Source organism: Bos javanicus, chromosome 11 (assembly GCF_032452875.1).
Source record: "Bos javanicus breed banteng chromosome 11, ARS-OSU_banteng_1.0, whole genome shotgun sequence".
Lineage (NCBI taxonomy): Eukaryota > Metazoa > Chordata > Mammalia > Artiodactyla > Bovidae > Bos > Bos javanicus.
This window is the reverse complement of record NC_083878.1, coordinates 102883442-102953104: the sequence shown is the minus strand read 5'-3', so window position 1 is coordinate 102953104 and position 69663 is coordinate 102883442. Positions and strand designations below refer to the sequence as shown.

General features: G+C 54.4%; 1 protein-coding gene and 2 long non-coding RNA genes across 13 annotated transcripts; 1 reads left to right on the top strand and 2 right to left on the bottom strand.

The window, feature by feature from the left end:
* Positions 1 to 9422: 9422 nt before the first annotated feature.
* On the bottom strand, positions 9423 to 24749 carry LOC133257697 (uncharacterized). 3 transcript variants are annotated; one of them, XR_009739657.1, is made up of 5 exons: positions 24475 to 24726; positions 23828 to 24015; positions 23042 to 23328; positions 14324 to 14451; positions 9423 to 11134 (listed from the first exon to the last, which is right to left on the bottom strand). It is a non-coding gene; the product is annotated as an uncharacterized LOC133257697 (long non-coding RNA). The 3 variants fall into 3 exon arrangements; XR_009739655.1 differs by having other exon boundaries at positions 14324 to 23328; positions 24475 to 24749; XR_009739656.1 differs by having other exon boundaries at positions 9423 to 11086; positions 14324 to 23328; positions 24475 to 24749.
* A 6443-nt stretch (positions 24750 to 31192) lies between these two features.
* Positions 31193 to 34010, bottom strand: LOC133257695 (uncharacterized). Its single transcript, XR_009739654.1, has 2 exons — positions 33451 to 34010; positions 31193 to 32831 (listed from the first exon to the last, which is right to left on the bottom strand). It is a non-coding gene; the product is annotated as an uncharacterized LOC133257695 (long non-coding RNA).
* Positions 34011 to 34110: 100 nt separating this feature from the next.
* Positions 34111 to 58800, top strand: GBGT1 (globoside alpha-1,3-N-acetylgalactosaminyltransferase 1 (FORS blood group)). 9 transcript variants are annotated; one of them, XM_061433988.1, is made up of 9 exons: positions 34111 to 34298; positions 35552 to 35574; positions 36401 to 36566; positions 49624 to 49812; positions 50397 to 50462; positions 55554 to 55601; positions 55685 to 55720; positions 56436 to 56570; positions 57507 to 58800. In XM_061433988.1, exons 4-9 carry the CDS (start codon positions 49742 to 49744, stop codon positions 58192 to 58194), a joined length of 1044 nt encoding a protein of 347 aa, XP_061289972.1. In that variant the 5' UTR covers positions 34111 to 34298; positions 35552 to 35574; positions 36401 to 36566; positions 49624 to 49741; the 3' UTR covers positions 58195 to 58800. The 9 variants fall into 9 exon arrangements, with proteins under 9 accessions (XP_061289972.1, XP_061289971.1, XP_061289969.1 ...); XM_061433987.1 differs by having other exon boundaries at positions 35512 to 35574; XM_061433985.1 differs by having other exon boundaries at positions 35375 to 35574.
* The last annotated feature ends 10863 nt before the right edge of the window (positions 58801 to 69663 follow it).

Below are 69663 nucleotides of genomic sequence, written 5' to 3'. Positions count from 1 at the left end.
CCATCTCATCCCTTCTGTCGTCCTCTTCTCCCATCTTCAATCTTTCCCAGTATCAGGGTCTTTTCCAATGTGTCGGTTCTTCACATTGGCTGGCTAAAGTATTGGAGCCTCAGCATCATTCTTTCCGATAAATATTCAGGGTTGATTTCCTTTAGGATTGACTGGTTTGATCTCCTTGCTGTCCAAGGGACTCTCAAGTGTCTTCTCCAGCACTGCAGTTTGAAGGCATCAATTCTTTGGTGTTCAGCCTTCTTTATGGTCCAACTCTCACACCCATACATGACTGGAAAAACCATAGCTTCGGCTACACGGACCTTTGTCAGGAAAGTGATGTCTCTGCTTTTTAATATGCTGTCTAGGTTTGTCATAGCTTTTCTTCCAAGGCTGGATTACCCACTGAAAAGCCCACCCGGTGACTTGAAAACATCTTCTGCCTTGAGTCCTGCGAGGCCTGGACCAGCTCCTCTCAGAGACCACCCCCACCCCGGCCTTTCCTGAGCCCTGCCCCTCGTGAGTGGACACCCAGACGCCCTCCTGAAGGGGCTGACGTGCTCCACTCACACCATCTGCCCGCAGACCAGCGCACCGGCTCCTCCTCGGGCTCCGGGCAGAGCCCGTCTGCTCTACCTTCCCGGCTCTAGAGCCGCCAGCCCCATGGCCCGTGGCCTCTCCGTCCACCTTCAGACCCCGCAGCGCCCCATGGAGCCCCCGGGCTGGATCCTCTGACTCGGCCCACCCCCACGTCCTCCCTGCCCAGCCCCTCCCGCCCCCTCCCCTTATCAGGGGTGATGGCACTGGGCCCCAGATCACCAGGATCATCTCCGTCTCACGCTGAGCTGCTCGGCCCCCTGGTCCAGCCGCACCTTCAGGTCTTCGCCACCAGCCTCACCTGGGCCTCGACTGGCCAGGAAGGGCATACAGGCGGCGCTGCCAGGACCAGCGAGAGGGACAGTTCCAGGGCCTCTCAGGGGGCAGTGCCCACTCCAGGCTGACTGCATGGAGCAGACGTTCCTTCCTGCCATCTGACAGCAAGGAGGGGCCACTGTGTGTGAGGAGCCACAAGGAGGGGGACACACAGAAGGGCTGAGCCCCTCGGGAGCAGCGGGGGGACCTCCCAGGAGGGGAGTCCCGGCCTCGTCGTGACCTCAGGGTGATGTGCCCCCAGCAGAGGGGCTGCATGGTCAGGGGGAGGGGTCATAGAAGGTTCTAGGGTCTGGGGGGATGGGACCACCCACCACCGGAGTCAGAGCTGTGCAGCGTTGGAACAGTCTGGAGCCTTCCCTACCTGTGCACAGGCAGACACACTCACACAGACACACATGCACACGATAGATGTACATACACACGTGTACATGCATAGGAGACACACGGACACACTCACACAACACAATACGCACACAAACATACACACACTCAGACACGCATATCACACAGACGTACGTGCAGCACACACACACACACACTTGGGCAGACAAGACACCATCCACACACATGTACATACACACACACAGAAAGGCACACATGCGCAGACACGTGTGCACACGCAAACCCAGATGCACACACGTCACACACACACACGCACACACACATGTGCACAAACACCTGCACAGGGCATGATGATGCCATCTGCACTTGGGCGGAAAGTTCTGGGCGCAGAAAGGCAGAGGAATGGGGGCTGGGGAAGCGAGACCCTGTGTTTCTGTCGGTGGAGTCGCCCCAGCACCTCGGAGCTGGAACCAGGGAGGAGCAGCAGCGATGGGGAGGAGGTGGATTTGGGAGGAGGGCAGACAGCTCAGGCTGCGTGGGGAGCAGAGAAGGTTCCAGAGAGTCAGCGAGGCCTCTCGGCCACACTGGGGTACTGGCCAGAGCACAGGAAGATCGATTCAGGCTGCGAGGGGTAAGGGGGTGCAGGAGGCCTGGTGGGCCGCCTGGAGGAGGTGCTCAGAGCTGACCTGAGGCTGCACCTGGGGCTCAGGAGGTCTGGGGATATCGGGGCATCAACTCCAAGGCGGGAGCTGGAGCCTGGACGGGGACCGGCTCTCCAGGGACCTCGAGGGACCAGGGCAGTCCAGGCTTCCTGGGGCTGGTGCAGTGAAGGCCGCGGGATGGGAGAGGGGAGCACAAGGAAGCCGCTGCCTTATCTCCTGGCTCTGAACCCAGAGGCACCGCTTCCTGTTCTGATAACATTCTCCTCCCAGACAAGGCTTCTCCGGACTTGTCCGACCCAAGAGTCACGGGAGCTAATGACACGATTGAGAACCTCCATTCACGGGATCCAAAGAAAATGATGTCTCCCCTCCCACCCCGCCGGACTAGGGGGCCTTTGTGAAGGGGAGGGGGCAGGGCCCGCCAGTCCAGGGGCAAATGAGTGACCCTGAGGCCAGGTGCCCCTGGAGCAGACACGGGGACCCCGGCCAGGCAGCTGCTCCTCCTGACGGCCTGGCTGGGTCTGCTGTCCGTGCTGGGGGTCCAGAGGCCCCAGCTGACCCCCACCAGTGCTCAGGAGGTGAGGGGCTCTGAGAGGGTGGGATGGGGGGACGAGGGTGGCCCAGGTCAGGCGCCTGCGCTGGGCTAGGGTCCCAGTCCTGCTGCTCCCGCCCCAGGCGGACTTAGCGTGAGTCCCCTGTCTGTGTCTTCAGGGACGTCTCCCACACAGAGGAGGGGTGCTGGGTGATGCCAGGGCAAGCCCAGTCCCCTGTTGGGGCATGGTGTCTTCCTGCCCACCCGGAGAGGGAGTAGGCTTAGGGAGCCTTTGGGCAGATTTCCATCCACAGTGGGTCCTCTCGGCCTCTTAATCCTGGTGAAGTCACGGCCAAGGCGGGGGTGGCCTTTCTAAGACTCAGTTCCCTCAGAGGTCAAAGTCATGGCTTGCAAGGAACTTTGCATATCTCAAGCCCTTCTGTAAACATAACGAATATTGTCCCAATTATATTTTGCAAGGCTGACTACATTTAGGGTCAGTATTAAAGATCAAACGCATTATCATCAAGCATGTTAAAACTTGGAAGAGCGATGGTGCAAGTGGAGCAGTATTTGAGGTTTGCATGCATCTAGATGCCTCCCACTGTCCGGTCACTACCAAGTTCCCCTGGGGACTGTCACAGCCTCACCTTCTCAGGGGCCTTGGTGCCTCCTTGGCACATCCAAGGATGTGACCTGGATGTCCCGGAGACTCGAGCCTGTGCTCCTGGCGTCCCCAACAGCTGGGCTCTGGGGTAGTGTCCAAGGCCCACCCACCTTTTCTGCCCCCTTACTCCCCACGTCCACCTTCCCTCTCTCAAAGATGGTCAACTTGATGGCTTCTTGTCCATCTGGGTCTAAGGACCCAAATTCCTCTCTCCTTCCCTTTTTCCTTATTAAATACCCGTATCTGAGTCCTCCCTCTTCCCCACCCATGAAAGGACTGCACTCATTCAATCCTGAGAGTCATCCTCATTCTCTCAAGAAAGTGAGCTCCAGGACCCGAGGATGAGGCTGGAGCTGGTGCTGGGAAACCCAATGCTGGTCGCTGGTCCTGCCCCAAACCCAAGGACTGCCAAGCACATGTGTGTTTGTCCTCAGAACAGAACTGCCCTGGGTTTCCAGGGATGGGGTTTGGCAAGAGCAGTGGTTAGAGGGCCTGGGGCCCTCAAGTACGTCAGGACAAAGAAAGGTCTGGCCACACGATCACAGTAATTTCTATGTCAGGTTCCTCAATGACCTAGAAAATGAATAGATAAATGAATGGTAGACGAATGGGCGGTGGGCAGAGGAATGTGAGAATGCAAGGGTGCATGGACCCATGGACGGGTGATGGATGGATGGATGGATGGATGGATAAAAGAACGGTGGAAGGGTGGGTTGATAGGGGAAGGATGGGAGGATGGTAGGTGGATGGATGGATGAATAGATAGATGAATGGTGGCTGGGTAGATGGATGACAGTGGATGGCTGGATGGTAATGGTTGGATGGTGCATGGATGGATGGATAGTGGATGTACGGTGAAAAGGCAAAAGGGTGGTGGATGGACGGATGGTAAGTGGGTGAACAGATGAATAAATGAACGGATAAACAGTTGGAGGGAGGGATGGTGGATGGATGGGTGATGAACACACGAGATGAGATGAATAGACAGCGGGTGGATGCCTGCGAGACCAGGGCTGATAAGGCACACGTGGACACCTCTAAGGCCACAGTCTAACCTGACTTGACCGTCACTGTGAGCTCTCTGCCCACTTGCTCCCTCTTCTCCTCTTGCTTTGCTTGTTGCTTCCCCCCTTCTGAATCCAGAACTGTCCCACTCTCAGGGGGTCCAGTGCCTCGCACATCTCCACTCGATGGGCTCATCAGCTCCCCCTCCTCAGGAGGTTAGGGCCGAGGCAGGCTCAGTAGTTGTGGCGACAGGCTTAGCTGCTCCAAGGCAAGTGGGATCTTCCCAGACCAGGGATCAAACCGGTGTCCTTTGCATTGCAAGGCGGATTCTTAACCACTGGACCATCAGCCATGTTCAGTTGCTTCAGTCATGACTGACTCTTTGCAGCCCCATGGACTATAGCCTGCCAAGCTCCTCTGTCCATGGGGTTCTCTAGGCAAGAATGCTGGAGTGGGTTGCCATTTTTCCTCTGGGAGATCTGCTCCAGGGGACCTTCCCAACCCAGGGATGGAACCCCTGTTTCCTACGGCTCCTATGGAGCCATATCATTGCAGGCGGATTCTTTACTCCTGAGCCACTGGGAAACCAGGAGCACCAGGGAAGCCCCCAATCATTTTATATTTTCCTCACAAAAGCTCTTATTACAGACATCCTTTCCCCCCAGCTTTTAGGAGCACGGTATATAAAGCACTGGGTCAGAACCCTAGATATCCCCAGGGAAAAGAAGCTTCACTCCCTGCCACCCTTCACCTTCGTGATGAACATCAGCGCTGCTTTGGAAATTAGAATGCACATCATGTGATTGCCCTTCTCCCCCCGCCAATTCCTGGGGTCTGCCATCCTGACCTTGGGGCTGTTGGCCCTTCCTGAGCTCCGGAGCCAGGCAGCAGCTACCGGGGTCGATCCTATGTCTTCCACATGGTTTATATGCTGGCTCTCCTGGCAGACTCCATGGGAGTAATGAGGTGGTGAAGTAATGAAAAATAAGGCCAAGTCGCCATCATGGACTGAGAAGGAACTAAGCCCCAGTTACCTGGGAAGTGCTTCACAAGCCTTGTCTTATCCGCACCTTGCAAAGCTCGGCACCGTGGGTTCACGGGAGGACCGCCCTTACAGGCTCTCACTCGTGCTGGAAATGAATGGTTAGCTGGGCACACGGCAAACCTTCGGACTGGCTTCCACGGAGGCCTCTCGTCCATAGGACAGGCGGGCCAGTGGTCATCCTGATGCGCCCAGTGGACCCCCCGGCAGGCTTATCCTGCAGCTCAGCGCTGTAGGTGGGATGGGCGGAGACAGGCTCGGGGCTTCACCATCGCAGGTCGACAGCCCGCCGGGATGGTGCTGGGTGCCATCAGCAAGCTGAGCTCGTGTTTCTGATGGTAGACCCGATGGTGCAGTTCCGAAGGTCCCGTAACGAGAGGCTCCAAGCCCGTGTCCTTGTAGGGGGAGGGCAGCCAGTCAGGGCACTGACCTTTCCAGCAGCCCCTCCCCACCCCCACCCCGGCCCCCCGCACCTTCCAGGGGCTGCTCTGCGCCTCCCTGGGCTCTGGAGACACACAGGTAAAGAAGATGTGTTCTCACTCCAAACCTTCACAGCCTCCTTGAGCGACAGGTGGGCAAGCTTTGTCCAAGAGAAAGGCCAGTCCTGCTGCCTGAGGCCTCACCGGGCTTGAGATGGGGGGACTTCATCCAGGTTGAGGTCTGGGGGAGAAGAAATTTGCAAGCTTCCTCGGATACCTTGTGACCATTCGTTCTGCATGGCCAAGTCGGTGCTGGCTGGGGACGCGGATGGGGGAGGCCATAGGTGTCCACCTGCTTTGGAAGAGCAGGACACCAGAGCATCCGAAAGGCGACAGCAGGGGCTAGTGTTGAAACCATCTTCTTGTTTTGTTTGAGCAAAGATGCTGCGGAATTCCGGGCCAAGGTCCTGGAAGACTTGGGGAGGGTGGGGCGCTGAGGGGCACTGACAGGGCAGGAGCCTGGCTGGGAGGATGAGCTGGAGATGACCCCTGGGTTGAAGGAGGCAGGTTGGGGACACAGCAGGGAAGGAGGGGGACCTTATTTGAGAAGCCAGGGCCCAGCTCCTCCAGATTCTGGGACACTTCCATCACTAGACATGGGCTCCAAGGTCACTTCTGTTTTCCAGGAAGCCAAGCAGCTGCCTTCTGTTTAAAATGCCCTTCTGGGAACTATCACCTGGGAGATTCCAATCCTGTAAGTGACCACTGACTCACCCCTCAGACCATTGGAGGGCCGGATCTCCAGGTCTCCGGGAGATGGCATTCCCGTCGGGATGTCAGAGGGGACACCCAGGCCCTGAACGTGAGAGTCTGGGCTTCTCTGTCCCCCACTCCAGTACTCTTGCCTGGAAAACCCCATGGATGGAGGAGGCTGGTAGGCTTCAGTCCATGGGGTCGCGAAGAGTTGGACACGACTGAACGACTTTGCTTTCACTTTTCACTTTCATGCGTTGGAGAAGGAAATGGCAACCCACTCCAGTGTTCTTGCCTGGAGAATCCCAGGGGCGGGGAGCCTGGTGGGCTGCCGTCTCTGGGGCCGCACAGAGTGGGACACGACTGAAGCGACTCAGCAGCAGCAGCCCCCTGGAAGTCTTAGCTCTCCCCGGGCGGGTGGGGGCTGGCCGTTTTCTGTCCTGTGCTCAGATCTGTCAGTCCCCCGGCTGCTCCCAACACCGGCTCGTGGTGCTTCTACACCACACCTGAGAACCAACTTCCTCATTTCCTGGAGCCCAGGAGCTCCGTTGCCAGGCCACCCCCCGCCCCTGGCGATGGCCTTTCTCACTGAGGCTGGCCCTGCACCCAGGCACAGGACCCCTGTGCTCTTCCTACTTACCGGGTCCAACGCTTGGGGGACACGGCACCCTGTTGGCACAGTGCCTGCCATCTCCCCTTATTTCATCTGGAGACCCAGCCAGGAATTCAGGGTGCCATGAGTCAGCTGCTCACCTGCTCCCTGCAGCATTTGGGAGAACCCACGGGGATGAGCCTCCAGGAGTCTTGGCTCCTGGCAGCCCTGCTGGGGCCAGTAGAGAGGGGGCACCGTGCCTGGTCCCTGAAGCCCCCAGCCACTGCCTCCCTCCATGGGGCAGCGGGAGCCTGTCCCCTCCTGACCTCAGGGCTCCCTGCACAGGCCTCCCTCCTCCCTCTGGTCGCCCTCTTTCGGGCTCCAGGACCCTCTCTGACCCCATGGGCCCCAGTGAGTCTGACCTGCGTCCCTTCCCATCATCCAAGTCTGGTTTGTCAAGGAGAGGATGCAGGGCCTAGCCTACTTCAAGGACGTGATGAACAGCCAGCACTTCCAGATGATGGCGCTCTTCGGTGAGGGGCTCCACAGCAGGAGGGGCCTTTAGGACTGCAGTCTGGCCACAGAGGGCCTGCCCACCTCCGCAGGCACCTCTGGTAGCAGCGCTCAGCCTTTGGGTCAAACTGCATTGCACCCTGTTCACTGATCGGGGCGTGTGTGTGCACACGTGTGTGTGCGTGCGTGCGTGCATATGCGTGTGCACACGTGTGTGCATGTGCATGTGTGCATGCGTGTGTGTGTGTGTGAGCCTGCACTGTCTGCCACCATTCCTGTCAGCTGACCTCTTTTGATCACTTTTAAAAAAAAATAACTTATTTTTGGCTGTGCTGGGTCTTTGTTGCTGCACGGGCTTTTCTCTAGTTGGAGTACGGGGGCTTCTCACGTGGGATCCTCCTGGACCAGGAATCGAACCTGTGTCTCCTGCATTGGCAAGCAGATTCTTAACCACCGAGCCCCCAGGGAAGCCCTCCTGGTCACTCTTCATCCCCCCTCCCCATGATCCTTCCAGCATCCTGAACCCTCAGGCCCTGGCCTCCTCCCTTTCTTCCCGGGACCCCCACCGCTCACTGCCTCGGCCTCCCTTGACACATTTCAATACCCGTGACTTGCGACCAGCCCCTCCTTGCCAGCACCTACTCGGTGTCTTTCCCGCCGGTTCATCGTGGGTTCCTGCCCCTGACAAGTCACCAGCCCGCCGGGTCTTTTCCTGCCAACCTTGCCCCATGCCCACTTTCCTTCCTTGGTATTACATCCCTCACAACTCTGCACCTGCTGGGCTCTGGGATGGCCCCCGACACCTGTCCTCCCCGGGTCCTTGGTGGGTGAAGCCCGCCCTGGGAGCCCAACTCTCGGCTTCGTGTGCAGCCGTGAGCGGGGCAGAGGCCAGGGCCGCGCAGGGGCTGGTCTCGCCTTCACAGTATCACGACAGACCACAAGGGCCCTCAGGGACGCCCAGACCCCTCCCGGGGTCCCCGGGTCGCCTCACTCCTCCCTGCTCCAGGCGGCATCTCCCAGGTGCCTTCTCTCCTCACCGTCCACCTGTGCAGGACAAACCTTCACCCCAAGCAAGGCCCCGTCCGACCCTGGATTGTGCACGCCCCAGGCTGACAGAGCTGGGAAGGCCTGGATGCGGGTGTGATGTGCCATTGCCCGCTGGGAGGGGCTTGGGGGCAGCTTCTGGGCCCTGGCTCCTGCAGGGAGAGGCGCCCAGGCAGCTGGAAGGGCAAACACCCTGGGGGGCCGAGGGCTGCAGCGAGAGACCAGCCGATTCTAGCATGCGTGTCTGCACGGGGTGGGGGTGGGGGAGCTCCTGGCCATGCTGGGGAAAATGGGGGCCCCTTCAGGAGGGATGGGGGGCTGGTTCAGGGTGAGGACGACGAGATGGGAAGGTCATGGGACCCTGGAGGTCAGGCACAGAGAGGTGGGGCCCTTTCTGTTGGAGTGGTACCTCCCACCCCCAACAGGCCATCAAATGCTGGGGGCCCTTCCTCCGAGGCTGAGGAAGACAGGGCGTAGGGAGGAGGTGTCTGGGGGCTTCCCCACCACCCACCAGCAGAGCAATTCTCTGCCCTCCAGGACCAGGGGGCGGGCGGGCCGCCTTGCCTTTGGAGCCTTCGGATAAGAGGACCACCCCGGGCGCCCCGTCATGCGGGCGGCTCCTGCCCCAAGTGGCACTCGCTCACACCTTGTGCCTGAAGGCTCTGGAGGGCCCCACCTGTTTGGAGGCCTTGGCAGGGCGGACTCCAGCCTGGGTTGTCCCTGGGGACAGCGGGCAGGTGTCCTCTCCATGCCCAGAGGGCCCTGGCTGAGACAATGGCCCTCCCGATGCAGGCCTCAACTTCCCGGATCCACCTTCACGCATCTCTCTGCAGGCCGCACCCTGGATGAGAACCCAGAGCTCCTGAGAATCTTCGAGGGTTTTGTGGAACGCAGAGGGCGGAACAAGACAGAAATCATCCACCCGGCTCAGGCTGGTAACGGGAATGTGTATTTATTTCTTCTGGCCTTTTAGCTGTGATTTCCTAAACCCAGGAAGTGACTTTTGGCCTGTCCTTCTTCGTGTACCGCGGTGACGATGTGGAAAGCCTGGAGCAATATACACGGCCCCTCGCCGTGCTATCTGCAGGCATCTGTCGGTTACACCGCATTTCCTGGTGCACAGGAGCAGCTCAGGATGCAGAATCACAGGGACCCTGCAGCCCACCCCTTCCTGGCGGTGCCTCCGAGTGACCTGCACCCCTTTCCTCTCAGAGTCAACCCCCCGGCACCCCTCAGTCTGAGTGCCCAGGCTGCCCGTTTTCTCTCTGTAGCCATTCCCTTTTCCATCCCCAGTCTTGCCCTCTGTGAGATGGGTGTAGGATGTTCATTCCTAGGCTCCTCTGTGAAGTTGGTCTTGATCCTCTGAGACCCACAAGGAAGAACTCCCCATTGCGTGTCTTCTCAATAGAACCCCCAAGGTAGGGTCTGCATTCGGCAGGGGAGCTAGACAGTGTTTTCCTAGGGGACTGGTTAGAGTTCCACTTTTGGTTAATAGATGAGCTGGGCTAGACGTCCTGGGCTCTGACCCCTGGTGGCCTTAAAGCACATTGACGACACTCAGGTCCAGGAGCTTCTGCAGGTGCTTGGAAAAGGCAGCCTGAAGTCCGGGGGACTGTCCAGTGAGGCTCAGCCCTGCCAGCGGTCTGCACCAGGGGCAATCTTTCCAGGACAGCACTCAGAGGTCTTCCTCTCTTCCCTCTTCTTGCTGACTTTCTTCCCCAACAACATTGTATTTCCTCGTGTGGACGGTCATCACATATCCTCTCCCCTACTGGAGGGAGCTGGGATGTTTCCAGTCTTTTGCTCTGATGAGGAAGGTGCAGGAAATAAAGCATACACATGGCAAGAATAGAGGTGTTTCTACGGCATAGACTAAAATCTCCTTTTTGCATACAGCCCCCGAGTATTCTTTTAGCTTATCAGGTCTTTCATGTGTGCGTGTGTGTGTGACACACAGAGAGAGATATTATAACCAGAGCTGAGCTTACTTCCTTGTGCTTAAGTCTCTGTTTACTTTTTTTAATGAATGATAGTATCTTTTGTGCATATTCCCTGCATGATTGCTTTTTTCTTTTTAAAATCTAAACATCTTTATATAAGGCGATCAAGCCACTTTGCTTGTGACGTGAGGCACAAATATCTGTCCCAGCGGATGATTTGTTTTTATGTGCTTTACCTTCACATATTGTCAAGATGTCAGTTCTTTCCCAATATGTTAATATCTATACATTAACAAAGCCTTTATAATACCTCAGCAGACATCTCAGGGAGAAACTGATGTGATGATTTGAACATTGACATAAAAATACAAAGGCTGAGGACACGCAGGATGATCTTGAAGAAGACAGCGGAAGGCTCTGCCACCAGGCATTCAGACCTCTTATGAAGCTCCAGGAACTGGGGCAGTGGGCGGGGACAGGCACACAGCAACGGGAAGGACGGGGTCCGGCCCAGACCCACACAGGGCGACGTTTGTGACTCTGACCAGCCTGATGAGGGAATCCAGACCTAAAGAGCAGACTCTGCACCCTTCCATGGAAATGCAGTCCAGCACAGACACACAGGCATGGTGCTTGCAGCTGAGAGGGGCACTGCAGGGCAGTGGGAGAGGGCGCTCTCAGTAAATGGTTCAGGTCCACCTGTTCCTCATTTGGGGAAAAAAAATTCATCTTGGCTCTTACTTCACATCATAAGTAAAGATCAAAGTGGAGGCAGTGATAAGAGAACAGACTCTGTATGATTTCAATACCTGTAAGACCACGGGGTTTTTGCACCTTGTTTTATGTCCCTGGATATGTCAGTGTCTCCTACTTTACAGTCTATGGGAACTTGAATAGAATCTGTACCCTACTGTTGCGTGAAGTTTGTATAAAGCTTAATTATGTTGAATCGGTGCATGTGCTTTTCAGGCCTACCATATCCTTCTACATCTCTGTATATCTAGTCTAGTAATTTGGGGGAGTTTGACATTAAAACGTCAACTAAAAATCTTAATTTATCTATTTTTTAAAAAATAGTAATATATAGTGGAACTATACTAGTTCTATATTTTCCAAGTCTCCTGTAAATATTAAATGTTATCATACTTTCAGGAAGCGACAGTTAGAACTGGACATGGAACAACAGACTGGTTCCAAATAGGAAAAGGAGTACGTCAAGGCTGTATATCGTCACCCTGCTTATTTAACTTACATGCAGAGTACATCATGAGAAACGCTGGACTGGAAGAAACACAAACTGGAATCAAGATTGCCGGGAGAAATATCAATGACCTCAGATATGCAGATGACACCACCCTTATGGCAGAAAGTGAAGAGGAACTAAAAAGCCTCTTAATGAAAGTGAAAGTGGAGAGTGAAAAAGTTGGCTTAAAGCTCAACATTCAGAAAATGAAGATCATGGCATCCGGTCCCATCACTTCATGGGAAATAGATGGGGAAACAGTGGAAACAGTGTCAGACTTTATTTTTCGGGGCTCCAAAATCACTGCAGATGGTGACTGCATCCATGAAATTAAAAGACGCTTACTCCTTGCAAGGAAAGTTATGACCAACCTAGATAGCATATTCAAAAGCAGAGACATTACTTTGCCAACAAAGGTTCGTCTAGTCAAGGCTATGGTTTTTCCTGTGGTCATGTATGGATGTGAGAGTTGGACTGTGAAGAAGGCTGAGCGCTGAAGAATTGATGCTTTTGAACTGTGGTGTTGGAGAAGACTCTTGAGAGTCCCTTGGACTGCAAGGAGATCCAACCAGTCCATTCTGAAGGAGATTAGCCCTGGGATTTCTTTGGAAGGAATGATGCTGAAACTGAAACTCCAGTACTTCGGCCACCTCATGCGAAGAGTTGACTCACTGGAAAAGACTCTGATGCTGGGAGGGATTGGGGGCAGGAGGAGAAGGGGATGACAGAGGATGAGATGGCTGGATGGCATCACTGACTCAATGGACGTGGGTCTCAGTGAACTCCGGGAGTTGGTGATGGACAGGGAGGCCTGGCGTGCTGTGATTCATGGGGTCGCAAAGAGTCAGACACGACTGAGCGACTGATCTGATCTGATCTGATCATACTTTCATAATTTAAAAAAATTAAAATAAAAAGCACTTTTAGAAAGGTTTTATAAAACAATGTAAAATGATGAAATACTAGATGTCCAAAAATCAGGTGTGAACACTGTAAACACAGCACGACCTTAATTAGGCAAAATAAAAGCACAAATACGTAAAAAAGACAAGATCGAGGTGGACATTAGATCTGAGTGTGAGAGTTTAAAATGATGACATTTCTAGTAGAATAGAATATTTTTGTTCTTGCAGTAAGCAAACACTTCTTAGAACAGAGTACACTGCTGCTGCTACTGCTAAGTCGCTTCAGTCGTGTCCAACTCTGTGCGACCCCAGAGACGGCAGCCCACCAGGCTCCCCCGTCCCTGGGATTCTCCAGGCAAGAACACTGGAGTGGGTTGCCATTGCCTTGTCTGACAGAGTACACTAACAAATGGAAAAATTGATAAATTGGATGTTTATAAAATTAAGAAATTCTCTACACCAAATGTAACCATTACGAGAGTAAAAATGGCCCAAGTAGAGACAGGACAAACACCTTCCCTATTAACACAGTCTGCTGGGCCTCATCCAGTATTTCCGAATCAAGAGGGAGGAGTGTGTGCCGAGTACCTGCATTTCTGACTAGTAGCTCATGCTACTGATGACTTGAGAACCACTGTCTCAGAGGATGCGTGGGACAGCCATTTGACAGTCTTTGATGTGCTAAGACCATCATGAAGCTGGACAAAATTTACATAAGATTCTGAGAACATTTTCTCTGCCTGAGGCAGTTGATTTTTCATTCACTGTCTGGTTCAAATGCCCGGTCAGCCTTGTTCATATCCTTCCACCCACTGGAGACGTACTTGTCCATTACATAGGAGCCTCAGGTCTCTTTGGAAGCTATCCCTGCTCTTAATAAAAAAATAGGCTCCAAAATCATTTTTTCAAGCCATTAATGCACATGTAAAATGTAACCTTGTTTTACAGCCAAACTTTACTAAAAATTTATATTTCTACGATGTTGAAAGTATCTATTATGATATAAGGTGGGCTCTCCTACACCAGCCGGAGGAAATGTACTGGTGAAATACACACCTGTGCTGGGTCATATGTCTGAGCAGAAGTGCGGGGACAGAGTATGTGTATGTCCATCCTGAGAAAGGATTGAAACTGCATTCCTCGCGTGGGACTCAAACCCGCCTGCACTTCGGGATGGAACTTAAACCCACAATCCCTGACTTAGGAGGGAACTTGAACCCACTGTCTTTTCACTGAAACCATTAACCAGGTGTCAGGACTTACTGAAGCTCAGGGTTTTTTTTTATCTCATCACAGAAAGAACTGAACATGAGGCAAAGTGGTAGGCAAAGAGTGAGTTTACGAGCATCCGTGCCTGTGAGAGATACGAGTGGGCAGGTGAGCAGGCTCTGCCCTGAGGACTGAGCGGGCTTTATTTTTGTAAACATAAGTGGGCAGGGGAGACCCCCACCTTCTTCCTCACTGGCAGACTTCAAGGCTTATATCATTAGTTCCTCTTCTGACCCTATAGGGTCTAGCTAGGACTGTCATGGCTACTTAAATCATATGTATAGTTAGCATAAGGATGGTAACACAGACTAAAACATGATAACTCATCTCAGCTTTCGGTATAATGTCCCCTTTCATCTACATTTCTGTCTTGGCCAAGGCAGAAATGCTACCCTTCAAGAATTATTAACTCCCTGACTTCATGGAACAAGATTCAGAAACCCCAAATCTTATGCCTTGTGCTTTAACTACCTGGGCCTGTGGCCTGAGTGTCCTGGCGCTTGGATGCACCTGTCTTCCTTCAAAGTAGTGCAGACTGTCACCAGGTTACTGGATTCTCTTTTTTTTTTTTCATTGAAATTGAATTTTTATTCCAAAGACTGTAATGGGTAGAAAGACAACAGCCAAAATTAAAAACAACTGGCTTAATTGGAAATTAGAAGTAGTTGATCTGCAGGAGAGCAAACAGTGGGTGACGGCCTTGGCACTCTAATAACTGTTATAACCAAGAGAGCATAAAAAAACAAATGTGCTGATACATAACGTGGCTATGCAGCATTTACAGCAAATAACAGGAAGAAAGGAAGACAGAAAGAAAAGGAAAAAAATCTACAAAACCCCCAAACTAAGAAATTAATAATTAAGAACATAGTGGGTAAATACTTTCGGTAGCAAAATTTTCACAGTTCTTAAAATGGGAGTCTCCAAAAGTACTTAAGTTCAAAAGCTAAAAAAACTGAAGAGGAAATAGTTACACTGGCTTAGGAGAGCTGCTGCCTGTCACGAAGATGACTATCAGTCCTAGTTCCAAACACAGTGATAACCGGTGAACCTGACCAACCGAAGAGAGGCCGACTGTCGGGCACTGACTTCACTGATTGTACAAACACGCTGGACCATTCATCACTAACAGCTACTGCTCCTCCTGACTGATGCCAAGGCTGCCTTTCTGCACCTCGAGTTCCTCGGCATGGATTCTCTTCTTGAGTGGTCATTAGCTTACAACAGTCTCCCAAACTCCCTTCAAATTTCTGTTCTATCTTTAACCCCCTAGTGGGCTTTCTAAACTATTTAATTATCCTACTCTATCCCTACCAATGGTGGTGGTGATGGTGGTTTAGTTGGTAAGTCGTGTATGACTCTTGAGAATCCTCGGACTGTAGCCCACCAGGCTCCTCTGTCCATGGGATTTCCCAGGCAAGAATACTGGAGTGGATTGCCATTTCCTTCTCCAGGGGATCTTCCCAACCCAGGAATCGAATCCACGTCTCCCGCATCACAGTCTCCTATACTGCAGGCAGATTCTTTCCTGACTAAGCCACTGGGGAAGCCATTCCTATCAATACAACCTCACAAAGGGCACTGAACAATTTACACTCAAGCAGCCACGAATGAGAGGTCTGATGCCCACACCCTCACCAGCACCGCAGGACGTTTTTATCTCAGCCACTCTGCTGCGTGTGTGGTGACCTCTCGCTATGGCTTTCATCTGCATTTTCCTAAAGCAATATACCTAAGGAGTAATAATGTGCATATCACCACCATCTGGTGACTTTTTTGGTGAAACGCCTAGTCAAATCTTCTGTCCATTTTTTTCTGATGAAATTGTCCATATAAGTAAGTCTGTGTTGGTCTCAATTTAAACAGCTTCACATAGAATCACTCTCTTTTTATTGTACGTTTTTTAAAGAAGTTACAGCCTGTAATCTGCCATCTTCACCGCGTTGGCGCACAGGTCAGCAGTGCTCAGTGCGCTTACACTGTTGTGAAGCAGCTCTCCACCCAGAGCCTTTCATCCTGCAAATGGGAAACTCCACGCCCCAGACAAGGCTCCCCCGTCTCCCCCGCCCCCCAGGCTCCCGGTAAGCACCACTCTAGTCTCCATTCCCATGAGGAAGACCGCTTTAGATGCCTCCCAGGAGTGGACTCAACAGTGCTTATCTCTTGCGAACAGCTTGTTTCACTTATCATAATGTCCTCAAGACTCATCTATGACATTAGCATAGACCAGGATTTCCTTCCATTATAAGGTTGAATAATATTTCACTGTATGACTCAACCACGTTTGTCATCCATTCGTCCACCACTGAACACTGGGGTGCTTCCACCCCTTGGCTACTGTGAAATATGGGCATGCAAGTTTCTCTTGCAGACTCTGCTTTCAATTCTGAATATATACACAGAGTTTGGAATACTGGATCATAAAGCAGTTGTATTTTTTTTAAGTCATCTCCATACTTCCCATAGTGGTTATGCCATTTTAAAATCATATCAACAGCGCATGCAAGTTCCAGTTTCTCCGTATCTTTGCAAATACTTGGTATCTTCTCTATTTTTAATTAAGCAGTCAGCCTCATCTGATGTGTGAGATTTTATCTCTGTGTTTGCGGTTTATATTGCTCTCATGATTAGTGATTTTAAGCACATTTTCATATGCTTGTTGGCCATCTGTGTATCACCGGAGACACGTCTATTCAAGTCCTCTGCCCATTTTTCAACAACCACAAGTACTTTACTCCTTCTGGATACTAACCCGTTGTTAGATACACAACCTTCACGTATTTCCCGCCGCCCTGCAGGCTTCTTTCCAACTGCCACGCCCTCTGGCGTGGGCCTATTCGCTCTGCTGCTGATGCTGTTTCCTGTGACTGCTGTCACATACGGAAAATCATTATCAATCTAGTGTCATGAGCGTTGCCCCTGTTTTATTTCGGGAGTTTCATAGATTTCGGACTTTCATTTAGGTCTTTAATCCATTTTGAGTTAATTTTTGTACCGCATAAGGGCCCAGTTTTGTTCTTCTGCACATAAACATCCAGCTGTCCCAACATCATTTGCTGAAGAGACTGTCCTTTCCCCATCGTGTGCCCTGGCTCCCTACTGAAGGTCAACTGAACAAACACAAGGGTTCATCCACGGGCTCTCTATGCTGTCCCTCTGGTCTGCTTGTTTTCGTGCCAGTGCCACGCCATCTTGATTAACAAAGATCTGTGATGTGTTCTGGAGTCAGGAGGCGGCATCCTCCTACGCTGCTCTTTAAAATTTTGTTTTGGCTGCTCAGGTTCTCTTGAGATTGCAAACGGATTTTAGATAAATATTTCTATTTCTGCCAAGAAAACACAAAGAGACAGAGAGATTGCACTTTGTGGACTGCTTTTGGCAGTATGAACACTGTAGTGACAGTCTTCTAATCTATGCACATGAGGTTTCTTTCCATTTATTTGTGTCTTTAATTTCAGCCACTTCTTGTAGTTAGTTCTCAGTTTTCAAGTCTTTCACTTTCTTGGTTAATTTCCTCCTAGGTATTTTGTCCTTTTGATGTCATCGTAAATGGAATCTAAATTTTAGATTGTTGACTTTTAGCATACAGAAATGCAACTCATTTGTGGGCTGGCTTTGTGTCCAACAATTTTGCTGAATTACGTTATTAGTCCTACAGTATTTTCTGGTGGAATCCTTAAATAAGAGTTCCCACATACAAGATCACATCATATGAAAATAGAGGTAATTTACTTCTCCCCTGCAAATTTGAACACCTTTGCTTTTTCATGCCTAACTGCCTTTGCTAGGACTTCCAGGACTGTGTTGAATATAAACGGCAAATCAGTATCATTGCCTTGTTCTTGCTTTTAGAGAAAATATTTAGTCTGTCATCACTCAGTGTTAATGTGGGTTTTTCCGAAATGGCCTTTATTATATTGAAGTAGTTTCCGTCTATTCCTAGTTTGTTGAGTCTTTTTTTAACATGAAAAGGTGTTGAATCTTGTCTGTCCCTTCTCTACTTCAGTTTGGATCATCACGTGGACTTTGCCCATCTGTGAATGAGGGGGCAATGGCTTGGGTTCATTCGTTTACTCTTGCATGCGCTGAGCATCTGTGCACTGTTCCCTTCTGGGTGCAGCCAGCTGAAATATCACATCATCTTAGATCCTAGATGGCACTGTTTCCTCGGCGCTCACGGCCACGGGGTGGGGGGAGGGCGAGGACAGCATCTCAGCCACGGCCACAGGTGGGGGGCAGAGCCAGGGCATTTCCAGCACAACATCTTGCACCAGCTGTGAAGCTAGAGCGGGCTCTGGAGTCAGCTCCAGGGCCAGAGCCCCCTGAAGGACTAGGACGTGCCCCATCGGTAGACGAGTGCCCGCCCTGACAGCAACTATTGAGCTGCAGCCGGCTGCAGCTCAAACAGACCAGCTCCAGAACAAGAGCACGCTCTGGCTCTATCTCCAGAGCTAAGGCCATCTCCATCACCAGCTCTCCCACCAATTCTCACACCACTGCCAGGCTTGGAGCCGGCCCCAGTATCAGCTCCCATCAGGGAGCCAGCCCTGCACTTCGGGGGAAGGCTGTGGGACGTGTCTCTCTTCGGGAAGTCACACAGAAGGGCAGTCAGGCGGCTGGTCTTTCCTCTTCTTGCTGCTTCAGCGCCATCTCAAGATCTAGAGCAGAGCTGGCTCCAGCACCAGGCCTGTTACCATCTGAGATCTAGATCCAGCTGCAGAAAACAGCTACAGAACTAAAAGCAGCTCTAGACTAAGTCACTTCTGTCACTGGCTGTAGTGCCACCTTCAGCAGACCCCCGGGAACTGGCACCCACAGCACAGCCAGCCATAGCAGCAGCTTGGAGCCTGGCCAACGTCTGCACCAGGACCAGGAAGAGAGCCAGAGTCATCACAGGACTGTTTGCCCCCTGGGTAAGTAGAGGCACATCTGGTACATGCAGGAAAGCTAGGGTTACCTTGACCTACAAAGCTAAGGTCACTGAAAGCCCCACAATTTGCACCAACTTGGACTAATGTCAGTTCTGTCACCAGCTACAGAACCAAAGCCCCTTCCACCCACACATGGGGACCGGCTCCACAATGGAAGCCTCTGCAGGTGCTGGTCCTTGCACCAAAATTGGGAGTAATACCGGAGACCTAGAGTCAGCCTCAGCACTAGAGTCAGGTCGAGAGCCGGTTCCAGCACTACGACCAGAGACAGGGCCGGCTTCAGCCCCAGCGCAGGCACTGCTCCCGGGCCAGACCCTCGGCTGGGCCAGCAGCATCTCAGCATCAGCCGCAGCTCCCGCTCTGGGGCCGGTCCACCTCTGCAACACCTTCGGCTCCAACCACTGACCTCCAGCCACACCAGCTCCAGCCCCAGAGCTCGCTCACTTGCCTAGGAAGGCAAGTTTTTCTTACTTTTCTCTTGTATATCATCTTTGGTTTTATATTTCATGTGTTCAAGTTCAAATTCAATGACAATTAGCCCTGAAATTGTTTTAAATTGTACAATTCAACAGCACTAACCACATTCTCTGTGCTGTGCGCACCACTGCCCTCTAATCCCAGACACTTTTATCTCCTCAGTGGGAACCCTGTGCCCATTAAGCAGTCACGCTCCAGCTCCACTCCCTCAACCTGACAGTCACGAGTCTGCTTCCTGTCTCTCTGTTTCGTCTCCCTGCTCCGCAGCCCCTTCATGAGTTCAACTGACCCTCCATCACAGAGGTGAAGACCCTTGAAAATGCCAACATGTTCCATCGCATGACCTCGACCACCAACTGTGACCGTGTCCTGACAAAGACGACCTTCAGCAAAGGGGTGAAGGTCAGGCACAGAGCCAACTCAACCCTCCCCGACCCAAAGCAGAAGGGACTCAAGATTGCGAAGGGCATCTTCTAATTGGTCCTCAGCACTGGGCAGTCACATGGCTGCCCTCCCCAGCATCTGTAACTAGGTAACTAGTTATTTATAGACTGGTCAGGTGGGCACCTGCCCCCCCACCTGCCAGCCCAGGTCACCTCCAGGCCGTTTCACCCTGAACCTCTCCGCTGCCAGTGTGATGCCTGCCAGTCAACAGGCTGACCGACCTCCAGTAGACCACCAGTAGCCTCAGGTGCCTTCTCATCCCTGGGGTCCAAAGGACTACCTGACTTTGCCAAGGAGCACTGCCCACGGGCCCCAGCCCCTGCAGGCGCCGCAGCCCATGCGGCGTGCCATCCAGGCACTGCCGTCTGTGGTCGCCTCACAAGTTCCTAGTGCAGGTCACTGGCATTTGTGCCCATGGGTCCCACCGAGCATCACTCACCCTGTGGATTTAACCACTGCAAAGCCGGCTCTGCCACGCAGTCACCAAGTCCCCGACACAGAGTTCAGGACCAGGGGCAGCTCCCACCTTAGTGCTGTGACCAGCTCAGATGGGGGCAGAGGTCTGCAGCGGGGACTCTGCCCACGTGCTCAGTGTGCATTGGGCCAGCTCCTCCAGCTTCGGAGTACAGGAAATCATACGAGCTTTGGCACAGAGCCCTATGATGCCCAACCGAAGAAGGCTACTGCCCACCCCCTCTCCCTGACATCCCTTCCCAGCCCCTTCATTCCTGGACCGGAGCTCCCCACTCCACACCCAAAAAAGGGGCCAGGAAGTCCTGGCTCCTAAACAGAGTTTCTAGAAGCCCATGAGTGGGTCGTCAGCCTCTGTTGCCCTGCAGGATCCAGAGATTCTGCTGACCATGCTGTCTCCATGATTACCGAGATCTGGCATCAGCTCGGCCCCCAGCATCACCTCCCCCTTCTGAGCTTCAACCACACACCCACAAACTCTCTGTCTCAGGGGTCTGCAACCACACCTCCTCACTGCCTGCAGCACGTGGGCAACACTGATCATCCACCATGGACATGGACAATGGCAACATGTGCGAGAGCATCCTTGTGAGCTCGTCAGGCTAAATGTCCCCTTGATCCCCTAATTCAGACCTCTCTGGGTACCAATCTCTTGGTACAATCTCTTGTAGCCCGCCAGGGTCTTCTGCCCACGCCATTCTCCAGGAAATATACTGGCGTGGGTTGCCATTCCTTATCCAGGGGATCTTCCTGACTCAGGGATCGAGCCCAGGACTCCCACATTGCAAACAGATTTTATATCATCTAAGCAAGACATATATCTATATACAGATGTCTTACTAATTGCTCATCAGATTTCCATTACCATTTTGAAATGAAAAGCAAAAGTGGACATCGCCGACTTACTCCCATCCTTAGGGAGAGAACTTTCAGCCTTTCTCCTGAATGTGATGTATGTGTTTTTCTCAAATATCCTAAATCATGTGAAGGAAATACTATTCTATTTCTACTTTATTGAGAGCAGCTATTAAAAAAAAAAAGGCTTGTGTTTCTTCAAAGTTTTAAATGCTTTTTCTACATCAGTTGAGATGACCACGTGTTTTTATTGAGGTGGTGTACGATACCCATTAACTGTGCTGAACAGCCCCGCTCATTCCTGAGACAGACAGCACTGGAGATGACTATATAGTCCCTTCAATATGCTGCTGGGTTCTGTCTGCTAGCCTTTTGCTGAAGATTTTTACATCTTTCTAATGGATTTTGGCCTGCAGATATCTTTTCTTATAGCATCTTTCAGTTCAGTTTAGTCACTCAGTCATGTCTGACTCTTTGCGACCCCATAACTGCAGCACACCAGGCTTCCCTGTCCATCATCAACTCCTGAAGCTTGCTCAAACTCATGTCCACTGAGTCCATGTTGCCATCCAACATCCCATCCTCTGTTGTCCCCTTCTCCTCCCACCTTCACTCTTTTCCAGCATCAGGGTCTTTTCCAATGAGTCAGTTCTTCGCATCAGATGGCCAAAGTATTGGAGACTCAGCTTCAGCATCAGTCCTTCCAATGAACATTCAGGACTGATTTCTTTTAGGATGGACTGGTTGGATCTCCTTGCAGTCCAAGGGACTTTCAAGAATCTTCTCCAACACTACAGTTCAAAAGTATCAGTTTCTCAGTACTCAGCTTTCTTTATGGTCCTACTCTCTTTACAGAATCTTTGGAGTTATGTTAATGTCATCACAAAATGAGTTTAAATGTGTTTGTTTTGTACTTTTTGAAGAATTTAGGATCTGTTTTCTATTAAGTATCTGAGACAAAACACCAATGAAGGCATCAGGTGCTGGGTTTTTCCCTGTTGGGGTCTTATTACTGCTTCAGTTTGTTTACTTGTAAGAGGTCTACTCAGACTTTCCATTTCTTCTTGAGTCAGCTTTGCTAGCTTGTGTGTTTCTAGGAATTCATCCATTTCATTTAGGTTAAGCAACTTGTTGACATACAACTGTCCCATGTTGTCCATTTTTTAAATCTTTAAAACAAAGAACTATTGGTGTCACTGATTTTCTCGAGTGCTCCTCTGTTCTGTTATCCCTGCTCTAAATTTCATTATTTGCTTTGTTCTGCTAACCTTGGGTTTATTTTGCTCTCTTTGCCTATCTAATCAAGGGCATCGTCTCACCAGCCCCTGACAACAGCCAGGGCCTCTCTCCAGACATGCGTCACTGGGTGGACAACAATCACAGACAGGAGAGGACCAGGCGACCAGGCACTTTTGACCCCAAACTGGCAGTCCAGGTCTCTCCCAGACTACAGTTTCACCCTGAACCTTGCCAGCCCCCAGGCTTTGGTGGCTGCCCTGGACGGGCTGACCTGGCCTCTCACAGACCACAGCCTCAGGTGTTGTCTGTGATCTGGAAACAAGAGGACTTGCTGAAGTTTGCAAAGGGCACTGCCCACCGTCACAGGGCCCTACCCACCACCACCAGACTCTGCCTCTGGGTGCTTCCCTCACACCCTCCAGGCTTGGGTCCCTGGTGCCTATGCCCTTGGGCACTAAAGAGCATCCGTCCGTCAGATCTGACAATGGCAAAGCTGGTCCTTCCATCCAGCCACCAGTTCCCCAACATGGAGCCCAGGACCAGTAGAAGCTCCCACTCCAGGATCTGGGATCAGCTAAGGAGATGATGGCCTGGACTCAGCGGCTGGGAAGGCGCCCACGTGCTCGGTGTGCACTCCAGGCCCAAGCGGAGAGGATCGTAAGCTTTTCCAGCGTGAGCTTGGCCCCCTCGTGGCCAGGGGGAGGAGATGACTGCCCCACCCCTTCTCTGGGACAGCCCCTCCCAGTTCCAGCGTGCCTCACTCCCTCCATACCCAGAGGGGACCAAGACGCCCCAGCTCCTAGAAGCCCCTGGAGTTGGACGCTGGCACGGGGTGCCCTGCGGGGTCTGGGCTCTGCCGATCCTCCACTCCTTGGGGGCCAGGAGTATACGTTCCGTCCTCAGCATCCCCATGGCCCTCAGCCTCCAGCAGCCCTCGTCTTCAGCTCCACATGCCCTTGGCAGCCTCGGGCACGTGAGGGCTGGGTCTCAGGGTCTGCAACGTCAGCTTCTCGCTGCTCTCCAACCAGCAGGTGAGGGACCCCCTGCATCCATGTCAGCCTGGGCATCAGAAGAGCAACAAGGGCCAGAGTGCCCTGCTGATCCTCCAGGCCCCTCACTCGGACCTCTCTGGTCCAGACGGCACCCGAAGGGCTTTGATGAGAAGCCCCCTCTGGGCCCTCAGGGCAGCAGGCCCCTCCCTGAGAGGAGGAGGATGACTGCACAGCCTCCACTGAGCACAGGAGGAGACAGAACCCCCGCAACTCTGGGGGGTTCTCTAGGATCCATGCTATACGGGCTGGAACACCGTCCAAAAAACACCTCTGAATCTAGGAGCTGAGAAGTGGGGGTTCTGACCAGACAGCCTGTACCTTGTCCCCCTTGCCCTGCAGTGACATCTGACCCCTGTCCCCACACTCAGAGTCCTGTGTGGTCTGGTCCAGACACCCTCCCCGGTGAGCACCTCTCATCCCCGCCCCAGGCTCCCTACCGCCTTCCTCCCCCAGGGACCCTCCCAAGCTCCTCCCCACCCCGTCACCCCCATCCACAATGGACTCACCCCCAAGGCCGGGCTCAGAGCCTCAGGCTCCTGTGCAAGGACAGCCTTTGGGGCCAGGTTGGCCTGGACTCAAACCCACGGCAGGGCCACGTCACAGCCCGTGACAGGCCAGCTCATGTGGTGACTCTCTGAGCCTCAGTTTCCTCCACTGAAATCGGGATCGGTGCCTCTGACCTTGGGAGAGGGTGCTGGGGATCAAAGCAGGGAGAGGAAGACACCCAAAGTGCTTGGACTCAGGAGGTCCCCTGTCTGGGGGAGCCCAACCCAGGACAAGGTCTCAGTGTGGGCTCAGTGGACGTGAAGAGCCATGATCTGACCGCCCTAGTCACGGCTGGACTTGGTCACTTAGACTTGAATGACCTTGAGTGCTGGGACCGCTGCTCATCTACAAAGTGGGGTGAAATCACTGAGAGACCAGAGGCCTCACTATTAACAGCTACTGCCCCCCCCAACTCTCTCCTCTAGGGGTGCTGGGCGCCCTTCTCCATGGGCTCCCTCTGACCCTCGGCCACCGGCCAGGCCTGCCCTAGGGGACAGGCTGGACCTCAGTCTTGGGGCGCTGTCAGAAAGACAAGCAACGTGGGCAGAGGACGCGCGGACGTGGTGGTCTCCCCTTCTCCCTGCCGAGTCGGCGTCCAGCGACTCACCCAGCCGGGCCCTGGGGTCCAGACGGAGGGCTGGGGGTTTGCACGGTGACTGTCCTGTCTCCTGGTCTCCAGGACCACCCCGCCCAGCGCTCGGCGGCCAGCCTGGCTGCGGTGGGGGTGGAGTCGGAGCTCAAGGGGACACAGGCCCCAGAGCAGGGGACTGGGGGGCCCGGCAGGACGTTCACGACCGGAGGAGCCGTTGGCGGTGCGCGCGGCGGGAGGCGGGGGACGCGCATGCGCCGTGCGGCTGCAGGGGGAGGGGTGCCCGAGGCCCCGCCCCCCTGGTGGGTCACCCCCACGCCCCATCCCGAGGCAGGGGTGGGGAGGGCTGAGAGCCTGCAGCGCACCCCCAGCCCCCGGGAGGGAGAGTCAGCGCAGTGAGCGCCCTGAGCCTCCTGAGCACTTCTTGTCCAAGCCCTCACGGGACAGTTAAGAAACAGGCCAGGAGAGGGGCAGGGACTCGGCCCAGCACAGCGCTTGAGCCCCGCGCAGAGGGGCAGGCAGGGTTCCAGGCTCCGAGGCCGGGCTTCAGCCCTGCCATGGGGTTTGCTCTGGGAACCAGACGGCCTGAGGTCCTGGGGGACCCTGCCCACCCACCCTGCCCACCCCTCCCACGTGGGACCCTTTCCTTTGGGCATCCACACATGGGCTCAAGTGCGCGCGTGTGTGCGCCTGCGCGCGCACACACACACACACACACACACACACCACACACACACACACACTGAATGCCCTGCTGGGAGTGGACCCTGGAAGGAGATGAGGAGGAAGAAAGAGGTGGGAAGTGGCCTGACGGGACCCACCGCTGGGGAGGGCACGGGAGGCGGTTCCCTGCTGCCTGGACGCCTTCATTTTATCTCCCAGTTATTGAGCGCCTGTTCCATGAAGGCTTCCGCCTGCGTGTGTGCTCAGTCCTATTTGACCTTTTGCGATCCCATGGACTATAGTCTGCCAGGCTCCTAGGTCCATGGAATTCTGCAGGCCAGAATACTTAAGCAGGTTGACAATTCCTACTCCAGCGGATCTTCTTACCCAAGAATCGAACCCGCAGTCTCCTGCATCTCCTGCGTTGGCAGGCAAACTCTTTACCACTGCGCCACCTGGGAAGCCCCCTACCCCATGCAGGCGCCTCCTAAATGCTGGTGGCAGAGCCATGAACACAGGCTGACAGATAAGATCTTCATGCCCAGGCACACATGCCTCCCAGGCAGGTTTCGTTCTCAGGAGATGGGTCTGACAAGAGGCCTAAGTAAGGCTCCTGGAGTTCCATAATCCAGGCTGGAGGAGAAATGAGCTCCCTGGGGACCTTTTAGCATCCTATCACCAGGACGGGGCTGGGAGGGCACAGGGCCCCCCTGGGAATGTGAAGCGTGTGCTCGCTGCCTTGGGGAGAGTTGCAGCATCCTTTGTCTCTGACCCTGGAACCCCGTGTCGTCTTCCAGCTTCTGGGAAATGGTGACAGGCTCAGTTGTTAGTGTGCAAGTGGGCCCAATCTCAGACCCTTCTTAGTTCTCAATGGGCCAAAACTGAAGTTGCTCTCCTTGGTCCAGCCGACAGCATTGGGGCAAAGGACTGAGGGCTTGAGGAGGGCAGAAAGGCTTAAAGCAACTCTTAAGAACCACGATTTGGACAGGAATGGGTTTGGGGCTCCAGCAAGTGCTGGATCATGGTAGACTGGATTAGAGGGCAGCCTCTGGACCAGTTCTTTGGGTCTAAATCATGTCTCTACCACTTACTTTGTGTAGGTCACTTCCTCTCTCCGGGTCTTGGTTACCTTTTAAAGGTAAGAATCAGGTGAAGATTAATGAACTAATACAGGGAAAGCTCTTAAGAAAATGTCCGGCACACCGAGAGTTCTATAGAAGGTTTTGTGCAGTTGGCTCAGATCAGGGCCCCTTGGGCAGGACAGGGGGCAGGGGCTTGGCTGGTGGGAAGGGCGTGGAGGCACAGCAGGTCCAGAGGACGACGGGGCTAGCTATGGGCTGCCACCCCCTGATACCTGTCCAGCTGTCTGTCTGCTTCCCCAGGAGGCCAGCAGGGGTAGCAGTGCCCCCCAGTAGAATCGGGGGACTGTTACCGGGTGGGCAGAACCTCTGGGAGAGAGAGGAAAGCACCCTGAAATTGACTGCTCGGCCAGGTCATCAGGTGCGGGAGAGATGGGAGGGGCTTGGGGAGGAGGAGAGGGTGAGGGGCTGATGGATGAGCGGATAGTGAGAAAGAGGCGCAGCTAACTCCGGAGACACTCGGGGCTTCTGGCAGCCACCTGTGCTCCCTGTTACCAGATACACAGGGGAAGGGAAACTTGGATTTGAAAGAACCTGGCTGGGGTGACTAGGGCCAGTGGAGTAAGGAATCCAAATTTATTGAAAAGCAGACAGTGATTTTACTAACAAAGTGGGTTTCATCAGGAAAGGCAAGAGGATTGCTATCAGGACACACATACCACAGCAAAGACTATAGGCAAGTCCGCGAAACAGGAGAACAGAGTTACTCTGCAGAGAATAGTAGGCAGTTGGGAAACTGAGCTTTGGAGGAAAATCGATTGGAGGCAAGTGCGAGTTCAGGGCTGATGAGGGCTTCCCATTGGCTGAGCTGCTTGCTTTCCCACTGGCTAAGAAAAAGTTACCCAAAAAGGCAAAATGGTTGTCCAAGGAGGCCTTATAAATAGCTAAGAAGCAAAAGGCAAAGGAGAAAGGGACAGATACCCAACTGAATGCAGAGTTCAAGAGAATAGGAAGGAGAGATAAGCCTTCTTAAGTGAACAATGCAAAGAAATAGAGGAAAACTATAGAATGAGAAAGACTAGAGATCTCTTCAAGAAAATTAAAGATACCAAGGGAATATTTAAGGCAAAGTTGCGCACGATGAAAGACAACCTGTATGGACCTAACAGAAGCAGAAGAGATTAAAAAGAGGTGACAAGAATACACAGATCAGATCAGTCACTCAGTCGTGTCCGACTCTTTGCGACCCCATGAATCACAGCACGCCAGGCCTCCCTGTCCATCACCAACTCCCGGAGTTCACTCAGATTCACGTCCATCGAGTCAGTGATGCCATCCAGCCATCTCATCCTCTGTCGTCCCCTTCTCCTCTTGCCCCCAATCCCTCCCAGCATCAGAGTCTTTTCCAATGAGTCAACTCTTCGCATGAGGTGGCCAAAGTACTGGAGTTTCAGCTTTAGCATCATTCCTTCCAAAGAAATCCCAGGGCTAATCTCCTTCAGAATGGACTGGTTGGATCTCCTTGCAGTCCAAGGGACTCTCAAGAGTCTTCTCCAACACCACAGTTCAAAAGCATCAATTCTTCGGCACTCAGCTTTCTTCACAGTCCAACTCTCACATCCATACATGACCACTGGAAAAACCATAGCCTTGACTAGAACGAACCTTTGTTGGCAAAGTAATGTCTCTGCTTTTGAATATGCTGTCTAGGTTGGTCATAACTTTCCTTCCAAGGAGTAAGCATCTTTTAATTTCATGGCTGCAGTCACCATCTGCAGTGATTTTGGAGCCCCAAGAAATAAAGTCTGACACTGTTTCCACTGTTTCCCCATCTATTTCTCATGAAGTGATGGGACCAGATGCCATGATCTTCGTTTTCTGAATGTTGAGCTTTAAGCCAACTTTTTCACTCTCCACTTTCACTTTCATCAAGAAGCTTTTGAGTTCCTCTTCACTTTCTGCCATAAGGGTGGTGTCATCTGCATATCTGAGGTTATTGATATTTCTCCCGGCAATCTTGATTCCAGCTTGTGCTTCTTCCAGTCCAGCATTTCTCATGATGTACTCTGCATATAATTTAAATAAGCAGGGTGACAATATACAGCCTTAACGTACTCCTTTTCCTATTTGGAACCAGTTTGTTGTTCCATGTCCAGTTCTAACTGTTGCTTCCTGACCTGCATACAAATTTCTCAAGAGGCAGGTCAGGTGGTCTGGTATTCCCATCTCTTTCAGAATTTTCCACAGTTTATTGTGATCCACACAGTCAAAGGCTTTGGCATAGTCAATAAAACAGAAATAGACGTTTTTCTGGAACTCTCTTGCTTTTTCCATGATCCAGCAGATGTTGGCAATTTGATCTCTGGTACAAGAATACACAGAACTATACAAAAAAAGTCTTAATGACCTGGATAACCACGATGGTGTGGTCACTTATCTAGAGCCAGACATCCTGGGGTGTGAAGTCAAATGGGCCTTAGGAAGCATTGCTACAAACAAAGCTAGTGGAGGAGATGGAATTCCAGCTGAGCTATTTCAAATCCTAAAAGATGATGCTGTGAAGGTGCTACACTCAATATGCCAGCAAATTTGGAAAACTCAGCAGTGGCCACAGGACTGGAAGAGGTTCGTTTTCATTCCGATCCCAAAAAAGGGCAATTGGAGCTGTTTCCTGGGGGGTGAGGCTGGTGTGTGTTCTGGAGAGGGTCAGGCTGCTTCCTTGGAGATGATCTGAATGACCAGGGGAATCTGGTATTCACACTGTAGACTGTGGTATTCCCTGGGCTAAGACAGGAGAGTCAGGCTTTATAAAATAAACAGTAAAGGGAATTCCATGGAAGGCCAGTGCTTAGGACTCTTGTGTTTTCACTGTAGGGGGCATGGGTTTGATCCCCGGTCAGGGAACCAAGTCCCACAAGCGGCATGGTGAGGCCAAAATGTAAAATAAAAATAAAATATATAACATATATAAACTAAGTGAATAATAAAACAAAATGACAGTGAAGACCTTTGTCTCTGCCCCCAGGCTGCCCCTCTGGTCCCAGGGTCTGCTCACACACTCGGACGCTCCCATGTTCCTGGCTCTGGAGGCATCTATCTGCTGTCTGTCTCACTTACTTGGGACTGGCAAATGTTATTCCATCGTGATCCCATTATTCCCACAGAACTCCCACTGCAGCATGGAATCTGCCAGCCTCTCCTCCTCACCAGCTGCTTCATGAGCTCTGGGGGCAGAGAAGGGCTGGGGTCCTGCTGAACAAACCCAGCTCAGTTCAGTTCAGTCACTCAGTTGTGTCTGACTCTTCGCGACCCCATGGACTGCAGCATGCCAGGCCTCCCTGTCCATCACCAACTCCCGGAGTTTACTCAAATTCATCTCCATTGAGTCGGTGATGCCATCCAACCATCTCATCCTCTGTCGTCCCCTTCTCCTCCCACCTTCAGTCTTTCCCAGCATCAGGGTCTTTTCAAAGAGTCAGCTCTTCGAATCAGGTGGCCAAAGTATTGGAGTTTCAGCTTCAACGTCAGTCCTTCCAATGAACACTCAGGACTGATCTCCTTTAAGATGGACTGGTTGGGTCTCCTTGCAGTCCGAGGGACTCTCAAGATTTGTTTTCTCCAAAACCACAGTTCAAAAGCATCAAATCTTTAGCACTCAGGTGTCTTTATAGTCCAACTCTCACATCCATGCATGACCACTGGAAAAACCATAGCCTCGATGAGATGGACCTTTGTTGGCAAAGAAATGTCTCTGCTTTTTAATATGCTGTCTAGGTTGGTCATAACTTTCCTTCCAAGGAGTAAGCATCTTTTAATTTCATGGCTGCAGTCACCATCTGCAGTGATTTTGGAGCCCCCAAAAATAAAGTCAGCCACTGTTTCCCCATCTATTTGCCATGAAGTGATCGGACCAGATGCTATAATCTTAGTTTTCTGAATGTTGAGCTTTAAGCCAACTTTTTCACTCTCCTCTTTCACTTTCATCAAGAGGCTCTTTAGTTCTTCACTTTCTGCCATAAGGGAGGTATCATCTGCATATCTGAGGTTATTGATAATTCTCCCAGCAATCTTGATTCCAGCTTGTGCTTCATCCAGCCCAGCGTTTCTCATGATGTACTCTGCATATAAGTTAAATAAGCAGGGTATCGATATACAGCCTTGACATACTCCTTTCCTGATTTGGAACCAGTCTGTTGTTCCAGGACCAGTTCTAACTATTGCTTCCTGACCTGCATACAGGTTTCTCAAGAGGCAGGTCCGGTGGTCTGGTATTCCCATCTCTTTCAGAATTTTCCAGTTTATTGTGATCACACAGTCTAGGCTTTGGCATAGTCAATAATGCAGAAATAGATGTTTTTCTGGAACTCTCTTGCTTTTTCCATGATCCACCAAATGGTGGCAATTTGATCTCTGGTTCCTCTGCCTTTTCTAAATCCAGCTTGAACATATGGAAGTTCACAGTTCATGTTCTGTTGAAGCCTGGCTTAGTGAATTTTGAGCATTACTTTACTAGACTGTGAGATGAGTGCAACTGTGCGGTAGTTGAGCATTCTTTGGCACTGCCTTCCTTTGGAATTGGAATGAAAACTGACCTTTCCCAGTCCTGTGGCCACTGTTGAGTTTTCCAAATTTGCTGGCATATTGAGTGCAGCACTTTCACAGCACCATTTTTAGGATTTGAAATAGCTCAACTGGAATTCCATCACCTCCACTAGCTTGTTCGTAGTGATGCTTCCTAAGGCCCACTTGACTTCACATTCCAGGATGTAAACCCAGCTGCTCCAAAAAGCCACGCCATGGAAAATGCCCCAGCTTCAGCCCCCAGGCCAGAAGAGCAGCATGCAGGGCAACGAGGCAAAGAGAGCCCCACAACCGCATGAGAACACTGGTGTGCACACAGGGAGCACGACAACGTCCTCTGTGGCAGCAATTCAGACAGTCACTGGGGCAGAGACGGGAGCAAAGAAGCAAAAGACCAAGTTTCCACAACGAGATATGTACTACGGTATTTTATAGAGTCTGTGTTAATTGGGGAAGAAGAAACAATACATGAGGGCAAAGCACATAAATTTGAAAAGAGGAAATAATCAGCTGGAACTAATAATTGTCACCACATGTCAAAGCGGCTCACGTCCTCTTATGTAAAAAGTCCCGAGGGACCTCCCTGGTGGCCCGGGGTTAGGACTCAGGCTTTTACTGCTAAGGGCACAGGTTCAATCCCTTGTCAGGGAACTAAGACCCTGCAAGTGGCGCAGCTGAACCTGCTTGCGGACTCCGTGCCCGGCCCTCGCCCCGGCCTGCGGCCCCCTCCAGAGCTCGGCTGACCCTCCCGTGCCCCACCCCACCAGCGGTGAAGACCTCTGACACCACCAATGTGTTCAGTGCCGCTGGCTCCACCGCCCACCATGACTTTGTCCTGGAGATGCTGACCTTCACCAGAGGGGTGAGGCCAGGGATGGAGCCAGCTCAACCCTCCCCCACATGAAGCCAGAGGGGCTCAAGGTTGCCAACAGCACCTTCTCATCGCCCCCCGCACTGGCCAGTCACAGGGTGCCCTGCCGGGGTCTACACCCAGCTGGGAAGCCAAGCACTTACAGACTCAAGAGACCAAGACCAGCTGGACACCTTGTTCCTAAAAAGACAGTCCAGACCACCCGAGCACACTTCACCTTGAACTTCTGCTGCCAAGATGACACTTGCTGCTCAACAGGCCGACCTGACCTCCGGTGGCCCACTCACAGCCTTCTCACCTGGACCAGCTCCAGCGTCAGAGCGCGCTCTGGCTTCCCCTCCAGACCTAAGCCACGCCCATCTCCACTGGCTCGGGCATCACTTTGGGCACAGCTGCCAGAGGCAGAGCCGGCCCAGCCCTGGAGCCCGTCCACCAGGCTAGCTCTGGCTGACTTTCTGAGGAGCGCTGCCCACCAGCATGGTGCCCTGTCCCCCACCCAGGCCCTGTCCTCTGTGCACCTGCCCCGCACCTTCCCGGATGCAGGTCACACGGTCCCTGGGTGTGCCCATGGACACCCCAGAGCACCACTCACCCAGTGGGTGCCACCCCTGCGGAGCTGGCCCCTCCATCAGTCACCAGGTCCCCCCCACAGACTCCAGGGCCAGGGACAGCTCCCACCCCACAGCCGTGAGCAGCTCAGGCAGGGCGCCGACCTCGGCCATGGGGACGCTGCCCTGCGCTGTGTGAGCACGTGCCCAGCTCCACTCTGCAGCGTGTCATGACTACGTGGGCTGTGACCCCGAGTCCCCTGATGCCCAGGAAAACAAGGTGATTACGCCACCCCCCTCCCCGAACAGCTTTTCCCAGCTCTTCCTTCCGGTGACCAGTCTCCCCCTCCACACCACAGAAGTGGCCAAGAGGCCCCCAGTGCTGGATGCTGGCATGGGGCGCCCCGCAGAGTCCAGGGCCTCTGCTGCTCTCGCCATCCGTGGGTTCTGGGAGTCGACACCATCTTCATCCTCTGGGACCTCGGGCCCCCACGGAGCCTCCAGCCGCACCTGGCTGCCCACATGTCCGTGGAGCCCTGGGCACACGAACGCTGGGTCTTGGGGATTGCAGCCCATCCCCTCACTGTCACTCTCCATCCGGCAGGTGGACGACGCTGCATCATCCATGTCAGCCTGGGCATGAGAACACAACACGGACAAGAGCTTCATGCCGACTGGGAGGGCGATGCCTCGGTCCCCTCACTCACACGTCCCTGGGTACAGACCTCTGCACGCTGACCGGGAGGGCGACGCCTCGGTCCTCTCACTCACACGTCCCTGGGCACAGACCTCTGCTGAATGGCCGCCTCGACAAGAGGCCATCTGTGGACCCTCCGGGCAGCAGGCCCCACCCTGAGATGAGGCAGACGACCACCACAGCCCCCACTGTGCGCAGGGGAAACTGAGGCGGCCTCCTCCTCCTGGTAGGTCACTGGAGACCCATGCTTGGGGGCGGTAGTTAATGTGCCCTGCATGCTCCCTCCAAATCTAGCATGCTGCGGATCTGATAGGACAGCCCCCTCATGTCCTGTCCCCACACACAACCCGCGGTGACCTCCGACCCCCGGCCCCACACTCAGAGCCCTGTGTGGTCTGGTCCAGCCTCCCTACCCCTTGAGCACCCCCCGCCCCCACCCCAACCTCCCTACCGCCTTCCTCCCTCCGGGACCCTTCCAAGCCCTCCCCCTCAGAGCCCCCTGCCTGCAGCACCCCCTCCCCACAGCCCCCCCCAAATGACAGACTCTCCACCAACCTGGTTCAGAGCTATCTCCAAGGCTCCTGTGCTAGAACCGATTTGGGGGTCAGAATGACCTGGGTTCAAACCTATAGCAAGGCCACTCCCGGCCCTGTGACAGGCCAGCTCCTGCGGCGACTCTCAGAGCCTCAGTCTCCTCCACTGAAGATGGAGTCAGCGACTCCGACCTCGGGAGAGAGGGTTGGGATTTAAAGCAAGAAGAGGAAGGCGCTCAAAGTGCTGGACTTGTGTCCAGTGTCCTGCCATCAGACAAGGGGCAGGGTGCAGAGGAGGAGGGGCAGGGGACCTCCCCCCCACCCCGCCATGCCCAGACTCAGTGTCTCCAGCTCCATTCCCTGGGACCCGGCCAGGCCCTGGGCGGGACAGTGGGGTGGAATCCGGGTACCAGGACGGGGGACACCTTCCGTGTCTCTCTGGTCCCCGGGCCTTCCCAGCAAACAGCCAGGGCCCTGTGGCCCTGCCTGGCTCGGGTGGGGGCGGCCCCAGGCCTAACTGGATGAGGGGCCTCAGAGCCAGGGGCAGAGATGCGGACCCTGGGCCCACCGCTTGAACGGCCGTTACTGGCGGGCGTCCCCGCGGTGAGGCGGGGTCTGCGCGTGCGCCATCCACCGGCCTGCGTGCGTCTCGCGCGGGGTCCACCTGCTTCGAGCCGTTGGTGGGAGGCCTGCGCATGCCCAGAGTGCTTCCTCACCAAACCCACCCGGGAGCCAGGAGCTGGGCTAACAGCATCTCCTCCAAATACTTCTAATGGGGCAATTGGTAAACTGAGGCCAGAGAGGCAGGAACTGGCCTGAGGCCACGACGTGGGCCGAGTCCAGAGGAGCTGGGAAGATTCCACCTCCTAGGTCAGGGATCAACCGTCCGGGGGAGGGGTTTACTTTGGGAATGAGAACCTCTAAGATCCTGGAGCTGCCGGCCCCTTCCCATCTGGGGTCCTTTCCTCTGGGTATCGCCATGCAAACGCAGATGCTGGAGCACGCACGCACGCACGCACACTCTCTCTCACCACATTCACACACACACTCACCACACTCACACTCTCTCTCACTGCCCTATTAGGGATCAGAGGGGAGTGAACACTAGGGAGGGGACGAGAGAAAAAGAAGAAAGAGATTGTGGTTTTGAGACAGCTCTGCCACGGGGGCAGGGGCTTCCAGTCTCTTGACAACAGGCCTGGGCTTATAGCGTGATGAAGGGAGAGATGCCAGAATGATGGCAGGGGGTCCCGGAGGTGCCCAGAGGTTTTTCTTGCATCCTAGAGACTGCACCCCGCCCAGCCCACTTGTCTGCAGATGCTGGAGGCAGCAACACGTTCTGCTGCGTCCCAGGGTCTGAGGCTCTGGCCTCAGCAAAGCCTGTCCTGAGAGCCTTTTCCAAAGCTGTAGATCTTGGCTCCGTCTGCACCCTGGGTGCCTCAGGGTGTTGGCCCGGAGGCACCCAGAGGTGCCACAGGGAAGACCAGGGCAGACCACCACTCTGATCCCTCCTGGGCAGTCCTGTGTCCCCTGCCTCCACCATGTGCATGCGTGGAAGGGAAGGGGAGAAGGGGCTTATGTCAGAGCAGGAGCAGGCTGATGAAGAGTCAGAAGGCTGGTGGGCTGGTCATATTCACCTCCCAAGTCAATGCTGGTGCGATGTCTGGGGAGACTTCCTGTTCAGAAGCCACCCAGGAATCTACCCAGGGTTCCACCAAGGGCTTTGCCTCTTGAGTGGCCATCATCCCAACCCAAGGAGCCTGGGCACCTCCCTTCCTCCCCTCCCACCATCCGGCCCCTGGCTTGGCCAGGCGCCGAGTCAGTTTTCACGTCTTTGTAAGATTCTTCAAGCCAATTCCTTTATTGGAAATGAATTTCAGGACAGAAACGTGAGTGTTTTTGCACTGCTTGTTTTTTCGAACTGTCCCTCTTTGTCTGAAGATTAGCCCCGTGTGAAAAATGGATCCGCCCTGAACCTGGATGAGCCCCTCAGGGAGAGGGTGGTCACAGCAAACCCCTTGGAGAAGCCGCTGAAGCGCCTGGTGCCCGCCTTCCGGGCCAGCGACCTCTCCTATGTCACCAGCTTCCTGTGCGCCTACCGAGCCTTCACCCCCGCCCAGCAGGTCCTGGAGCTGCTGTTCAAGAGGTGAGTGCCTCACCCCTCCCTGGCACAGCGGCTCCCCGCCCACCTACCTGCTATGTGTCTCGGGAATGTCACTTTACCTCTCTGAGCCTGAGTCTGTTCACATGAAAGCTGGGCTACCAAGAGGCCCGACCTCATACGGTTGTCAGGACCGTCAGATAAGTGTGGACCATGCAGCCCCGTGCCCAGCCTTGTGAAAAGGGCTGCTGAGGGATGGAATGGTTTTCACTAAGATTTTCTTCCCTGCTCCCCACCCCCCATGAAGAAGCTCTCTGCTTCCAGCCCTTGGGCAGAGGCATTTTCCAATTTGTAAAGGAAGCTCAAGATCCTATCTTGGGGTCCCCTCCTGGGATTAGCCAGAGCAGGGATCACTGGGGGCTGGAAGAGAGCCCCAGGCCACTCAGGTGTCTGTAAGGTGCTGGTTGGGGTTCATTCATTCAGCAAATCCGTATGCAGCACTGGCTGTGTGCAGCGCAGCCGGGCCGGAGCAATGAACAGAGCAGGCGCGGCCCTGCCTGCCCTCCTGCAGTTCCCTTTGGTTGGGGGGGAGGTCAGAGTGGGGGTGGAGGGGCCAAGAATGGGGTGGGGGGCCCAGAGTGGGACTGGGGGGTGGACAGGAGTGAGTCAGGCTCCCCAAGAAGGGAGAGGTGGTCACCGTGGACAGAGAGCTTGCTCCAGCTGAGACTGCCTGCCCCTCACTGCTGACCAGGCCTTGGCGTCCAGATGGGCAGGGGGAGCCCAGAAGCCCGGCCCCCAGGGGGTGCTAGGGAAGGGCCGAGAGGAAGGAAAGGCCAGGCCCTGACTCTGCTGCCCGCCTGCCCACCCCCAGTGCTGTCTCCTCCATCCTGGGCACCTGGCTGAACCAGTACTCAGAGGACTTCTGTCAGCCCCCCGACTTCCCCTGCCTCAGGCAGCTGGTGGCCTACGTACAGCTCAACATGCCCGGCTCCTGGCCCAGCTAGAGCACGCGGACCTCGACGAGGCAGAGCCGGAGGGTGAGGAGGGCGGGGTGGGCGCTGGACTCAAGCGGGTGCCCCCACGGCAGAGCCAGAGGGTGAGGAGGTCGGGGTGCGTGCTAGACTCGGGGGAACCCCCATGGCAGAGCCAGAGGGTGAGGAGGTCAGGGTGGGCGCTGGACTCAGGGGGGCGCCCCCACGGCAGCTGTCGGACGGGGAGCAGAGACTGGCCTCAGACCACCTGTGTGGGGACTGCCGTCGGGGACAACGTCGTGTTGTGGGTTTGGGGGCTGAGGCTTCTCCAGAAACCTCTGGGATGTGGTCCTGTCTTTGGAAAGGCAGGCGTGTGGGTGGTCTCTGCTCCTCTGCAGCTCCAGCGTCAGCTCCATCCGGAATCAGAGGTGACAGGAGCCAGGTGCAGGGGCAGAAAGGTCAAGGCAGCCCCAGAGTCTGCGCCCGCCTTCAGCTCGAGCGCTCCCCCTACTGGCGGCTCCAGAGCGGCGCCGACACCAGCACCGGTTCCATTAGCAGCTCCGAACGAGACGAGGAGGCCGCTCAGGTCCTCCCCGGGACCCGCCCCCGGGGCCAGCTCCCAGCCCACACCTTCCACCTGCTTCCCAAACAGGACTTTTCTTCCCCGCTCCCCCGTGATGGGGCTTTTTGTCTTCAGTTCAGTTCAGTGGCTCAGTCGTGTCCGACTCTTTGCGACCCCGTGGACTGCAGCAGGCCAGGCCTCCCTGTCCATCACCAACTCCCGGAGTTTACCCAAACTCTTGTTCACTGAGTCGGTGATGCCATCCAAGCATCTCATCCTCTGTCGTCCCCTTCTCCCGCCTTCAATCTTTCCCAGCATCAGGGTCTTTTCCAGTGAGTCAGCTCTTCGCATCTTTTTGTCTTGGGGCTTCTTTTTTTTTCCTCTCTACACTCTTACATTAGATGATTTAGAATATTCAAATATAATAGTATTTCAGCCGTCATCATTTTGAGTCGTACAGTTCATGAGCATTAAGTACCTTCATGATGCTGTATGGCCGCCACTGCTCTCTCGGTGGAGAACATCTCACCCCCCGAAAGGGAACCCTGTGCCCAAAGCGCTCACTCTCCTTTCCTCCTTCCTCCAGCCCCTGGCCACACCTAATCTGTTTCTTTACCTATTCTAGATATTTCCTATCAATGGAATCATATAGTAAATGTCTTTTTGTGTCTTCCTGCATCTTTGAAGAAAGACTAATTTTTGGTTTATGTCGTTATTTGAAAAAAAAAAAAAGCACATTTGATTTGCAAGGGAACTCCCAGATGGATTAAAGCACTGTTAGTAAATTTGTGCATAACTTCAGGGTAGAGATCCCTGTACTGAGTGTGACACCAGAGTTAGAAGTCATAAGGAAAACGGCTGACTGTTCCTGTGGCAAAAACAAACCAAAAAAAAAAAAATGCAGAAAGTGGAAAGATAAATCACAAACTGGAACGGCATTCCTCATATCTTGTATATGATACACATGATAGCATATCTTGTGCTATCTGCTTAGTCACTCAGGCATGTCGAACTCTTTGTGACCTCGTGGACTGTAGCTCACCAGGCTCCTCTGTCCACGGGATTCTCCAGGCAAGAAGAGTGGAGTGAGTTGCCATGCCCTCCTCCAGGGGCATCTTCCCAACCCAGGGATCCAACCCAGGGCTCCCGCATTTCGGGTGGATTCTTTACCATCTGAGCCACCAGGGAAGCCCCCCACGTCCCAGGGAAATGCTTAACACCTCTGTGGTCCTGAAAACTCTGCCAAGTCAATGTTTTTAAAGGAGACAACAAACACATGGGACTCCAACAAGAGGCGACACACACGGTCAGTATGCGTCAGAGATGAGCAGCCTCCCCAGTAAGGACACGAGAGCGTAAACGTGGAGACGGCGGCGTCACTATCACACTGGGTGACAACCCGCCCTGGGGACAGTGTGAGGCCCAGCAGACCCCCTGGAGGGCAGTGTGGAAGGACACTGCTCTCTGGGAGAACCGTGTGTGGGACCCCAAAGCTCCACAGGCGCATCCCTTTACCTGCAGAGCGACTCCTAGGACCTCACCCACAGGGACCCTCGCGTGGTGTGTGTGCCCACATGCACACGTGTGCCTGTGCACTTGGGGGTGTCAGGTGGGGAGGATCCCAAGGGCGTGTACCTGAAGAGCGACTCCTAGGACCTCACCCACAGGAACCCTTGCTTAGTTTTTCACGGATGCGTTGTCAGGAGTCTCCATCAATGCGCTGGTTGAAATAGCAGGGGACCAGAAACACTCGTGTCTGCGGAGACGGGATGGGATCCACCAGGCGTGGTCCGCATGGACCAGTGAATGCCCTGTGCTGCTAAAGTGGGTGCTGGCAGGGACACCCCAGGGTGGTCTTACCTGAGACTCACGTGGCCCAACCCTCTGCATCCAGGATCCCGGCTATAAGACCACACGGATGTGATGTCAACAGGGAGACACAAACAGAGGTGAATGAATCTGTATGTGAGAGGCAGAGCTAGCAGGAGAGAGGCAGTTGAGAGGTGTGCGTCACACCGCTCACCACGGTCACCACTGAGCGTGATCACTGTCTTCTCCTTGACGTTTCTGTGTTTTATAATGTGTATATTTAATGATTCTAAAAAGATTAAAAACCATTCTAAAGTTATTCCTCTCTCACTCGTCTGTGGAGTAACATTATTCAGTGCTTTTTCCGTTTGTTTTTGGAGAGCATAATACAGTTGGGATCACAGTGGGACCGAGATTCATGACTAAGGAATTCTAGTGTCATGGTCTTCTGTGGTGTTGGTTGCCAATTCTCTGTCATTTCTGATTTTATTGATTCGAGCCCCCTCTCTTTTTCTTGGGTGTAGCTAATGTTCATTTTGTTTAACTTTTGTTAAACGAATTTAAAGAACCAGGTCTTCGTTTCGCTGATCTTTTCTGTTGGGTTTTTATTTTCATTTCGTTTATTTTTCACTCTGGTCTTTGTTTTCTTCCTTCTGCAGACTTCGGGCTTCGTTCGTTCTTCCCTTTCTCATTCCTTGACATGCAGTGTTTATTTGAGGCTTCTCCTGTCTCCTGATGCGGGCCTTTATCACAGGAGCTTCCCTCTTAGGAATTGCTTTTGCTGCAGCCCTACTTTTAATTTCTAAAGCTGTTTTATTAAGAATACAATAAATGTTTATTACAGTGAAATAGAGAATTATAAAGAGATTAAGAATCAAGGAAACCAAGTCCTTCTGCCTTGGGTATCTGGTTCCAGCCCTTTCTGTTTGTGTGGGTGGTGGGGGTCCCCTGAGAGTGTCACCCATAGCAGGAATTCTGGGGTGTGTGCTCTTCCAGAATCTGACTCCCCCAGGGCTGGACACTGGTCCATCAATCCTCTCGCCTTTCTGTCCCCCGTGGCCCAGATCAGAATTTCTGGGGAGCCCCCTGCTTTGGGACCTGACACCATTCCAATTTTTCACTTCCATTGTCCTGTGGAAAGGAACATCCTCGCCCATAAATTTTTATTTACCCCGGATCTGCAGAAGCGGAGTCTCTTTTTCCTAATGTAAAGGGATTTCAGGTGTCGGCTGCAGTTTTCCATGTCGGCGGTGTCAACTTTGATCCCTGTCTAGGAAACCGGGGGTGCAGACTCTCAGGGCTGAGACCTTAGGGAGGCAGGAGGGGGAGGAGCTAGGAATGGAGATGGAGGAGGGCACCAACCACACCTGCCCCAGCCTGTTCTAGGCTCCACCCTGCCCTTCTCTCATTCTCTGCTCCCTGCCCTGACCCCCTTCCAGTCCCAGCACCTCCCCAGGCTCCCAAGCAAGCCTCGCCCCCAACACACCCCTGCCCCACCCCCAGGCTCCGGCCCCATCCGTCTGTGAACTCCTTGGATCTACACCGCCAGAAAGACTCTGACCACCCAGTGCCCTTGGAAAGGGAAATGCTGCCTACCAAGTGCACAGAGAGACGGGTGGGTGGGGCACACTCCAGGGAGCTTGGGGCAGCAGGTTTGGTGGTTTGGAAAGGAAAGGAGGAAGGGAGGCTCACCATCCCTCCCTGCCTCCCACCTCTGGCCCCCAACACAGGTAGGGTAGAATTGTGCCATAAGCTGATGGAGAAACTGAAGTTGAAAGAGACTCGCCCCCTCTGTGCCCTACGGAGTGGCAGAGCCAGGATTTGAACCCAGTGCCTGTCAGACCCCGCAGGGCCCACCTGACATTAAAGCTGCATCCAGATGCTACAGGAGGGACCCCTGGGCTCTGACATTCCCTGAGCCATTGGTCCCGGTGCCAAGAGAGGAACCTCGTCCTCTGGTGGGGATAGGCTGGTCCAGGTACTGGGAGAGCCCACAGTGCCCAGGGCTGGTGGCCATTCCCCAGCCGTCATTCCCAGCCCCAGACAAAGAGATTAGCTTTGCCTCACACCCCTCTAGTTCAGAAAGGGCTGAGGCTGGGAGGGTGCGGCCCCCAGGGAAGCCAGGACTCCAGAGCTCCAAGAGGCCACAGCCTGGGACAGTGGCTAGCGAAGAGCACAAGGTCCAAAGCCAGGGAGGCAGGGATCCTAGATCCAGCTCAGCCTCGTTCTAGCTGGTGACCTCAGACAAAACTCTGAGACTCAGTTTTCCCATCTGTGAAATGGCCTGCCTGATGGGTTATTGGGAGAATTACTCGAAAAATGACATGTGGATCTCTTGCCCAAAGCCTAGAATGTGTTCAGAGACCCTGCCAGGCTCAGAGTGGTCCTGCAGGGCCCAGGGTCCATGATGTCCCTCCTCAGGGGCACCTCCTGCAGTCCTGCCCCCAGGAATAGGCAGCATTATGTGAAGAAGGTCCAGGAGGTCAGCACAGCACAGGTGAAGGAGTTTCAGTGCTGGAAGGACAGCTGGAAAGTCTCCGTTCTCCTGACTCCCAGAACCAGCAAAGAATAAATCTAGAATTAACTGCATATTTGTGACACATTTTTCTAACCAATAAGAGCATTTCAACAAACATCTTTCAGGTCCCCCTAATTTTCCAAAGGGCCCTTTGATCCTCTGATTCTGACATCTTTCTCTTCGGGAACCTCCCTTCCATCTTTGTCCCTGTCTCTTCCACTTCTCAGGGCCTACCCATCACCCAAATTCCTTCCTTGGCCTTGTGTTTCTTTGGGCGGGTTTGGTTTCCACTCTGTGGCCACCTGGCACGGTTCTCTGCCTCGGTTTGCATTTTCACGGCCTGCGTCCCCTCGGGGGCCTCGGTGATGCGGGCCTTTTGTCCCTTTCTTATAGGTGAGGAAGCCCACCTGTCCACTGCTCAAAGTGTGGAGCTGCGGCAGAGCAACTGGGACTTGGGGGCAAGTTGTTTGCTTGCAAGTGAACCCAGGAAGCCTGGGGGAGGACTGGGGTAGGGGGCCTGGAGGAGGGAGCCCTGTGGTGGGCATCAGTTCAGTCTAGTTGAGCAATCAGGTCCCAAAGGGACTGGCTCTGTCCCCCACAGATGGAGGGTTATCCCCAGGATATTAACACTCCTCACTGCAGGCTGGCACTGATTTGCAGGACGCTCCCCGAGGCTGAGAGGAAGGACACAGGTGTTCCAGGCAGACGCTGTCGGCCTCTCGGGGACCGGTTCCCCAGCTACAGGTGCGTTCAGGTGGACTGCGTGAGCACAACAGCAGCATCTCCACCCCAGGTTTCCCAAATCCAAGTCCTCTAGCCTGTGCAGCAGGTCGCCGCACCCTCCTCTGTTCTCAACCTGTTAAGTCCCGTTGTTGGGCCTGCTGCGGCCTGCCGCCTGCTCGGCTTGCTGATCTCATTCTGTCCAGCCTGGGAGCGGGCACCACCCCCGTGTGTAAACAAGGCTGCAAGGAGACCAAAGCTCAGGGAGGCAAGGGACAGCTCCAAAGTCACTCTGGGAGCGTGAGGATGGACGCCGCCCTGGTCCAGCCCCGCTCCCGCCGCCCCTGCCATGCAGACACACTGGGCACTTTGACAGCTGGGAACCCCAGCACAGTGTCTGCCTCCCCTCTGTCACACGGGGTCCTCCAGACACCTCCCCGCTCCTGCCAGGCCCTGAAGATCACATACAGGAGGCCAGGGCTGAAGATCTGATCAGCCTAGTAGGACCCCAGCCTCCACAGGGGAAGAGGGCTTGCCCAAGAGCTGCTGGGGCCAGGCTGTGAAGTGATCCTAGAGCCTGCCTGGCTCCGAGAAGCTGGCTGGCTGAGATCACTGCTTGACGAGGCCCCGGGACAAAGGTTCATTGATCCTCTAGCTGCATTCACGTGGGCCCGGAGCTTGAGGGCAGACCTCCATCATCTGTACAAGAGCCTCTGAGCTGGGCACCACGGTGCCCCCTTGTTCTAAGTGGACAATGAGACACTAAATCCCTCCCTGGCCTGTGAGTAGGAGCCCTGGGGTTAAAGCAGCCCTTGGGGCTTCCAGGGGGCACTAGTGGTAAAGAACTTACCTGTCAACGCAAGAGACAGAAGAGACGCAGGTTCAGTGTGGTTCGGGACGATCCCCTGGAGAAGAGCATGGCAACCCGCTCCAGTATTCCTGCCTGGAGAATCCCAGGGACTGCCTGCCTGGTGGGCTACAGTCCATGGAGTCACCCAGAGTCACCCACAAATGAGGTGACTTGGCGTGCAGAGCAGGCATGCATCCTCTGCTCCAAAGACACAAGCTTGCCCTCCCGTGCGTCTCCTTCCCCCTGGCCGGCTTGGCCTCCACCTGGGGACACCCGAGCAGGGCTGTCAGAACCCCAGGACCTGGAACACCTCAGTGGCCTGCTCCCTAGCCCAGCCCCACCTGGGGCACACTTCACATCTGAAACAGTACACACACACACACACACACGTGTGTGCATGCACACACACGGTCCACGAAACACTGGCTCTTCCTCGAAGAGCTGCCCTCTGATGCTTTCTTAAGATTTTTTTTTAATATGGACCGTTTTTAAAGTCTTTATTGAATTTTTTACAATACTGCTTTTGTTTTATGTTTTGACTTTTTGGCCACAAAGCACAAGGAATCTTTTTTTAAATATTTTATTTATTTGGCTGCACGGGGTCTCAGTTCCAGCATGTGGGATCTCAGCCCCTTGACCAAGGGTCAAAGCCATGTGTCTGCACTGAGTGGCAAAGTCTTAACCACTGGACCACCAAGGAAGTCCCTCTAACAGTCTCTATTTTACATGAAAGTCCCAGCTCTTCCAATTCGGCCACAGCCCCCGGAGCAGCGGTGAGGACTGTGGGTGCCTCTGAATGTTCCCACTGCCATGATACCAGACCATCCTGCCCACCCCTGCGGTTCCCCTACAGAGATGAACAGTGATGTATATGAGCAATTTATATGTCTCGAGCCATTTCCTCTGGTTTCTAGAAGTAGATAAACCCAGTTGAAGGGGGGATGGGTCAGTTCAGTTTAGTCGCTCAGTCGTGTCCGACTCTTTGTGACACCATGAACTGCAGTATGCCAGGCTTTCCTGTCCATCACCAAATCCCAGAGCTTGCTCAAACTCATGTCCGTCGAGTCAGTGATATCATCCAACCTTCTCATCCTCTGTTGCCCCCTTCTCCTCCTGCCTTCAATCTTTCCCAGCATCAGTGTCTTTTCCAGTGAGTCAGTTCTTTGCATCAGGTGGCCAAAGCATTGGAGTTTCAGCTTCAGCATCAGTCCTTCCCATGAATATTCATTCACTCACTGGAAGGGTGAATATGAACATTGGAAGTGGGGAGAGGTGTCGGAGTCCTATTGCAGAGTCACCCACCAGAAGGAGAGTCCAGGACCTTTTATCTTCCCTCACCCTTTCACCCAGCTTCTTCCAGGCCAGCCCTGAGGCTGTCTTTGGGCTGGATTTATAGCAGCAGGGGGAAGGGGGAACAGGGAAAACAGAGAATGCTGGTTTGGCTGTTGATGGAATGCTGGCCTGCGTGCCAGGGCCCCAGGGCTGCATCTGCGCATCTGGCTCACCTCAATGACCAGGCAGGGACCAATGCCTGGAAGGCACACCGGAGAACTTTAAAGACCTCTGAGTGAGACAACCCAGTCGGCTGGTCCCAGACCAGGTCCCAGCGAACCAGTTGTTTGCAGCTAAAAATGGAAGCACAATCTTTAAGTCAGTAGTCACCAGCTCCCTGGCCTGTGCCAGGCCCCTGCAGACTCTGGGGAAACAAGCCTGCCCTACAGGAACCTGTGACCCTCAAGGGAAAGCCCAGGGACCCAGGCAAAGGCACCCACAAAGGATGTTGTGCCCGGTGCCACACGGATCTGCGTTTGCAACCTCAAACTGCATCATCGTGACCCTGACAAACCTATAGTTGCAGGGAAGAGAGTGGGGGCGAGAGAGGATGGTCACACACCAGGTCACATCTCAGTACCTGGGAGAGCCAAGTGGCAGTTCTTGGCTTCTTGAAGGAAAGAATTCAACAGCGAGCCATGGTAAAGTGAAACAAGGTTTATTCAAGGAAGAAACACACTTCATAGACCGAATGCGCATCATCTGGAGAGGCACGAGAGGAAGCAGGATGCAGAGTCATCAGTTTTTATAGGGGTGGGTGATTACACAGGCTAATGAGTGGGACATGAGTTTGAGCAAGCTCTGGGAGCTTGTGGCGGATAGGGAGACATGGCGTGCTGCAGTCCATGGGGAAGCAGTCTGACACTCCTGAGCGACTGAACTGAACTGAACTGAATGAGTGGGAGAAGTATTATAGCTGTTTTAGGGAAGTGGTGGAGATTTTCAGAAATTGGGTCACCACCCACTTTTTGACATTTATGGTCACGCCTCCTCAGTTCAGCTCAGTCCAGTCATTCTGTTGTGTCTGACTCTTTGCAACCCCATGGACTGCAGCACGCCAGGCCTCCCTGTCCATCACCAACTCCCAGAGCTTACTCAAACTCATGTCCACTGGGTTGGTGATGCCATCCAACCATCTCATCCTCTGTCATCCCCTTCTCCTCCCGCCTTCAATCTTTCCCAGGATCAAGGTCATATTCAAGCCACTTGGGATATTATAATGAGCTGTATACTGAGACTCAAGATCAAGTGTGAGTTGAGTCTGCCATCATGGACCTAATTGATTCTAACCAATTTAGGTCATGTCCTCAAACTATGTCATCCTTTTAAAGGTTGTGCCCTGTTCCCTTCCTGTCTCACTATAACCTCTCTGAGCCACAGTTGTTATTTGTCTCTGATGCTATTTCTCTGCATAGATATCCCTTAACTTATGTTAGTTGCTCAGTCGTGTCTGACTCTTTGCAACCCCATGGACTGCAGCACACCAGGCTTCCCTGTCCATCACCAACTCCCAAAGCTTGTTCAAATTCATCTCCACTGAGTCGGTGATGCCATCCAACCATCTCATCCTCTGTCGTCCCCTTTTCCTTCCACCTTCAATCTTTCCCAGCATCAGGGTCTTTTCCAATGAGTCAGTTCCTAGAATCAGGTAGCCAAAGTTTTGGAGCTTCAGCTTCAGCATCAGTCCTCCCAATGAATATTCAAGACTGATTTCCTTTGCGATTGACTGGTTTGATCTCCTTGCTGTCCAAGGGACTCTCAAGAGTCTTCTCCAGCACCCAGTTCAAAAGCAACAATTCTTCAGCGCTCAGCCTTCTTTATGGTCCAACTCTGACATCCATACATGACCACTGGAAAAACCATAGCTTTGACTATATGGACCTTTTTGGCAAAGTGATGTCTCTGCTTTTTAATACACTGTCTAGATTTGTCATAGCTTTTCTTCCAAGGAGCAAGCGTCTTTTAATTTCATGGCTGCAGTCACCATTTGCAGTCATTTTGGAGCCCAAGAAAATAAAGTCTGTCACTGTTTCAATTTTTTTCCCATCTATTTGCCATGAAGTGATAGCACTGGATGCCATGATCTTCATTTTTTGAATATTGAATTTTAAGCCAGCTTTTTCACTCTCCTCTTTCATCCTTCTCAAGAGGCTCTTTAGTTCCTCTTCACTGTTTGCCATTAGAGTAGTATCATCTGCATATCTTGAGGCTGTTATTTCCCCCCCAAATCTTGATTCCAGCTCATGCTTCATCCAGCCCAGTATTTCTCATGATGTACTCTGCATATAAGTTAAATAAGCAGGGTGAATACACAGCCTAGACGTACTCCTTTCTCAGTTTTGAACCAGTCTGTTGTTCCATGTTCTAACTGTTGCTTCTTGACCTGCATACAGGTTTCTCAGGAGATAGGTAAGGTAGTCTGGTATTCCCATCTCTTCAAGAATTTTCCACAGTCTGTTGTGATCCACACAGTCAAAGGCTTTAGCATAGTCAATGAAGCAGAAGTAGATGTTTTTCTGGAATTCCCTTGCTTTCTCTCTGATCCAGTGGATATTGGCAATTTGATCTCTGGTTCCTCTGCCTTTTCTAAATCCAGCTTGTACATCTGGAAATTCTCAGTTCACTTACTGCTAAAGCCTTCCTTGCAGGATTTTGAACATTACCTTGTTAGCTTGTGAAATGAGCGCAGTTGTATGGTAGTTTGAACATTTTTGGGGATTGGAATGAAAACTGTCCTTTTCTAGTCCCGTGGCCACTGCTGAGTTTTCCAAATTTGCTGGCATACTGAATGCAGCAGTTTAACAGCAGCATCTTTTAGGATCTGAACTAGCTCAATTGGAATTCCACATCACCTCCGCTAGCTCTGTCTGTCATAATGTTTCCAAAGGCAAACTTGACTTCACACTCCAGGATGTCTGGCTCTAAGTGAGTGACCACCATCATGGTTATCCAGGTCATTAAAACTTTTTTTGTATAGTTCTTCTGTGTATTCTTTCCACCTCTTTTTAATCCCTTCTGCTTCTGGTAGGTCCCTACAGTTTCTGTCATTCACCATGCCCATCCTTGCCTGAAATGTTCCTTTGGTATCTCCAATTTTCTTGAAGAGAGCTCTAGTCTTTCCCATTCTATTGTTTTCCTCTATTTCTTTGCACTGTTTACTTAAGAAGGCTTTCGTATCTCTCCTTGCTATTCTCTTGAACTCTACATTCAGTTGGGTGTATCTCTCCGTTTCTCCCTTGCCTTTCGCTAGAAAAGACATACCCAACTGAATACAGAGGGGTACATTTCCTCCTTTTCTTCTTCTCTAAGTTATTTGTAAAGCCGCCTCAGACAAACCCCTTTGTCTTCTTGCATTTCTTTTTCTTTGCGATGGTTTTGGTCACCACCTCCTGCACAGTGTTAGAAACCTCTGTCCACAGTTGTTCAGGCACTCTGTCTACCAGATCTAATCCCTTGAATCTGTTCGTCACTGGCCCTTGTTAGGGCTCCCTTCTTTACAAACAGGGTGCCTTCCTTTCTGTCTCTCTGAATGCTCCCTCCCTGACCACCCCTCTGCCTTTGAGGTCCACTATCTCTTCCCTTGGCCTACCCTTGTAGATATCTAAGACAGTTCTCCTGGGGCTCCTGGACTCCCTAGGATGAACCAGGGTCAGTACAACCTCTGGAGGAAAGTACGGCTAATTCCGTTCAGAGAGGAGGCAGAGGCTCCGAGAGATTCCAAGAGCTGCTCACGGTCTCCAGGCCGGCGTGCCAGGCTCAGGGCTCCTAAGCAAGAGTGATGATCCCAAGCCAGAAAGTAAGGACGACGTCCTTCTGGTTTTCCCTTCCAGTGATTGTTTCAACGCTCTCCTAAAAACAATAAAGTTTTCTCCCCAAATCGGATCCCTGACTTAAGCGCGCATCGCGCCCCCATCCCGGAGTTCCCTGACCCACGCTCCTCTCACCTAAGATGGGTCTTCCGCCTTGGAGGCGTGGCCCGCAGAGTGTAGAGCCCCAGGGGGACCTCTAGGGGGCGGGGGCTGCAGCTGGTGGGCGGGTCGAGGCCGGGTGGGATGAGCATCAGCCGGTGGGCGGGGCGAGAGGCTCCTTTCCCCGCCCCCCTCGAGCCCGCCCGGGCCCGCCCACCGGCTGCGTCCGGCCCCGCCCACCGCGCTACCTGAGGCGCCCCGGCCAGCCGCGTACCTGATTTCCGGGCCCAGCTGCGCCCCTCCGTTCGTCCCCACCTCGGTCCGGCCTCAAGAGGTGAGTCTGCAGGCGGCAGGGACAGTCGCGCTCCGTCCGCCGCGCCACGGATCTGGCTGCGGCCCGCAGTGGCAGGCGGAAGTGGAGGCGCTCGCGTGCGGGCCCCGGGCTCCGGGGTGCAGGTCACCGGCTGGGACGGCCGGAGTGCGGGCCGGGCTCTGCGTCGGCGGCGCGCCCCACGATCTAGCGGAGCCGACGCGTCAGGTGGAGCCTTTGGAGGAACTGGAGCCCCAAGCCCGGGTGGGGAAGCCGAGGTTCGCAGAGGGAGCGAGAGCTCCAGCGGGCTTGCCAGAGGCCACGGAGTGAGCGGGACCAAAGCCCCGAAGCTCCTGCCTGGGGACCTCGCTCTGACCTGGGGCGGACGCAGGGGTGTCCCGCGCTCCCTGTGGCCCGGACTGGGCCTAGCGCTTTCACAGCCCTCCCCTCGTGTCCGGAGCGGCGCGTACTGCGTCTTGTCCCCCGCACCAACCCCTACTATAGCTGAGGAGGACCACCCCACCCCCGCCCCCACCACCAGGCTGTGATGGACCGCGGAGGAGAGTGCCTTGCCCAAGGTTGGCGCCGAGCCGGTGAGAGGTGAAACGTGCTCCCGGGAGAGCTCTGCCTCCCGGAGGAACGGAGGAACAGTCGGCTGCCACCCCTGGCCCCCACCCCCTGCCAGGGAGATCGCCGCCACCCATCTCTGCCCAGCAACCTCCTTCCTCAGGCCGCGTGTGCCCCCGCGGTGCCGGCTCCGGCTCCGGGCTGGATTTCCAGCGACCCGGCTGTTTCCCCCAGAATCCTTAAGGCTCCATGTGCTCTGGCCCTAGTCGCTAGGAAGGCCGGCTCATCATGAAAGGTTTCAGGAGGGAGACATGCGAGCCAAGGCAGTGGGGGCGGCCAGTCGCCTTTCCCGCCCAGTGCCTCTCCCAAGGCACAGCAGCAGGCTTTGGCTGAATCCTGAGCCTCTGTCCCCTGGAACTGCCAAATCTGGGCCTGGGGTCCAGCTGGACAGGACGACGCCTGGACTCCACATTCCCCTTGATGGTGGTGCCCAGGGGAGGGCAGAGCAGCGGTCAGTGTCCTGTGGATAAGGAGCATCCCTTTGCAGGTATTCCCCGACCCCGGAGACCTGGACTCTGAGCCTGACACCCCTGAGAGAGGTGGGCCGATTCACCAAGACCCACTCGGTCTCTGCAGGTGCCCAGGCTCAGAGGCTGCCCCCAGCGATGCACTGCCTGAGACTGGCCCTGGGCCTGGGATTCTGCCTGCTGCTGGGCATCACCCTCTGCTCTCTGTGGTGAGCATGCCCCTTGCAGCCCTCTGTCCCCACCCCAGACTCCTCCCTCTCTCAGCATCTCAACCCCCAAACCTGGACCCCTTCCCAGGATTTCCAGGTCCCACCCTCTTCTCTAGGCACACCTGTCCCTCCCCACCAGCCCCAGTACGACTGACCCAGCCTGGCTTACGGGTTTTCCTTTGCACTGACCTCCCGGCCTCTACACCTAACTCTTGCCTCTGCCTGGACTATTCTTTTAGCTGTGTTAATGAGGAACTCCTGTCTATGCTCCAGAATTCACCCCGTGTGTCCTTTCCGCAAAGCTCTGGGGGTTCCCCCACACCACCAGTCCCTTGTGGGACTGGTGTCAAGAATATTCCTCCCCCAGGAATGAATGGCTGCATAGCTGTATAATGACTCACTGCAGAAGGCCAGGAGGCTTTGTCCTCTGAGGTCAGCCAGACCCAAGGACTAATAGGTGGAGGGTGGGGGAGGGGGGGGCCCCCAGGTGCGCCACTGGGGACCTGCATTTCCACTAACATGCACCAACGTGACTTCTCAGCCTCAGCTTAAAAATCAAGTCAACACATATATTTCCTTCCTAGGATGTATGTCGAGAACTGGCTGCTGGTCTCCTACATCCCCTATTATCTCCCCTGCCCAGAGATCTTGTAAGTATGGGGCAGGCAGACTTAGGGGCCCCCGGAATAGGGAAGATGGGAAGGCTTTTCAGGTCACTTTGTAGGTTCTTAGGTCCTAAACTCATGATTCTGAGCCACGAATGTGGAAGTTCCCTGTTTCCATCTTCAGGTATCCTTGCAGTGCCCTCTCCACGGTGTGACTTTGAGCGTGTTGCATAGCTCAGAGCCTCACTTGCCATATCTGTAAAATGGGAGGATAGGGTTTGGGGTGTGATGATGCCTGTAAATATCCTGGTGCTGCACCTGGTATATAGAAGGTGCTCAGGAAAGAATGATTTCAGGACTTGACCTTTTTGCTCAATGTTGTGCTCTCTGTGAATTCGAAGGACAAATGCACACGTGGCCAGTCTCCCTCAGATAACAGATCTGACATTTGGACAGTTCAGAGTGATAAAGATGATTTGGGACAGTCTCAATGTGGCATCTGTCCCCGTGGTCTTCTGGTTTTCATGACACCGAAAGGAAAGTTTAAAATCTGGATCATAGACGACTAATTAACAGTAAGGTGTGTTTCACTATTATAAACAGAATGTAGTAAATTAGGCAGGACAACAGAAAAGACAAAAGAAAACAAAAACCCTCTTGTGTCCAGGGGCATGAATCGCACTCTGATTCCATGGTCGGCTTGTTGATTGCTGCACTTTCTATTCAGATTGTTCTGAAGGCAGAAAGTACGCTTGCTGTTGGAAATAGCTGTGACCAGAATGTTTTTGCAGTTCTTATCGTATTTCCCCAGAATTGGCTTCATTTTTCGGCATCTGGTCACCGTCATTTTACTCCACCCAGGGGCTGGGCCCTAATTCTTAAACCATCTCCTTTTTCCACCAACAACTGTGGGGCATTTAGGTTGTTTCTGGTTTACCAGCTTCTAAGTTAGTTCGTAATGAGCAACTCTGGATATAAAGCGTTCTTCATCTTTTTTTTTAAATTAATTTATTTGCCTATGCTGGGTCTTAGTTGCAGCACGCAGGACCTCCCATCTTCGTCTCAGCATGCAGGATCTTTAGTTGTGGGTGGCACGTGTGATCTAGTTCCCTGACCAGGGATTGAATCCCAGGTCTCTGCTTTGGGAGCATGGAGTATAAGCCACTGGGCCACCTGGGAAGTCCCAGCTTTTTCCATCTTAGAAATCCTTTTATTTGGTATGTTCCTGGGCCAAAGGATATGGCCAGGGTCTTCATCCATCTCATCAGGCTGCTCTCCAGGCTGCCTGCTTAGTTGCTTCAGCCGTGTCCAACTCTTCATGACCCCATGGACTGCAGCCCGCCAGGCTCCTCTGCCCATGGGATTTCCCAGGCAAGAATACTGGAGTGGGTTGCCATTTCCTCCTCCAGGGGATCTTCCTGACCCTGAGTCAGAGTGATTCAGGCCAATAGGACATGAGGGGTTTTGTTTGGACCCAGGGATCCAACCTGCATCTCTCGCGTCTCCTGCGTTGGCAGGCGGGTTCTTTACCAAAACATGACCTGAAGCCCCTGGAAGCTCTCCAGGGGGACGTGGCAAACACAGATACACCTCCCCACCCTGCCCCACGGGGGACCGCGGCAAACACAGATACACCTCCCCACCCTCCCCCACCCCAACAGCTGCACTGCGCCTGGGCTGGGGCTGCAGGTATTCAGATCAGATCAGTTGCTCAGTCGTGTCCGACTCTTTGCGACCCCATGAATCCCAGCACGCCAGGCCTCCCTGTCCATCACCAACTCCCGGAGTTCACTCAGATTCACGTCCATCGAGTCAGTGATGCCATCCAGCCATCTCATCCTCTGTCATCCCCTTCTCCTCCTGCCCCCAATCCCTCCCAGCATCAGAGTCTTTTCCAATGGGTCAACTCTTCGCATGAGGTGGCCAAAGTACTGGAGTTTCAGCTTTAGCATCATTCCTTCCAAAGAAATCCCAGGGCTGATCTCCTTCAGAATGGACTGGTTGGATCTCCTTGCAGTCCAAGGGACTCTCAAGAGTCTTCAACACCACAGTTCAAAAGCATCAATTCTTTGGCACTCAGCCTTCTTCACAGTCCAACTCTCACATCCATACATGACCACAGGGAAAACCATAGCCTTGACTAGACAAACCTTTGTTGGTAAAGTAATGTCTCTGCTTTTGAATATGCTATCTAGGTTGGTCATAACTTTCCTTCCAAGGAGTAAGCGTCTTTTAATTTCATGGCTGCAGTCACCATCTGCAGTGATTTTGGAGCCCAGAAAAATAAAGTCTGACACTGTTTCCACTGTTTCCCCATCTATTTCCCATGAAGTGATGGGACCAGATGCCATGATCTTCGTTTTCTGAATGTTGAGCTTTAAGCCAACTTTTTCACTCATCTTCTTCAAGGGGCTCTTTAATTCTTCTTCACTTTCTGCCATAAGGGTGGTGTCATCTGCATATCTGAGGTTATTGATATTTCTCCCGGCAATCTTGATTCCAGCTTGTGTTTCTTCCAGTCCAGCGTTTCTCATGATGTAATCTGCATATAAGTTAAATAAACAGGGTGACAATATACAGCCTTGACATACTCCTTTTCCTATTTGGAACCAGTCTGTTGTTCCATGTCCAGTTCTAACTGTTGCTTCCTGACGTGCATACAGATTTCTCAAGAGGCAGGTCAGGTGGTCTGGTATTCCCATCTCTTTCAGAATTTTCCACAGTTTATTGTGATCCACACAGTCAAAGGCTTTGGCATAGTCAATAAAGCAGAAATAGATGCTTTTCTGGAACTCTCTTGCTTTTTCCATGATCCAGCGGATGTTGGCAATTTGATCTCTGGTTCCTCTGCCTTTTCTAAAACCAGCTTGAACATCAGGAAGTTCACGGATCACATATTGCTGAAGCCTGGCTTGGAGAATTTTGAGCATTACTTTACTAGCGTGTGAGATGAGTTCAATTGTGAGGTATTTTGAGCATTCTTTGGCATTGCCTTTCTTTGGGATTGGAATGAAAACTGACCTTTTCCAGTCCTGTGGCCACTGCTGAGTTTTCCAAATTTGTTGGCATATTGAGTGCAGTGCTTTCACAGCATCATCTTTCAGGATTTGGAATAGCTCCACTGGAATTCCATCACCTCCACTAGCTTTGTTTGTAGTGATGCTTTCTAAGGCCCACTTGACTTCACATTCCAGGATGTCTGGCTCTAGGTCAGTGATCACACCATCGTGATTATCTGGGTCGTGAAGATCTTTTTTGTACAGTTCTTCTGTGTATTCTTGCCATCTCTTCTTAATATCTTCTGCTTCTGTTAGGTCCATACCATTTCTGTCCTTTATCGAGCCCATCTTTGCATGAAATGTTGCTTTGGTATCTGCAAGTATTAGGTGTCATGAAAAACAAAAACTAAACACCTTGCTGATTTGAGAGACGGGAAATGCACTGTGGTTTGAATTTCACTCCTTTGACCACGGCCCTCATCGCCCCACGCCTCCCCATTTACTGAATTTCCTCTCTGGTGACCTGCCTGCTCCACCACCTCCCCGCTTGGCCTGTTGGTGGGTCCTCTATCACCACCTTTGGCTGAAAGTACTCGGTGCTTTTGTTTTTCTAATTATTTGCAGTTTTTTAAAAATTATTTGCAGTCTGAGTTTTTTAAACAGATTACAGTTGGAGGTTTTTTGTTAGTTTTAAATGGTCACACCTTCCTCTCTGTTCATTTGGATTTCTTCTTTCAATGTTATTACCTTCAGAGGTCTGGAAACATGAAGTTCCTGTTTTTATTTTGGCTCTGGCTCATCTGTGCTTTGGTGTTCTTATGTCTGACTCTTTAATGTGGCCAGAGCAGAGCGTGTCGGGGCTGGTGAGGCGAAGGGAGACACCGATGGCCGGGAGTGTGGGACGAGGGCCCCTTTCCTCTTCTCACTTCTGACCAACTTCTCAGAGTCCCGTCACTTTCTGAGCAGGACCTGAAATGTGCTTGTTTGTATGAAACTGAGGCAGAGGGCCAAGTTGATGGATCAACTTTAAAAAATATATCTTCCAGAGTATAGGCTAATCACTATAGGACAAATACTGTAGGGTTTCATTTATAAGAGATCTCTAGTATAGAGAAATGGGACTTCCTGGTGGTTCAATGGTTGAGACTTCATACTCCCAATGCAGGGGGCACAGGTTCGATTCCAAGTCGGGCCACATGGCGTGGCCAAAATGAATAGAGATCTTATTGAAAAAAAAAAAAACAGAAGATTTTTTTTACAGAGATGGAAGTAAGCATAATAGTTACCAAGGGTTGGGAGAAGGGATGGAGAGGCAGTATCTCAGGGAGAGAGTTTCAATTTGGGGACGATGAACAAGTTCTAGAGATGGGTGGAGGTGATGTTTGCACAGCACCGTGAGTGTACCTAATGCCCCGGAACTCTATGCTTTCAAATGGTTAAGGTGGTAAATCTTCGTCTTGTATACCTTACCACACACACAAAGCGTAGCCGGAGGCACCAGCACAGCTCCAGGAAGCTGAAGCCAGCCCACCGTGGGTGATAGAGTGAAGAGACCCGGGTGAGCAGCAGGCACCCTCCTCAGGTGGTCCGAGCCTCACAGGCAGCCTCAGGCCTCTGCTGGAAGTGGCTCTGACCGGCTCCCTGGGTCAGAGGAGCAGGCCTTTCCCGTCTCCAGGCCTCACTTCCACCCTGCGGAGTGACTCTGTCATTGTCCCCACTTTAAGGGAGAGGGGACAAAACCCCAAAGAGTGGGATGTCCAGCCCTGGGTCTCTCCAGCCGGAGGCGCCTCACCTGCAGCCTCGTCTGTCTGAGCTCCTGGGCTAGAAAGAGGCAGAACTGGGCTCACTTTGCAGCTTCTCAAAGCTTCTCCACGGTGCCCAGGCTCTTCCAGAGCCGAAAAAGACTGTAGAGACAAATGGCACCAGGTTGAATCACCGCCCTGCCACACGGGACCCTGGATGGATGGCCTCTGTAGGAGCCCAGCCCCCAGAGAGCGGGCAGAGCCATGGAGGAGGGGCCAGGGAGCCTGGGGGAGGGGGCACCTGGCCCATGGGGGTGTTTTGTCCCCGCTTCATCCATCCCTGCTGAGCATCTCTACTAACGACACTGATGGCCCTGTCTCGCCTCTCCCACCAGCAACATGAAGCTTCAGTACGAGGAGGAGCCGTCCCAGCCCGTGGCACAGTAAGCAGCCTGTCCTTTCGCCCTCTGTGGCCCCAGGGCAGGGGGCTGCCATCCCTTTAACCATTTGCCCTTCTTGGTTGCAGGTCACAGTACCCTCAGCCCAAGCTGCTGGAGCAAAAGTAGGTGTTGATTAGGGCCTGGGTGCAGGATGGAGAGATTCGAGGGGGTGGGGGGTCGGGGGCAAAGCTCTGATTTAGAAGCTGGGGTGCTGCAGGGGTCAGCTGACCTCGGGGTCCGGACACTCTGGGAGCTGGGCTCCAGTCCAGCTTGGTCACCAGCTGTGTAATCTTGGGTAGGTGACCCGACTCCTCGGAGCTGCTATACAGGTGGATGGTCAGTGGTACCCACTCGACAGGGCAGAGGACCAGATGAAATGAGGCTGGCAAAATGCAGAGCAGCGACTCCTGAGAGCCCCAGTGGCTAGGACTCTGTGCTTTCACTGCCAAGGACCCTGACTCGCTCCCTGGTCAGGGAACTAAGATCCTGCAAGCCAGGCGACGCAGCCAAAAACAAACAAACAAACCAAAAAAACTGCAGAGCACCGTGCCTTCAGTGCTCGATCCATTATTAATTGTGAGAATGATAACCCCCATCTCCGAGGCCCTTAGCAGACCCCAGAAATGCCAGGCTCCTCTAGACACTGGACGTGCAGTAACTCCTGGTCCTCTTGCCCTCGCTGGGAAGGAGCTATTATCATCCCCACTTGAGGATACGGTGGCCCAGAGACAGGGATGAAGCTGCCCAGGGTCACACAGCGTGGGAGGCAGGACCAAGATGAGACGGAGGCTTTCCCCAGGGGAGGGTCTCAGCCCCCTCGGCCTCCTCTGCTGCCAGGCCCACAGAGCTACTGACACTCACACCCTGGCTGGCGCCCATCGTCTCCGAGGGAACCTTTAATGCCGAGCTTCTGCATCACATCTACCAGCCACTGAACCTGACCATCGGGCTTACGACGTTTGCTGTGGGAAAGTGAGTAGGCGGCTGGGGGTGGGGGTGGGGTCTGGGGAGAGACAGGACCCTGCCCGGGCACCAGGGAGGCTGTGCCAGGTGGGAAGCGACAGAGCAGAGTGTGATGGTGGGAGAGGGCTTCCTGGAGGAAAGAGGCGGTCTGGGCCTGGCATGCAAGCGGGGAGGGGAGGCAGCCCAGTGAGGGAGCACCAGGAGCCTTTGTCAGGAGACACCTTGCCGCCTCATCCCGTCTGCTTCCCCTGAACCATCCAGGCAGGTGTAAAGGAATGGCAAGCCCCCAGAAATGGAGGGTCCATGCTCAGGCCACAGGCAGGTCAAGAGAGAGCTGGCCCTGCCCTGGGGACCCTCTCTCCTCCACCCCCGGGCCTGCCTGCTCTCTGGACGCCCCCTGTTTTCCCTCCTCCTCCCTTACCCAACCTGGCCTTTCCTTTCTGGGACTCCTGAGAGAGGGACCCCAATGGGGGGGGTCGATGACTAAAGGTAATGAATGGCCCACCTGGAGTCGGGGGGCTCCCTCTCCCCCAGCCCAGTCAGCACCCAGCACCACTCACTTCCCCTTGATGTGCAGCCACTTACCCGATTCTCAACTCCTTTTTTCTCTCTGAGCCTCAGTGTCCTTGTCTGTAAAGCCGGGAATTTGTGAGGCCAGGAGGTAATCCCTTAGAACATTGCCTGGCACTCGTAAGTGCTCAGGAAAAGTCAGGGCGTGCAGCCTGTGAATATCATCAAGATTTCGTTCTTAGGACGGTCCCTAGAGGTTGGTACTGTGATCAGGGGAACTTGACAGACGAGGGGCAGACCAGAGTGACTTCTTGAGACAGGAAGCTGGGAGGGGGACCCCAGCCTAGCCCTGGGCCCCGCGGGGTGTGCCCGCCCGGAGCGGGGACCAGGCAGTGGCCCTGCGGAGGCCGTGGTGCATGACGGGGTCCTCTCCAGCAGGTATACCCGGTTCGTCCAGCACTTCCTGGAGTCGGCCGAGCGGTTCTTCATGCAGGGGTACCGCGTGCACTACTACATCTTCACTCACGACCCCCAGGCCATTCCTCGGGTCCCGCTGGGCCCTGGCCGCCGCCTCAGTGTCATCCCAGTCCCCGGGCCCTCCCAGTGGGAGGAGGCCTCCATGCGCCGGATGGAGGCCATCAGCGTGCACATCGCCAAGAGGGCGCACCGGGAGGTGGACTACCTCTTCTGCCTGGACGTGGACATGGCATTCCGGAACACATGGGGCCCCGAGACCTTGGGGGACCTCGTGGCTGCCATCCACCCGGACTACTTCACTGTCCCCCGCCACCAGTTCCCCTATGAGCGCCGGCCTGTCTCCACCGCCTTCGTGGCGGATGGCGAGGGGGACTTCTACTATGGCAGGGCGGTCTTTGGGGGGCGGGTGGCCAGGGTGTATGAGTTCACCAGGGGCTGCCACATGGGCATCCTGGCAGACAAGGCCAACGGCATCATGGCAGCCTGCCAGGAGGAGAGCCACCTGAACCGCCGCTTCCTCTCGCACAAGCCCTCCAAGGTGCTGTCCCCCGAGTACCTCTGGGACGACAGGAAGCCCCAGCCCCCCAGCCTGAAGCTGATCCGCTTCTCTACCCTGAACAAGGACACTGCCCGGCTGCGGAGCTGACGGCAGAGGTGGGGCCGCCATGGACGGGGGAACCCCAGCGAGCGCCCGGCTCACCAGAGCCTCTGGGCTCCAGGGCCTCACTCCTCAAGCCTTAGGTGGGACCAGCCCTGTGCCATCTAACCTCCGCCTCTGCTGGTGGAATCCAGCGGGAAGACAGGCCTGGAAAGGCCTCTGTCCACTGTGAAGAGCAGTGTCCGTGTGGAGGAGAACGCAAAGATCACACTCTCCGAGGCCCAAGGAGGGGAGGCCAGAGGTGGAAGAAGACGGGGCCTCCACCAGCTCACGAGCCTTCGGGGCAGCCCCACCCAGCGCCCCAAATCTCCTTTCTGCCACCCGCCCATTCGTTGCCTGCTGCCCTTGAAGTTGCACTCTCTAACACTCGTAGGAAAGGCATCCCCACCCCCCTTTTCTCTGGCTGCAGGGGTCCCCACTGTGTCCCCGCCAGCCTCCGGAGCCAGTTTTTCACTCAGGACCCAGAGGAGCCTTCTAGGCCCTCTGGTTTCAAGTCCCTGCCTCACTTGAGGTGGATGGTCCCCAGCACCAAGCACCTCTTCTGTAAGAGGGTTTGGGCAGCGTTTAATAAAAGTAGCGTGTGCTAGGCCCTAACCAGGCTTTCTTCACCTGCATTTCTGAGCATCCGGGCTGCCAGGCCCCTAGGGATACAGGCAGCCTGGATTGTAAGTACAGTCAGCTTGGGTGGGAGGGGGGCACAGTTTTCTAGAAAGCCTGGGCTGCTGCTGGCCACTGCAACAGGCAGGATTTCATCGCAGTTCTCCTGGGAGATGGGTGAAGTGAAAACATCACGGGCTATGCAGCCCTCCTGAGTCAGGGGAAGCAGAGCCCCTGTCCCCCAGCTGGACGTCCTGTGGGCTCTTGGTCCCTAAGTGCGGAGCACGTGTGTCTGATGCATCTGCTATCAACCTCAGCCTGGGGGACTCCTGGCAGGCGCGGGGCACCAAGGCCAAGGCAGGCCTAGGATTAGAGGGGCTCAGAGCCCTGCAGCGGTCGCACCTGCCTGGTGGGACAGAAGCAGTGGGCGGGGGGTGGGGGGCCCAGTATGCACTCCCCTGGGGGCAGCAGCATCCTTGCCACATAAGGTAGAGGGCAGGGGGTATGGTCTTTGGCCAAGTCAGGAGGAGCAGGAACCTACCCACCTGGGCACCTTGGGCAAAGCTGGGGCTAGCCCGAAGCCTACTCTTCCTGCAGCCTGTGCTTGGATGGCAAGCCAGCTCAGTCTGCAAGAGCATGTGGGGAGATAGCCTGAGCCGGAGAGGATGAGTCAGAGAGGCCCTGGGGTGCTCCCCAGGCCGAGGGACAAGAGTGGATCCATGGCCCATGTGTCCCCACCTTCCCAGGGTGCCCAGCCCTGCCCTGGGGAGTGTATGAAGCTGGCGGTGTTGAACGGGCAGGCCCTGCCTTCACCGAGCTTCCGTGCTAGAGCAGGGAGAAGGCCCTTGACGTGGAGACCAGAGGAGGAGGAGTGGCCCTGTGCCTGGGCAGCGTCATAGGAGAGAAAGGAACCCTTGCTCACTCCAGCCCAGCTCTGGGTCCAGCTGATGGGCCTGTCTCAGCCTCAGCTCAAGCCCCCAGGCACTGTGGCTATCCCAGACCACATCCCAGGCATGGCCCTCAGACACAGTTGAGTGAATGACTACCCAACTCCTAGACCTAAAACAGGGTCCAGGCTACTTTCCCAGAGAGCTGAGGGCTTGGGGCCAGAGCTGCTCTGTGGGTGGGAAGAAGTACGGGGCCTGGCAGGAGTGGGAGGGGTGGCAAGAGACAGGCCTGACCCAGCAGAGAGAGGGGGAGTACCAGAAATAGAAATCAACAGAATCACAAATGCAAAATGTCTGCAGTGTCCCCTGCAATGGAGACCCCTGAAACGTAAGCTTCCTGTCCTCTCATGACCAACTAGCTCCTCCCCACGCCTTACAGTCCAACATCACTGCTCTGCCACAGGGCCAGCACCAGCATACCTTTGCTCACGCTGCCTACTGGTCAGGCCTCCCTGTCCAATCACCTGGCCCAATTCCAGGAACATAGTCATGACACCTCCTCTAGGAAGCCTGCCTTGATTTGTTCCCCCTTCCTTCCAGAGTGGGTGCCTTTTGGTGTTCCCATAAATACTCATCCCTATGTCTTCAGTTACAATGTTCTGCCCATCTCCACCCCTTTCCCAGTTCATAAACCCCAAGAGGATACAGGTGCTGGTCAACCAGGTTTACCCCGGTACCTGAAACCCAGGAGGCATTCTTTGAATGTTGAATGGCTGCATGAATGTGAGGCAGCTGAGAGAACACAGGTTTTAGTCTGTCCTAGCACACATGGGGTGCTGGGCAGGCCACTCCACCACCCTGAGGCCCTGGAGTGACGATCAAATGGGACTATGGCTGGGAGCCCTCTGGGCACTGCCTTCTGGGCAGGCACTTGGAGAAGCTGGGCAATATGCCCAGCCCTGAGAAGAGGCAGACACCCACCACAGTCCCCTCTGTGCACAGGAGGAGCAGGCCCCATCCCTGGTGGCATCGCAGGGGTGCACGCTTGAGTGGTGGGGTGAATAACACTCTTGCTAAGCTCCTCCCGGCTGAGGTGCTGCGGCTCTGACAAAATCACCTGGAGACCGTGCCTTGCAGCCCCGGCCTGCGATGACCCCCGCCAACCTGCGGTGACTGACCCCCGACTTCTTACCCTGCACTCAGAGCCCTGTGCGGGCTGGTCCAGACACCCTCCCCACGGAGCACCCCTCACCTCCCGCACCCAGCCTCCCTACAGCCTTGCTCCCTCAGGGACCACCCCCGTGCTCTCCCCCTCAGAGCCCCCTGCCTGAAGCGCCCCTCCCCACAGCCCCACATCCAGCATGGACTCGCCTCCAAGGCCAGGCTGAGAGGCCACCTCTGCAGGCTCCTGTGAAAGCACAGCCATTGGGTCAGAACGACCTGGGCTCGAACCCACAGTGGGGCCACTCACGGCCCTGTGACAGGCCAGCTCGAGAGGTGACTCTCAGGCCTCAGTCTCCTCCACTAAAAATGGGCTCAGTAACTCTGCCCTCGGGAGGGAGGGCTGGGGATTAAAGCAGGGAGAGGAAGACACCCAGAGGATTTGGGCCCAGGACACGGCCTGGCTGGGAGAGCCAAACCCAGGACAAGGCCTCTGATGGTCAGCGCCGTGGGCTGGGCAAAGGTGAGCGGCAATGATTCTGAGTCCTCTGTTCACAGCTGGCCTTGCTCACTTACATCTGAGCGACCTTGAGAACTGAGGTCACTGTACATAAATTAAAAGGGGCAAAATCCCTGGGCACCCAGGGGTATCCTTAGTCACACTAACGCCCCCTGACAGGCATTCAGCCCAGGTGGGCCACCCCCTCCTCCCTGGGCTCCTCCAGCCCCCCATTCACCAACCAGGGCTACAGCTGGGGAAAGGCTGGACCTCGTATCTGGAAGTCAAGAAAGACAAGGGAGTGGGGGTGGGGGAGGGCGTGATCTCCTTTTCCTACTCTGCCTCCAGGACTGCTGTCCCAGCCGTGCATCGAGCTGGCCCGGACACGAGGTGCAGGACAGAAGGATGCGGGTGCACAATCCGTGACTCCCACATCTCCAGGCCTACACGACCACGCGGCCCAGCACCCCCGCCCGGTGGGGTTTGGGGTGGCCCGAGGCGCTAGGGAATGCCAAAGAATGCTCAAACTACCGCACAATTGCATTCATCTCACATGCTAGTAAAGTAATGCTCAAAATTCTCCAAGCCAGGCCTCAGCAATATGTGAACCGTGAACTTCCTGATGTTCAAGCTGGTTTTAGAAAAGGCAGAGGAACCAGAGATCAAATTGCCAACATCTGCTGGATCATGGAAAAAGCAAGAGAGTTCCAGAAAAGCATCTATTTCTGCTTTATTGACTATGCCAAAGCCTTTGACTGTGTGGATCACAATAAACTGTGGAAAATTCTGAAAGAGATGGGAATACCAGACCACCTGACCTGCCTCTTGAGAAATTTGTATGCACGTCAGGAAGCAACAGTTAGAACTGGACATGGAACAACAGACTGGTTCCAAATAGGAAAAGGAGTTCATCAAAGCTGTATATTGTCACCCTGTTTATTTAACTTATATGCAGATTACATCATGAGAAACGCTGGACTGGAAGAAACACAAGCTGGAATCAAGATTGCCGGGAGAAATATCAATAACCTCAGATATGCAGATGACACCACCCTTATGGCAGAAAGTGGAGAAGAATTAAAGAGCCCCTTGAAGAAGATGAGTGAAAAAGTTGGCTTAAAGCTCAACATTCAGAAAACGAAGATCATGGCATCTGGTCCCATCACTTCATGGGAAATAGATGGGGAAACAGTGGAAACAGTGTCAGACTTTATTTTTCTGGGCTCCAAAATCACTGCAGATGGTGAATGCAGCCATGAAATTAAAAGACGCTTACTCCTTGGAAGAAAAGTTATGACCAACCTAGATAGCATATTCAAAAGCAGAGACATTACTTTGCCAACAAAGGTTTGTCTAGTCAAGGCTGTGGTTTTTCCTGTGGTCATGTATGAATGTGAGAGTTGGACTGTGAAGAAGGCTGAGGGCCGAAGAATTGATGCCTTTGAACTGCGGTGTTGGAGAAGACTCTTGAGAGTCCCTTGGACTGCAAGGAGATCCAACCAGTCCATTCTGAAGGAGATCAGCCCTGGGATTTCTTTGGAAGGAATGATGCTAAAGCTGAAACTCCAGTACTTTGGCCACCTCATGCGAAGAGTTGACTCATTGGAAAAGACTCTGATGCTGGGAGGGATTGGGGGCAGGAGGAGAAGGGGATGACACAGGATGAGATGGCTGGATGGCATCACTGACTCGATGGACTTGAGTCTGGGTGAACTCCGGGAGTTGGTGATGGACAGGGAGGCCTGGCGTGCTGCGATTCATGGGGTCGCAAAGAGTCGGACACGACTGAGCGACTGATCTGATCTGATCTGATCTGAGGCGCTAGGGGGCACAGGAGGAATGCAGCAAGCGGTGGTGGGTGGGGGACGCGCTGGGTCCACAGCGCGCGGTCAGCCCTCGGGGCGCGGCGCGCGAGCCCGCGGCAAGGCGGGGCTCCGGTGCACGCGCCGCCCGCGGGCCCGCGCAGGCCCTGGATGTGCACGCGCGCGCGCGCGGCCGCAGGCTCGCGACCCGCCTGCCCCCGCCGGCGTCCGCCCCCGCCGGCGTCCACCCCCACGGTCCTCCCGGGAGGCCGCTGCGCGCGGCGGGGCCCGCCCCTCACACCTGCGGCGGGCGGGGGGCGGGACGAGCGGAGGCGGGGCCGCGGCGGGGCCCGCCCACCCGGCCGGAGCCCGGGAGCCCGGGCGCAACCGAGCGGCGCGGCCCGAGCGGCCGGTGGCGCGGCGCGGGCGCAGACAATGGAAGCGGCGCGGGCGCCGGCGGAGCCCTGGGCCCGGCGGGGACGGGAGGCCGCGCCATGAGCCCCGCAGCCGGGCGCCCCCCTGCGCCGCGCGCGGGCCGAGGCGAGCGGCCTCTGCTAGCCCGGAGCCCCGCCCTGGGGCCGGCGATGTGCTGCCGGGGCTGAGAATGATGGTAGATTGCCAGGTGAGTGCCCCGCCCGGCCGCGATCGCCCTCCCCGTCGTCGCGGGTGGAGGGAGGACCGAATGCCCCCCTACCCCGACTACCCCGCCCACACCGGACTCAGCCGGGAGGGAGAGTCCACGCAGAGCGCGCGCTTACGCAGTTCCGTGTCCAGCCCTTCCTGGTACGATTGGGAAACTGAGGCCAGGAGAGGTACAGGGGCTGGCCCGGCGCCCACGGCGTGGCGGGGGCGCGGGGGGGAGGAGGGCAAACTCCAGAAGAGAAGGAAAGGTTCCAGCCTCCTAGTTCAGGGCTCAGCCACTCCCATGGAGTTTCCTTGGGGAAGGAGAGCCCCTGACGTCCTGGGGGAACCCTTGTCCATCCCCTCCCCCTCCCACGAGGGGCCCTGTCCTCTCGGCCTCCCGACGTGCCCACAGACACACACAGTGACCTCACAGGTGGAGACCATGGCATACATTCAGGGGAGCGGTGGACACGGAGATGGCAAGGGGCAAAGAAGAAAGCTGTAGGAAGCAGCTCCACCATGGGTCAGGACCATCCCGTCTCTTGGCAACAGGCTCAGGGCCCTAGGCTGAGGGACAGAGATGCCAGGGGCAGGTGGGCAGGTTCCCGGGAGTCGACCTGGGCAGGGAGCATCCCCAGAGCAGCCTGGAGAGGACACTTTCTGGGGTCCTGCATCTGGGCACCTGGAGCCACAGTGAGGCTTGCCCCTAGTGGAGAGGGAGCTACAGGAGAGAAGTCCTCGGTTTACTCCGCTGTAATATAGGGTGCATGGCTGGGGTGATCTCGAGGGTTCTACAGCTTGTAGAAGAGTCTGTTGGCCTTGGTTCTCCATCCCTGACCCACTGTGCTCCGAGTCCTTGGAAAATACTATCTGTTCCCTCCAGGTCCTTCTGAACATGTGGCAGCCTGGAGGGCTGAGGACCTGGGTGGTGCAGAAGGAGGCAAAGCCCTGGACCACTTGTCCAGGGGCAAAGTGCCATCTCTGTTGGCACCTGGGTTTCCTCATTTGGAAGGGGGTGGAGTTAGTTACCCCCCGGTTGGGATGAGGAGGCCTCCGGAGGGACCTGGGGACCGGGACAGTGGAGGGAAACAGGGAGACGAGGACAGCTTCTGAGGTCCTGCACAACGCCCCTGGAGCCAGCCGGTCGGGCTCCTTTGCCCCTGTGAGGGAGAGAGAGCCGCTGCCGTGACTACACCCAAACAAAGGTGTGGGTTTTGTTTTCTGGTTTTTCCCTGTCTGGGGCTGCAGTGCTCGGGCTGATCATGAGGGGGCGGGCTGTGCCCACAGTGCTCAGTGGTGGCGACTGGCGCAGGGAAGGGACCCCAGGGAGTCCGGCTGTCTCTCACCCAACAGGCAGCTTTTATTACTAGCCTCCACATCCGCAATATGAGCGGCCCAGAGGCAGGAGAGGGCTCTGAGATCCTCTGTCGATTCAGCGACTGTGCCCCGGGCATTCACCCAGGAGCTTACGGCTCAGAGGGCAGATGGACAGAAAGCAGGAAAGTGAGTCCATGAGTGAGAGAATAGCACGTGCTCCTGGGAAATGAGTCAGGGTCCCAGAAGGAGGGTCAAGAACCCCTGGGATGGGGTGTCTAAAAGGCCTCCATGGTGACACTGATGCTGTGACCAGAAGGACAAGAGGTGCCAGCCTTGCACGCTGTGAGGAGTCTGGAAGAAGGTCAAAGATGCAGAGACTTGGAGACAGAAGAGATGCTGGCGGGAGAGGAAGTGAGACAGGAGCGAGGGTGGCCGTGAAAGCTGTGGGCAGAGGGCAGAGAGGAGGGCAGGGCGAGACCTGGAAGGGTGTGCTGGGGTCTGCGCCATGTGACAGAATCCCCCTCCCTGGGCGCTTACAGGGCACACATCGACCGTCTCACAGTGTCTGGGACCAGGAGCTGGGCTGGGGTCTCAGCCAGGGTGGGTCTGTCTGTGAAACCATTCATGGGTTATTGGTGGGATTCACCGAGGCAGTGGATGTGCAGAGAGGTATTCATCCTGAAAGGAGATGCCCTGTGTTCGGGGATGATTTGAGGCGGGGAATGTAATGCTGAATGTGAGGGTGGCGCCTGGGCCTGACATCTGTTGAGTGCCCTTGGCTGCACTTGGCCGGGGTAGCGGAGAGATGGCTTGGCCCCAGGAGCCCGGTGTGTTAGTTTCTTGTGGCTGCGGTAACGGTACCATAAACCGTGGGGCTCAAAACAACAGAGATTTACAGTCTCTTGGTCCGGAAGCCAGAAGTCCAAAATCAAGGTGTCGGAAGCCCCAGGCCCTCTGAAGCCTCTAGAAGGGGGATCCGCCTCGCCTCTGCCAGCCTCTGGTGGTTGTCGGCAATCCTTAGCGTTCCTCACCTTGTAAGCTCGCCCCTCCACAGTCTGCTTCTGTCCTCACTTGGCCTTCTCGGTGTGTCTGTGTCCAGTCTTCCGTCTTGTCTTCTTATAAGGACACTGGTCATTTGATTAGGACTAGGCAATGGCAACTTGCTCCAGTACTCTTGCCTGAGAAATCCCATGGACGGAGGGGCCTGGTAGGCTACAGTCCATGGGGTCTGTGAAGAGTCGGACATGACTGAGCGACTTCACTTTCACTTTTCACTTTCCTGCACTGGAGAAGGAAATGGCAACCCACTCCAGTATGCTTGCCTGGAGAATCCCAGGGACGGGAGCCTGGCGGGCCGCTGTCTACGGGGTCACACAGAGTCGGACACGACTGACGTGACTTAGCAGCAGTAGCAGCAGCAGCCTACTCCTGAATGACCTCATTTTGATCACATCTGCAAAGGCCCTATTTCCAGAGAAAGACAAATATCATATATCACTTATATGTGAAATCTTAAAAAAAATGGTACAAATGAACTTATTTACAAAACAGAATCACCGATGTAGAAAACAAACTTACGGTTACCGAGGGTGGAGGCGGGGGGAGGGATACATTGGGAGACCAGGACTGACACATACACACAACTAACTATATGTAAGATAGGTAATTAATAAGGACCCACTGCATAGCACAGGGACCTCTACTCAGTACTCTGGAGTGGCCTACACAGGAAACGAATCTAAAAAAGAGTGAATATATGTATATGTATGCTGAGTCCCTTCAGTCATGTCTGATGCTTTGTGACCCCATGGACTATATAGCCCGCCAGGCTCCTCTGTCCATGGGGCTCTCCAGGCAAGAAAACTGGAGTGGGTTGCCATGCCCTCCCCCAGGGCATCTTCCTGACCCAGGGACCAAACCGCAGTCTCCTGCATTGCGGGTGGATTCTGTACCACTGAGCCACTGGGGAAGCCTGAATATGTGTATATGTATCAATATAAACAGTCACTTTGCTGTACAGTAAGTAGAAACTAACACAACATTGTAAATCAACCATCAGTTCAGTTCAGTTCAGTCGCTCAGTCGTGTCCGACTCTTTGCGACCCCATGAATCGCAGCACGCCAGGCCTCCCTGTCCATCACCATCTCTCGGAGTTCACTGAGACTCACGTCCATCGAGTCAGTGACGCCATCCAGCCGTATCATCCTCTGTCGTCCCCTTCTCCTCCTGCCCCCAATCCCTCCCAAATCAACTATACTCCAACAAATTTTTTTTTTTAAGTGCTGCTAAAAAATCCTATTTCCACATCAGGTTTTATTCACAGGTGCAGGAGGTTAGGACACCAACTTATATGTTGTGGGAACACAGTTCAGTCCAGGACAAGGGCACTGGAGTGATCCTACCCCCAAAGGCCAGGTTCCCACGTGTCCACAGGGATGGGGGAGTGTTTGGGTCTGGTCAGATGTCTAGGATGTGGCCCCCGGCACAGGGCTGTGGGGTGTGAGTGGAGCCTGGGGGTGCCCCCCAGCTTAGGGGCGTCCTGGCACAGCACCAGCAGGTGGCGCTGTGCCCTGCTTGTGGCCACCCTCAGCGGCCACACCACAGAGACAAAGGTCTCACCTTCCAGTTGCGAGGAGACCACACGCTCCAATTGTAAACAGACCAGGCCCATAGTCATTTCAGGGATGACGCACGGTCGAGAAGCCAAACAGGGTGGGGCCGCAGGGGAGCGACTGGGTGGCGACCTGGATGGGCAGCCCGTGAGCCCGGCCCGGGTCAGACCCACGTGGGCTGTCAGTTCTGCGTTTTTCCTGCTTCACCTGCAAGCCGAGCCGGCTGTTCTCAGCTGCTTGCAGGGGCCCCTGCGGCTATGATTACCCTGGCGGTTTCCAGACAGTTCTCCCGTTACTGCAGGGCCGGGGACCATGTGTCCCAGATGTGGGGGGTCGGGGGGAGAGGGACCCTGAAGGCAGCCACGGAGATGGATGGGCATGCAGGTGGTGGCTGGAGAAGCCCCTTCCCCAGAGGCCCTGCCCAAAGAAGAGGCGATGCTGCGTTGATTTTCCCACTGCTCACCTGGGGGAGGTTCTGCCCTGTTGTACAAAGCTGGACGTGCCCTCTGGAGCTGAGAAGCAGGGGCCCTGGGCTCCCTGAGGGACAGTGGGAGTCGCCAGGCATCAGTGAGATGCAGCAAAGTGCCCCGCCTGGCCCTGGCCTGGGAAACGGAAGCCATCTCTTACCGCGGCTCTGGGGCACTTCTGAATCTCACGAGGCCGGGGCCAACAGCCCTTGGCGGTGGGTCACTGACGGGTTCACACAGCAGATGCTCATCCACGGAGACTCAGAGCTGAGCACCTGGCCTGCATGGAGCACCTTGGCTCCCATCCAAAGGGATAAGACCCTGTAGAGGAAGAATGCAGGGACAGGGTACAGAGCAAGTGATAAATCCGTGGGGAAGGCGCTGGGCCGGGAGCCTGGGGACCTGGCTCTGCTGGCCACTCTGCCATCAGGGGCACATTAGCCATGGGGCCACCCTCTGTGGAGTGACCCCACACCTCCATCCATCGCAGGGCAGGTGCCTGCTAACAACAGCCAGCCCGTGGCACTTTCCCTGTGCCCACGCTTTGGCCACAGTGTCTCGTTCTATCTGCAGGATGGCTCCTCTGCCATAGCCACTGATGGTTGGGGAAACTGAGGCCCTGGAAGTCCAAGGGGGCTCCCACAGCCAGGTGGTGGCAGGGCTGGTAGGGGCACGTCTCTGTGTGCAGACAAGCCTGGGAGGGGCTGGGCGTGGGTGCTGGGGCCAAATTCCTTCCAATTACAGTGGGCTCCCAACGGTCAGGGCAGGGCCAGCCCCAAGGTGGTGGTTAACAGCCAGAGCAGAGACGTAAACAGAGCTAATGAACCCCTTTCGCCCTCTCCCCACTATAATGAAGGCCTTGGACTCTGTTCTCTGCATTTTCTCAGGGTTCTGGGTTTTTGAACCTCAAAGAGTCTTCTCTTAGGGTCACGGCTAGGAGGTCTCCCTGGGGGGTGAGGGAATGAGGTTTGGGGACCTTGATGAATTCTCCCGGGGCAGCCAAGCCAGGGAGAGGGAGGTGGAGATAAGAGGGCTTCCCCCTAAAAATGATAAGCCCTGGGAGAAAGAGTTCCCATGGCAACCTGGAGCAGTCGCTTGGCAACTGAAGGTCCCCAAAATACTTGCCTGCAGGAAGGCTCAGGGCCGGGGCTTTCCCATGGCTTGTGTGTATGCCTTAACTACCCTTGGTGGCTGACCCACAGCACCCTCTACTTCCACCCAGCAGCTCCACCCTCTGAGCCTTCCTGAGGGAAACCCTAGCCTGCTCCCCCACTCCCCATCACCCCAGCCTGCCAGCCAGCCACCTGGCATCAGGCCTGGCCCCTAGCAACGTCCCTTTCCTGGAGACCTGAGTGATAGCTGATGGTAGCAGAATGTCATAAAATGCAGGGTCAGAGTGCACAGTGGGCAGAGCCAGGCACCAGCCAGAGTTGGGGAGAGCACCTTGTGCTTTGTACCCCCTACAACCTGAAGCCGTGAGCAACCTAGCC

Excerpts from the sequence above, each read along its gene's own strand:
- GBGT1 (XM_061433981.1), top strand. The coding sequence starts at position 49,557 with ATGGTGGTGCCCAGGGGAGGGCAGAGCAGCGGTCAGTGTCCTGTGGAT. Across the intron at positions 49,624-49,712 it reads TAAGGAGCATCCCTTTGCAG|GTGCCCAGGCTCAGAGGCTG; the intron begins GTATTCCCCGAC and ends CGGTCTCTGCAG. Across the intron at positions 55,602-55,684 it reads CCGTCCCAGCCCGTGGCACA|GTCACAGTACCCTCAGCCCA; the intron begins GTAAGCAGCCTG and ends TCTTGGTTGCAG.